We start from the raw sequence: 60,948 nt of genomic DNA, 5'->3' as shown, positions 1-60,948 counted from the left end.
ATCCCTGGTTGGAGCATAAACTCCAGAGGGAAGGGGTGGAGGCAGACCGGAGGGTTTCAAGGGTGTCCGAGGAGAGGAAGTGGAGGCAGTAAATTAAAACCACCCATTCAAGGTGTTTGGACAGGGCTGGAAGCGGAGTGATGGGAGAGGGCTGGAGGGTGTAGGTTTTTTAGGATGGGGGAGATGATGAGGGCGTGTTTGAAGGCAGAGAAGAAGCCATCAGACAGTGAGGGGTTGATGCATTAGGAGGGAAAGGAGGAAATGTAATACATCACCTAGTGGATAAAGCACAAGTTTGGGAGTCAGAACCTGGGTTTCAATACAAGCTCCAACCCTGCTAAGTGACCTCAGACAAGTTCTGTCACTTCTCTGCGCCTCAGTTATTTCATCTGTAAAATGGGGTTTAATACTGTGAGCCCCACATGAGATAGGGATTTTGTCCAACCTGATTAGCTTTTATCTACCCTAGTGCTTAATATAGTACAGGTCACATAATGATGCTTGGCGCATAAGTAAGCACATAACAAAATGATAGTATTTGTTAAGTGCTTATTCTGTGTCAGGCACTGTACTAAGTGCTGGGGTGGATACAAGAAAATTGGGTTGGACAGTCCGTCCCACATGGGGCTCACCGTCTCAATTCCCATTTTACAGATGAAGTATATGAGGCCCAGAAAAGTGAAGTGACTTGCCCAAGGTCACACAGCAAACAAGTGGAGTCAGTATTAGAACCCATGACCTTCTCCCAGGCCTGTGCTCTAATAATAATAATAATGCTGGTATTTGTTAAGCAGGTTGTATTCGTGATCAGGTTGTCCCACATGGGGCTCACAGTCTTAATCCCCATTTTACAGGTAACTGAAGCACTGAGAAGTGAAGTGACTTGCCCAAAGTCACACAGCTGACAAGTAGCAGAGCCAGGATTAGAACCCATGACCTCTGACTCCCAAGCCTGGGCTCTTTCCACTGCACCATGCTGCTCAATCCCCTATGCCATGCTGCTTCTCCTCCAAGAGGTCTTCCCCAATGAAGCCCTCTTTTCCCTAGTTCCCTCTCCCTTCCGTGTCATCTATGCACTTGGATCTTTGACCTCTGAGCACTTGATATCTGACCCACCCTCAACCCCACCGCACTTATGTACACCTTTAAATTGTATATTATAAATTATGTATTCATATCAATGTCTGTCTCCCCCTCTAGATGGTAAGTTAGTTGTGGACAGGGAACTTGTCTGCCAATTCTGTTGTACTATACTTTCCCAAGCACTTAGCACAGTGCTCTGCACACAGTAAGCATTCAATTAATACCATTGATTAGTATCATTAAGCCAGCACCTGGCACATAGTAAGCACTTAACTAGTGCCATTAAAGAGAGATATGAGGGGAAAGGTGTTGGAGGTGCTTGCTGTGGCGACAGATTGCGAGTTCAGGCAGAGTTCCTTAGGAGAGATGGGTGGGAAGGAGGAGACGTGGGGAACCCGAGGTGGGCAGTAAGGGACAGATTCTGGGGTGACCACACCCGACGGTTTCCATTTGGTCAGTAAGCCGGTTGGTGAGGTCAGCAGGGCGAAAGAGAGGAGGGAGGTGAGGCCGTTGGGTGCTCCGGGAGGGAGGTGCAGGGCTGGAAGCGTTGGAGAGGGTGATGGGCAAGTGGAGGGCGATGAGGGAGAGCAATGATGCTGAGTGGAAGAGCGGGCAGAGTGGCGGCCTGCCTGTGGCATCCTCACTGGCCAGTGTATAATTACTGCTCCATCCATGGGAAAGAGGCTACTCTTCTGCTGTGGGACTTAGCATTTTTTGCCCTGCCCCACCCCTCCCGACCCTCACTCCAGGTCCCGCCCCAAGGGCCGCCCTGAGCATAGAGAGGGAGTCGCCAAGCAGGGTAAAGTTCAGTCTTCCTTTTATAAAATGCTCTGGGTTGTTTTTTGCAAAGGCAAATTTCTGAAAATGGCTCTTGTGTAACAGGTTAGTGCCTGAGCGGGGGGGGGGGTGCCCTGGCTCGACGGAGGAGGGTCTTCAAAAGCCCAGTGGAAACGTAGCGACCACAACATACTCAACAGCACCACGATCAAAGGACTGGAGCCACTGAGGGCGGGAAGACGGGCGGGCGCATGACCGGGCTCCGGGGGCTCCCCCCGTCTCGGGGGCCTACGGGCACAGTCAATGAGGCACCAGGGGCCTGGGGGTGCTGCATCGGGGAGCCCCTCGTCTTAGAGTCTAGGGGGAACAGAGCAGAACGGTGGCCGATAGCCCTACTGGATGATCGCCGGTCACGCCCCGGATCCCGGTCCCTGCCCTGACCTCGGCTGCTGGAGCAGGCCGAGCAAGGAGCGCAGCGGTTGAGAAATGAACGGAGGGCCTGGGAAGGGAGTCGATACCAGGCCGGCGGCATGAGCCGGTCCGGTCTGGGTCCCCCCTCGGTCCCAACCCCCCACCTTATAAAGTGCAAAAGGTTCCCTTTGCCACCTGACCCCGCCTGCTCCCCCCGAGTAGGGCCCCCCCTCCCCAGCTTCTGGGCGAGGATGGGCGGCGTCGGCGCTCAGACGAAGATGGGGATGCGGTCGCGGATGCCCTGGCGGCAGATGGGGCAGACGCTGAGGGAGGCGCTGCACTCCTGGCAGGAGCCGTGGCCGCACTGGAACACTAGCCGGATGTGGCTGTCGATGCAGATGGGGCAGGTGATACGCTCCTCCATCTGCCGGTAGCGGCTCTGCAGCTCCTCCATCAGCTGCCGCTGGCCCGCCGCCTCCGGCCCACCGCCCACCTCGGAGCTGTCTGTGGGCCAACGCGGGGGGTCCGGGGGAACCGGGTCAGGACCGACAGCTGCACCCCGGGCCCGGCCCCCTCCCCTTCCTTCCCTCACCCTCAGGCTGCTTCTCCCAGCCTGCCCCTCTCCCACACCTTGTCCAAAATCCCATGGGCCGGCGAGCGGGGACGGGACCCAGCCGAGGTGACTTCTGCCCAACTCCACCCTCTCCCTCACCTCAAGGAAAGGCCCGGGGGGTGCTCCCTCTCCCCACCCACCTGGCTTGAGCTTTTTGGCGATGGTTACTTGACACTTGATGCATTTCTTCATCCTCCGGGAACACTCTGCGGACCCACAAAGGACTTTACTCCTCGGTGGCTGGGGGTCAGCCCAGGCCTTGTCCGCTTCAGCACCTGCACCTCCTCCCACCATCCACCTTCCACACCCCACAACCACCGGCCCACTTAGCTGCCCGCTCACCCGTCTTTTCATTCATCCATTAACCCACCTGCTCGTCCACCCTTACCCCCCATCTTTGCATGCTTCCACCCTTCCGACCATCCACTGCTCCGCCCGCCATTGCTCCGGCTGGGGCAGACGGGCGAGGCCGGGGAGGATGGGGGCACTTGGGTGGCGGGGATAGGGAGCGGGGCCCGGGCTCACCTTCACAAACGATGCTGTGCTGACAGGGCTGGAAGAGCACGAGCAGGGCAAGCTCGGAGCAGACCAGGCACTCGGCTGGCCCCGCCCCGCCGGCGGCAACAGGGCCGACGCTCAGATTGGTCATGGTGTTAGGGGTGGAGTGCGCCCTGCGCAGGTTGCAGCTCACCCCTGCACTGCCCAACGAAGCCTGCTGCTCCCTGAGAGGGAACAAAGGGGTTCTACTGCTCTGCCGGAAGCAGGCTGGCCCCTCTCCCGACACCCGCAGACCCTGCGGCTGTTTCCCTCACTGCATCCCCAGTGCCCACTGAGCTGGCTGGTCTGCCCCAACAACCCTCCACCCTCCCATACTACCCTGAACTCATCCCATCTTGTCTGATCTCGAAAGCTAAGCAGGGCCTGCTTAATACATGGTTGGGAGATCGCCTGGGAACACAGGGCACTGCAGGCTAGTGGCCTAGTGGATAGAGCACAGGCCTGGGAGTCAGAGATCCTGGGTTCTAATCCTGACTCTGCCATTTGCCTGCTGGGTGACCTTGGGCCAGTCACTTAACCTCTCTGTACCTCAGTTTCCTCATTTAAGGGGGATTAAATATCTGGGAAGCAGCGTGACCTACTGGGAAGAGCCCAGAAGGGTTCTAATCCCAGCTTCGCCACTTGTCTGCTTTGTGACCTTGGGCAAGCCACTTCACTGGGCTTCAGTTCCCTCATCTGCAAAATGGGGATTAAGACTATGAGCCCTATTCGGGACAACCTGATTAGCTTGTATCTACCCCGGCGCTTAGTACAGTGCCTGGCACGTAGTAAGCGCTTAACAAATACCATTTAAAAAAAAAGCGCTCTATCTGGTGGAGGGAGTTCTGGGGTGGGGGGATGAGGGTGTCACACCTGAACCTCTGGGCAAAGCTCCGAACGGCCTGGATGGTGCGTCCATCTGTGACGAGGTCCAGAGGGCACTTCCCGCGGTGGTTGGTGTAGCCCACGTCGGCCCCCTCCTGGGCCAGGAAGCAGGCGATGGCCACACCCACATTCAGCTCCACATTGCCCAAGAGGCCGGAAGCCTGCAGCTGGAGGGAGGGGGGAGCCCCAGGAGCGTGAGCACTGGGTAGAACCCCACCTGGGGGTCCCGCTGCCGCAGCCCCTCAGGCCCACGCGGTCAGGTAGCTCTCTGTGGTGGGTGGCTGCCCTGGGGACCATGCGCTTCACACTGATCCAGGTTGGATGGGTCCAGGGGGCTGTGGCCAGGGGGATTGGGACTCCAGTCCCATAGCCTTTCAGCCCCTTGGAGCTGGCCACACCACAAAGGGTAGTTTGGTGAGGGGAGGTGAGAGCCTTGGCAACCCCAGAGCTTCTGTCAGTGTGGCCACTGGCTAGATGCCTGCCAGAAGCCTGGGGGCTGATGGAGCTGACAACCCACCCCAGAGCTCCAGGTAGGGACAGAGCAGGCAGCTTGGCTACGCTGGGGCAGGAAGAGCAGCAGGAAGGCCCCAGATGCCCAATGTCCTTGGTAAAAGACCGGGAGGTAGCCATTGTCCAGGTGGTAGACCTTGCCCTCTCTTCAGCCCCCGGTGGATCGGGGCGAGGGAAGGGAGGAGGAGGAGACGATGGTGGGCCAGAGTTGAGGGTGGGAAGGAAGGCGGGGCAGTGGTCTGACTCCCTTAGCAGTGGGATGTGGCGAGGACTGCTTTTGGGGGGGCTGTACCACCTGGGGTGAGCCACAGGACTCCTGCCCGAGGGACCTAGCCTTCCCAGCCATCCCGGAGCCGGTCACAGGGGTACCGCCCCTCCAAAGTCAGCTCTCCGCTCTGCTGCTACGTCTACTGCTCCCTCTTCCCTAGAGAAGGTCCTCAGGGCACCGTGTACCCCTGCCATGCGCCCCGTGCTGGCGGGCCAGGCCTGGGGTCTCCTGACCCCACAGGGAATTGGCACAGCTGTCCTTGGTCCCCTGCTGATCATGCTGGGCCTCCCCTCCAGCATCCGATTCTGCCTCCGGGGAGCAGTCAGAGTCTATGTGGGGGTGGGGAGGCATCTCCTCCACTGAACCTGTCCAGAGCAGGAACAGAGGCCCCAGTGTCCAGGGCCTGGAAATCCAGGACCTTTTACTGTGCCAGGAATTATTCACCACACACCCCCACACCACCCCCCCTTCTCTCTCTCTCTCCCCCTCTCTTTCTCTCTCTCTCTCTCCTACAGACACACAGTCTTCCTGCCATGGACATGTGCACACACAGGCACACAAAAACACTCATACCCCCGAGGTCTGGCACTGAGAGAAAAGACCCTGTCAGTCATCTGTGATGCGGCCACCTCTGGCTAGATACGGTCCCTTAAAAGCCTGGAGAGAGCAGGTGGCTGATGTACCCAGAAAACCCCCCCAACTGCCCTCTGGTTGCCCTGGCCCCCCCCGGAGAACCACCCCTCTAACAGGTCTGGTAGTTTGGGGTTCATCTCAGGGGGCAGCACGGTCTGGTGGAAAACGCTCGGGGCTGGGAGTCGGGAGACCCAGGTCTAGCCCCAGCTCGACCCCTCGATCACCTCTGTCCCCTCAAGCACTCAATCATCTTGCCCCCTCCTACTTTACGTAACTACTCTCCACCTACAACCCAGCCCGCAAACTTCACTCCTCCCCTAATACTAACCTTCTCACGGTACCTCCATCTTGTCTATCTCGCCGCCGACCTCTCGTCCATGTTCTGCCTCTGGCCTGGAATGCTCTCTCTCCTCATATCCAACAGACAGTTACTCTCCCCTCCTTCAAAGCCTTACTGAAGGCACATCTCCTCCAAAAAGCCTTCTCTAAGCCCTCCTTTCCTCTTCTCCCACTCCCTTCCGTGTTACCCTGACTTGCTCCCTTTATTCATCCCCCCCTCCGAGCCCCACAGCACTTACACACATCTATTATTTATTTATATTAGTGTCTGTCCCCCTCTAGACTGTAAGCTACCTGTGGGCAGGGAATATGTCTATTGTTATATTGAGCTCTCCCAAGTGCTTAGCACAGAGCTCTGCACACAGCAAGAGCTCAATAAATACAATTGACTGATGATTGACTGAATGACTGGTTTGCTGGATGATGTCTTAGGCAAGTCACTCAACATCTCTGGTTCTCAATTTCCTCATCTGTAAAATGGAGATCTGATACCCATTCCCCCCCTCTTAGAATTGTGTGGAACAGAGACTGTGCCTAGTCAGTCAATCTTGCAGCTACCCCAGCGCTAAACACAGTGCTTGGCAGAGAGTAAGGGCTTAAGCCAAATGTAAGCTCACTGTGGGCAGGGAATATGTCTGTTATTTTGTACCCTCCCCAGGACTTAGTACAGTGCTCTGCACTCTCAAGAACTCAATAAATACAACTGACTGACAATTTAGTAATACTATCAATCAGTCCCCTAGCCATGATATCCTGGAGGGGACCGTAAACAAGGGGGCTCGGGTGGGAGGAGACAGTAATCACCTATAAAGGAAGGGCCCTGGGGCAGGAAGGGACCCAACTGCCCAGGCTGGGGACTACCCATCACACCTCAGCCCCACCCCCTTGCCCCACCAGACCCTCCCACCCTCCCTCAGCAGGAAGCCCCCGCCCCCAACCCCCCAGGGCCACGCTGTGGCTCCCACCTTGGAGAGGAGCGAGAGTCTGTCCTGCGGAGTGGCCGCCCCGTCGCTGGCGGCAGCCAGGGTCAGCAGCTGGTGCCGCTCCAGGGCCATGTGCATGGCCGTGTCCCCGTCTTCGTCTTCGGCGTTGACACTGCTGCCCGCGCTCACCAGGAGCGGCACCAGCCGCAGGTGCCCCTGGATCACCGCCAGGTGCAGTGGGGACTGGTTCCGGTTGGTCCGGATGTTCACATCACAGCGACCCTGCCCGGGGGAGGGAGGTCAGGGTGGGTCAGTGGACCCCCCTAACTGGCCACCCTGAGGGGTGCAGAAGAGCCCAGTGGGGTGGGGGTGGGGAGGCAGGACGATGTGGAGGTCTCCCATTACTTTCCTGAGCCCGGCACGGGGAAAGTGTATGCCCTAGCGGAAAGAGCAAGGGATTGGAAGCTGGGTTTCGGGTCTGGCTCGGCCTCTGGTTGTTGCGTGACTTTGAGCAAGTTGCTTAACCTCTCTGGGCCTCAGTTTTCCCACCTATAAATTGGGGATAAGATTCCTGCTCTCCCTGCCTCTTGGCCATGAGTGCCCTGTGGGCCAGGGACTGTGTCCGAGAAGCAGCATGGCATAGTGGGTAGACCACGGGCCTGGGAGTCAGGTCATGGGTCCTAATCAGGCTCTGCCACTTGTCTGCTCTGTGTGACCTTGGGCAAGTCACTTCACTTCTCTGTGCTTCAGTTACCTCATCTATAAAATGGGGATTGAAACTGTGAGGCCCTTTAGGGACAGGGACCGTGTCCAACCTGGTTTTCTTGTATACAATTCCAGGGTCTGCCCTGACTTCGGCTCCCTGGTCCACCCCAAACTTACCTCTTTAATGAGGATCTCGGCCACCTCCAGGTGGTTATTGAGGGCGGCCAGGTGCAGGGCAGAGAAACCGTCTGCCTTCTTGGCATCCACCAACTGCCGGGCCCGAGCCAAGATCTTCTTTACTGCCCTGGAAGGAGAAGAGGGGTGAAGAGCCAAGCTGGGGGGGGCATCTCTGCCAGTCGGGGCACCGGTCAGCCAGGTTTGGGCCCACCAGGGATCAGTTGGGCCACGAGAACACTGATTAAGAGTTATAAAGGGTAAAGCTCCGTACCAAGTGCTGGGGAGAATGTGTGAGCACTAATTCAACAGGGTCCCTGCCCCACAGGGGAGGGGGGCTCACAATCTGGGCAAGAGAGACAAAGACAGAGAGATACACAGAGGGAAAGAACCGAATTCTCTCGATCTCTTCCTGCCTCCATTCCACTGCATTCCAGCTGACCGCCATCCACTCCAACCATTGATCAATCAGTCAATCATGGTACTGACTGAGCATTTACTGGATGCAGATTATTAGGTACTTAGCAGACAACTCCAGAAGCAAAGGGCCCTGCCCTCAGGGGCTTTACAATCTAAAAGGGGAAAGAACATAAATTATTTTAAATTAGAGGGAGCACTTCTACTGTACTCTTTTCTCCCTTTAGAGTGCAGTCTCCTTGTAGGCAGGGAACGTGTCACTTCGTTATTCTATATGGTTCCCAAGTGCCTAGTGCAGTTCCATGCACCAAACGGGTGTTCAATAAACTCATTTATATTCATGTTTGTCTCCCCTCCAATAATAACCATGGCATTTATTAAGCGCTTATTATGTGCCAGGCACCATAATAAATGCTGGTGTGGATACAAGCAAATCGGGTTGGACACAGTCCCTGTACTACACGGGGCTCACGGTCTCAATCCCCATTTTACAGATGAGGTAACTGAGGCCCAGAAGTGAAGTGACTTGCCCCAGGTCACACAGCAGGCAAGTGGCAAAGCCAGGATCAGAACCGATGACCTTCTGACTCCCAGGCCTGTGCTCGTTCCACTAGGCCACGCTGCTTCTTCTAGGCCATAAGCTTAGTATGGTACGCTCTACAGACTAAGGGCTCAATGAGTACCACTGATTGAATAGGTGCTATTACTCTCTCAAACATCTAGTGCAGTGCTCTGCAAACAGCAGGCACTGTGTGAATACTGATGGATTGACAGTGATTGATTGATGAGGAACAAGGATAAAACCAATGATAGTTCAGGAGTGCAACTGTCAGGATTAAACAGCTGTACAATTGGCTACAGATGTGTATGCAAGGCCCGAGAATAGGCATAAAAACAGAGGTGCTCATGGTGGACGTTGGGCTGACAGGATTTGGGGTACTGAAAATGAATTGGGGAAGGCTTTCAGGAGGAGGCAGGATTTCAGGGGGCTTTGATGTTGAGGAGAACTGGGGTTTGGCAGGTTCAAAAGTGAAGTTTCAGGCCAGGGAACATTGCTGGGTGACCAGCGAGGACGTCAGACCTTTCCAGTTTTGTTTAGCCCCCAAACCACTGTCTTACCCTCCACTTGGGTGGCAGCTGCCTCCTGCCACCTGCTTGGGGGGCACAGGAGAGCTGGGAGCCCCCCAGCCACGGAGGAGGAGCAAGGGCAGTTTCTGGGCTAAATCAGAGCCCCCCCCACCCCTCGTTACAATCACCACCACCACTGGCTGGAGGTCCTCCTGGGCAGAACCCTAGCCCAGGTCAGAGGAAGACCGAGGTCCATGCTGGTGGGTGAGACGTGGAGGCTGCTTGGGCGCCTTCTGCTCCCTCACAAACCAATGAGGCATTTTCTTAGGATAAGAGCCTGACCCACATGGGCCCAGGCAAGGAAGCCTGACCCTCAAACTGAACTGCCTTAATACCAGGGGTTCCCAGGGTCAGCTGAGGGGAGCCCTGCCCACGCCCTGACCCCACTCACAACTTGTTGCCCTTGAGGGCGGCATGGTGCAGCAGGTTGAAGCCTTGGCGGTTGGGCACGGTGAAGTCCACGTTGGGCACCTCGGTGAGGATCTCGATGATGCCCTTGGCGTCGGCGGAGATGGCGCAGTGCAGGGGGGTGTCGGCGTTCACATCCTGACCCCAGGGAACAGCGGGGAGGGGACCTCAGGCGGGTCCCCGAGGATCCCCTGGAACCTCGGCAGGAGAGGCCGGGGTTGACACCCGGCCTGACCAGGGGCCCGCTGTGACCGTAGGACAACGGTTCCTCCAGCTACCGCACACAGGTTCCCTGCTGGTAGTGGATGGAGGTAGGGGAAGGGGCTGGAGGAGATTGCACCAGAGTTGGGGACATGCTCTTGGTAGTGGTGTGCTGGGGGACAGGGAAGGGCAAAGGGAGAAGGATGCAGGTTGCCAGAGCAGGACACGGATCAGGACTGCTAGCCTGCCTGTGCCTGGGGCAGCCCAGAGGACAAAAGCAAAAAAGGGGGCGGGCTGCTGGGACCCCAGTTTATTTGGGGGGAGGTGTTAGACACAATGGGATTCTCGGGGGAGGGCAGAGGTCCAAGGAAGACCGCTCTGCCACCTGGGTATCCCCCACCCAAATCCCAGGGGTCATGGGTTGGGCGGCTGTCGCGGGGAGGGGGGAAGGGGGAAGCGCACCGGCAGGTTGACGTCACAGCCATGCTCGCACAGGACCCGCACGACATCGGCGAAGCCCCGGCTGACGGCCACGTGCAAGGCGGTGCGCCGGGTGGCGTTGGGCAGGTCCACGCTGGCTCCCCGGCTCACCAGCACCCTGGCCACCTCCGCCTGGTTCCTGGACCGGACAAGGAAGCCAATTCAGGGGCCAGTGCCCAGCAAGACTGGGGGAAGGGGGTGGCGAGAGGGTGGGCATAAGCAATTGGCCAGACTGGGCCCAGAGAGGCTGAGAATGTGGAGAAGAAAGGAGGCAGACAAAGACACAAAGAGGGGCAGGTTGCTGGGACCCCAGTTTGGGGTTGGGGGGAGAGGCAGCAAAAAGGAGGGCCTGTCGGGTGCCTGACAACCACCTAATCAATCTATCTCTAATTGATCAAACTTTAGTTGGAAGAACAGCATGGCGAAGTGGATAGAGCATGGGCCCGGGAGTCTGAAGGTCTTGGGTTCTAATCCCGGGTCTACCACAATAATAATAATAATGGTATTTAAGTGCTTACTATGTACCAAGCACTGTTCTAAGTGCTGGGGGTAGATATACAGTAATCAGGTTGTTCCACAGGGGGCTCACAGTCTTAATCCCCATTTTACAGATGAGGTAACGGAGGTACAGAGAAGTTAAGTGACTTGCCCAAAGTCACACAGCTGACAAGTGGCGGAGCCGGGATTAGAACTCATGTCCTCTGACTCCCAAGACCTTGCTCTTTCCACTAAGCCACGCTGCTTCTTGTCTGCTGTGTGACTGTGGACAAGTCACTTCACTTCTCTGAGCCTCAGTTACTTCATCTGTAAAATGGGAATCGAGACTGTGAGCCCCATGTGGGACAGGCTGTCTACCCTAGCACTTAGTAGCGTGCCTGGCACATAGTAAAGTGCTGAACAAATCCTACAATTATTACTATTATTGCTCTACACGTCTCTCCAGTCCTTCTCAGAAAGAGAGGTAACCCACTCCTCTCTACATCAAGCAGAAACTCCTGCCCACTGACTTAAAGTTACTAAACCGGCTCGCCCCCTTTCCACTTCCCCACTCTCTTTTCCCTCACCCTCTCCATTCCACCCCTATCTTCTCTCTGGGCCTCCTTCTGGACTCTCTCACTACAATCCACGAGCCCTGCCCTTCCTTCTGCTTGCCACTCCCTCTCCATTCAGATCTGCCAAACCTCGGCTCTCCCGGGTTCATTTTTCTTCTCCCCTGGGTCACAGCACTGCAGCATCATCATCAACAGTGACATTTACTGAGCACTTACTTTGTGCAGCACATTGTACAAAGCACTTGGGAGATTAGCAACTTCGCACTCACTACTTCTCTCTGCCTTTTGGGACTTCTAGTTTTATAAACTAAACTATTTGAGTCCTTCTTCCTCCTACTTATAAATACAAATAATCAACTCTACCAACCCTACTGTATTGTACTTTCCCAAGCACTTAGTAATAATAATACCTAAAGTATTTGTTAAGCGCTTACTATGTGCCAAGCACCATTCTAAGTGCTGGAGTAGATACAATGTAATCAGGTTGCCCCACCTGGGGCTCCCACTTTTAATCCCCATTATACAGATGAGATAACGTAGGCACAGAGAAGTTAAGTGACTTGCCCAAGGTCACACAGCAGAATAGTGGCGGAACCAGGATTAAAACCCACGTCATCTGACTCCCAAGCCTGTGCTCTTTCCACTAAGCCATGCTGCTTCAGTGATGCAGTGCTTTAGGTAAGCGCTTAATAAACACCATTTAATACCAGTCAAACAATCAAAAAGAACACTCTTGAGGAGATACTGAGTAGACTGTACTGAGCGCCTGGTAAAGTACAGCAGCAACAAGACATGCTTTCCTTGCCCTCCAGGACTCGGCTTTCTTTTGGGGGATACAGACAGTGGGGGCAGAAGGAAGAAAAAGGAAATATCAGGAAGTCATATGAACACAATAATACTATTATTATTATAATTATGGTATTTGCTAAGCACTTACTATGTGCCAGGCGCTGTACTAAGCACCGGGGTGGATACTAGCAAATCGGGTTGGACATGGTCCCTTGTCCCATGTGGGGCTCATAGTCTCAATCCCCATTTTACAGATGGGATAACTGAGGCCCAGAGAAGTTAAGCGACTTGTTCAAGGTCACACAACAGACAAGTGGGGGAACTGGGAGTAGAACCCATGTCCTGACTCCCAGGCCTATGCTCCATTTACTCTGCCACTCTGCTGATCTAGCTCAACCAACCAGCAAATACACAACATACAGAGGAATGTAGATATGGAGAATTGGAATAAAATCCAGAAGTGCTCAAGTGGCCCTCAGGTGCTTCCTGGGGGGTTGAGAGTTAACCAGGGAAGGATTCCTGGAGGAGGTGGCATTCCAGGACAGCTCTGCAGGTGGGGAGAGCTACCAGTGGAGAATGGGGGAGCTGGGAAGCCCGGTTTCTACTGGTCCTTTCCTGGCCCTTGCTGGGAGGAGCCGCTCCGGGGCTTGGGGTCGCTCAGCCCAGCTGCCCAGGGTAGGTCAGCTCCCCTCCGGCCAGACCCGAGCCCTCCGCCAGTCCCCTCCGCTGACCGCCGCCACCAGACCCTGCTACCCGCAGACCCCCTTACCCGAAGGCGGCGTAGTGCAGGGCCGTGTCCCCCTCCTCATCTCGCGTGTCCACGGTGGCGTGTGCCTGCAGCAGGAGCCGCACTGACTCCACCTGCCCCAGGTGGGATGCCACCTGCAGCGCCGTCCGACCCTGGTTCTTCACGTCCACCTGCAGGGGGTGGGGGGATGGGGGAGGGCCCCACAGGGCCACCATCAGGAGGGGTCATTCTTTTCCCACTCCTTCTGAATCACTGACTTGCTCCCTTTACATCCCCCATCCCAGACCCACAGCACTAATGTACTTATGTCATTTATTTATTTATATTACTGTCTTCCCGTCTAGAATTTGAGCTTGTTGTGGGCAAGAAACAGTTCTGTTTATTGTTGGAGTGTGCTCTCCCAAGCGCTTAATACAGTGCTTTGCACACAGTAAGCACTCAATAAATACAATCGAATGAGGTCCCTTCGTGTCGTCCCCGGCCTCCAGAGGTCAGCCACAGCTCCTCCCGGAGATGTACCGGGACTCAGCGTCCCCTCTCCCCCATCTCTCTCCCCCATCGGGCCCTGCCTTGTCCGGATGTCTCTTCACCAGCTCCAGCAGGCGGGCGATGTTGCCGTGAGCAGCTTCTGTCACCAGCCGCCCTGGCTGGTCGGGATCACTCTTCTGGGCTAGCAGCTTTTCCAGGATGGTACATAGGGAGCCTGGAGGTGGGGAGGTCGAGGGTGTGCCCAGTGAGCAGGCCAGGCAGGAGAGCCCAGCATGTTCAGGGCAAGGCCAGGTTCTGCATCCAACCGACTCCCTCGCTCCCCCGGCTTCCAGCTCCCCAAGCTCCTGGGCTCCCACAGGCGCCCACAAGCCTTACTGAAGGCACGCCGCCTCCAAGAGGCCTTCCCTGTCTAAGCCCTCCTTTCCCTGTCTCCCACTGTCTTCTACAACGCCCTGACTTATTCACTTTATTCATCCCCCTCTTCCCAGTCCTACAGTACTTATGGCCTTATCTGTCATTTTATTTATTTACATTAATGTCTGTTTCCCCCTCCAGACTATAAGCTCGTTGTGGGCAAAGAATATCTCTTTTATTGTACTCTCCCAGGTGCTTCGCTCAGTGCTGTGCACACATTAAGTGATCAATAAATATGACTAACTGATGATCCCCGGCTTCCTTCTGGCCAGTCAAGGGGCAGATGGGCCCAGGGAGAAGCTAAACCCACCCACCACCTACCCCTCTGCACATCCCCGGGGAGACACCCACCCTGGGCTCCACCCATTTCACACCCCAGGCCGGGCATCTGGGCTGATGCCCTGTCCCCCCACGCAGACCCCTCACTTTTGGGTTCCTTGGCGCTCTCCATAGCGTCCAGGTTGGCGTCTTCCTCCCGGTGGCGGGTGGTAAGGCAGGAGGGGCTGAGCTTCCAGGCCTGACCACCGAGCGACATCCTCAGGTCTCCATCCCCAAACACCTTTGCCGCCTTCCCAGAGGAGCCTAGTGCCTGAGGCGGGGAGAGAAGGGAGGGTAGAGGGACTCTTGGTGGCCTGGCCTGGATCCTCATGGACACTTGGGGATGGTGGTTGGTTGTTGGTTTCATTTCTGGTATTTGCTTAGCATTTACTATTTGCCAGGTACTGTTCTTAGTGCTGGGGAAGACACAAGGTAATCAGGTTGGACACAGTCCCTGTCTCACATGGAGTTCAGTCTTTATCCCCATTTTACAGATGAGGTAACTGAGGCACAGAGAAGTGAAGTGACTTGACTAGGGTCACACAACAGACGAGTGGTTGTCCCAGGAGTAGAACCCAGATCCTACTGACTCCCAAACTTGTGCTCTATTCACTAGGCCATTCTCCTGCCTTTTCCCTGGAATAACCCCAGGAACCTATTGTTCAGAGCCCCTCAAGCTATGACACGTGTCTCCTGTGCTTCCCCAGCACTTCAGCGGGGGAGGGGGTGGTTTGGGCTAGGCCCCACGGTTGGGGGGGTGAGGGAAGAGGAGAAGGAAGTGAGCTGGCTCAATGTCTACTTACCGTGGTCAGGGCCCCCGGATGAAATGTCCAACGGGTCTCGCTATTGAACTGGACCCGCACGTCACCCCGGTCAGTGATTCTGTGCACTGTTCCTGTCTGGCCAATAAACTACAAGCAGATAAATGGGTGAAGCGGGCACACAGGCAGACAGGCCCTTGTTAGCAGGGCGTTAGGGTTAGGGCTCTGAAAGGAGGTGGGGGATAAGGACTGTCGTCTCCTGTCTAAAAGTCCCTTCAGACCACCTCCTGACCCTCTGCCCAATGCCCCTGTAAGATGGGTCAGGCATCCCCCAGCCAATGCCTGGAAACCTCCAGAAATGCCCAGACAGACCAGGAGTGGCCCACCCCACCCCCATGGACCACTGGCCAAAGAGTGGCCCATTGGGTCCCTGCTCCAGTTCATCCGGCACCGGTCCCAGTGGCACATTCTAGCCACAGTGGTTGGGGCTGCCAGCCGCTGCAGGGGAGAAGCTGACCGCAGAGTTTGTAGGTTCAAAGCTCTCCGCGACCATCAAACTAAATCCTTCCCTGCCCAGGTTAGTCCTTCCTTCCCCTCTTATTCTAGGGGAAACTGGAGTTCATGGGGCCAAAGCTGTCCCGGGGGCTTCCTACTCCCTGACAGAGGACCACTGCAGGGAGTGAGGAAGGGGACTCAGGTATTCCTGGATCCCTAACCCCAATATGACTCTGGCTGCTACTAGCAGAGGTGAGCCAGTGTTTGAAAGCTGGTTGACTTGCTGACAGCCTGGTTGACCATCTGTCTGTGTGACCATCTGACCGCCTGGCTGATGGAATGCGGCTTGGGAGAGATGGGGGTGGGACTCAATTCCCTGGTTCTGGAGGCCGGTTGGACCGCAGCCCCGGAAATCTCCCTCTGAGGGCAACTGAGGAGGCCTTGCAGCTGAGAGCGGCCACCTCGCTCACTTGGGGAAAGAGGAACCCCGCGTCAGGGTCGGGGGAGGGCCGGCCCACGGTCACCCCACCATTCCTCGCGAGGGGGAACTTCCGGCCACATCACCCAGCAGGGTGGGCACTCCGGTAGAAGGGGTCAGGAAGGGGCAGGGTTTGGGAGGTGCCTGGGGGCCCCTTGCCGACCCCATCGTGTTACATGTAGTGTCATGAAAGCAAGAGCATCATAAGAAAAGACCAAAAAGAGATCTTAGAGGAAGTAGCTATATGTATCCCAGGGGATGATGGACCCCAACCTCTACCCCTGCCTTACTCCAGGTCCTCTGGCCCACCAGCTCCAAAGTCCCCATGAACATCGATGCCACCTCTGAGCTACAGGAGTCAGTGATAGGAGCCGGAGGAGAGGGAGGCTGGGTGCTTGGGTGTTGGGGGAGGAATCCGTACCGGGCAGTGGAAGGAACAGGGAGAAACTGGACAACTGGCTGGACCTAGGCTGGAGAGAAGCGGGTACAGGCTTTACCTCTGCCATCTTGGGGTTCCAGCCCCCGTGGCCCTCCTGCATCTCCCGCAGGATCTCGACATCCAGCAGACACTGGACTTTATCCCCATGCTGGAAGGGCTGGCTGTCCACACTGGCCCGCCGCCGCAGTTCTGCCGGCTTACCTGGGGTAGAAAGATAGACAAAAGGTTAATGCCATTGGACTTTTCTGACTGTTGGTGAAGGCTGGGGGCGATCTGCTAGTCTTCTTCTGTGGGGTAGGGAGTCTCTGACTAGTTGGACCCCCCCACAAGCCCTGCAGCTCCAAAGCAAAACTTCAATTTCCAATCTGGGTGACTCTTGACATGTTCATGCCACACCGTGTGCAGAGCACGATGTGACTTCAGCCCCAGCGATATGTGGCAGAAGCGCCTATGCCCAGCATAGATTCGGAGCCATCAAGGCCGGGGTCCCAGGAGGGGATGCTGGTCCGACCTCCATCAGGAAATGCTGCTCAGTCAAGGAGAAGGGGCTCTGGGCCTTTGGCTTCACAGATCTGGAACTGCCCTACCCTAGGGCTGGTGCTAGACAGTGGTGGCCGAGGGAGGGGCTGAAATCCGGAGGTGAGGGGAGTGAAGGGGGGTCTGGGGCTACCTGCCCTTGCCCTCCAGCTCCCAGCCTCACTAGCTCTGAGCCACCCAATCCCCAGGGCCTGTGGCATGTGTTACCCTCCCTGGCTCTGAAAGTTGGCCGGGGCAAGATGTCAGGGGAGGGAGTGGAGAATCCAGAGACAACTCCTGCTTATGCTCATGTCAAGGGCAGGGCAGGAGAGGGAGCCGTGGGGATGGCACAGGGCAGCTACCTTGATGGGGTCCACTCCAGGGGGCATGCACCCAGCAGTGGCCATCTTTGAAGGGTCAGGAAGTGCTGGGGGGTGATGGCTTCCTTTCATCATTGCCTGCAGCCAGCCCTGAATCCCAGGCCTGGCTACTCATTATAATAATTATGGTACTTGTTAAGCACTTACTATGTGCAAAGCACTGTTCTAAGCATTGGGGTAGATACGAGTTAATCAGGTTGGAGACGGTTCCTGTCCCATGTGGGGCTCACAGTCTTAATCCCCATTTTACAGATGAGTTAACTGAGGCACGGAGAAGTGAAGCGACTTGCCCATGGTCACACGGGGCAGTGCCGGGATTAGAACCTAGGTCCTGACTCCCAAGCCCATGCTCCATCCACTAAGCCATGCTACCTCTCACAGGGGTCATGACCTGGCCTGGAGGCAGGAAAACTGGGATGGAAAGGTTGTGGGGGGAGACAGTCTCTGAGGGTCAGGGTGCCAGTGCAGCCTCATGCAACCAAACTGCCCCCCGCGGCACCTACCGAGCTGGGGGAGGTGGTCTTTGTAATAGAAGCCGCCAGGCGCCTCGGCCACACACTTGAGATCCACCTTGCCCTTGTGACCCACGCGGTACACGTTGGTGGTTCCGTCGGCCCAGGTGACGCTGGCCACGCTCCGGCCCGTCTCCACGTCCCAGCCCCGGATATCCACCACGCGACCTATCTTCCCCTCGCCGCCTGCGGAGACAGAAGAGCCTGTGGGGTTCCCCTCCTGGGACTCCTGGGTGGTGAGCTCGTTGTGGGCAGGGAGTGAATCTGTTTATTGTTGCATTGTACTCTCCCAAGAGCTTAATACAGTGCTTTGCACACAGTAAGCGCTCAATAAATACAAGGGAATGAACGCACCCCACCACCCCCAGCGGGTCAGAGGGGCAGTTTGCGAGCAAGGGTGACACCCTGTGGGCATAGAGGGGCGGTGCAACTCAAGGCTGCCAGTCCTGCTCCTGGGAGGGAAGGAAAAAGAGCATTCATTCAATCGTATTTATTGAGTGCTTACTATATGCAGAGCACTGTATTAAGCGCTTGGGAGAGTACACTATACCCATAAACAGACACAGTCCCTCCCCATAGCAAGCTCCCAGTCTAGAGGGGGAGACAGACATTAGGATAAATAAATGAATTACAGATAGGTACATAAGTGCTGTGGGGTTGAGGGGGATGAATAAAGCACGGTAGGAGAGGGGGAAGGAGGTTAAGCAGGAGGAATGGAGAAGGCTCTGGAGAGAGGGAGGGGGACCGGGCAGAGGAGGGAGGGCTGGAGGCGGGCCTGGAAAGCAGGCAGAACACTGCCGTGAGTCTGGCAGCCTCCCTCCCACAGTGAGCAGCAGCAGCATGGCAGTTCTGAAGAGGCCCATCCTGGCTCCAGGCTATGGCCCCCTTCCTCTACAGGGGGCCTACGGCCAAGCCCACCCAACCCCCCTTAAAAGCGTGCCTTCACAGGTGCAGAAACCCTCCACGTCGATTTACTCTCACCCTCTAGACCGTTAGCTCGCTGGGGGCGGGGCATGTGCCTGTTTGTTGTTTTAAATTGTACTCTCCCAAGTGCTTGGTACAGTGCTCTGCACACAGTCAGTGCTCAATAAATACGATTGACTTACTGGTCGGGGAGAGAGTGCTCACCCCACTGTTGCCCTTGGGACTACTGGGGCAAAAAGAAGGAGCCTTGTATGTCACTGCCCCGCCCACCCCCGACACACCCAGCAAGGCCGAGCTGCCCCCTCCCCACTTACCGTCCTGATTGCCCCACTCCCAGTCTGGGCCCCGGAGCACCTTGGCACCCTGGAAGATCCCTCTCAGGGGCAGGCGGGGAAGGTTCTGGCGGGGACTCACGGAGACTCTGCAAGGGAATCAAGTGCTCAGCCCCTTCCCCCATCATTCCGGTAGGATCTGTTGACCCACTGTGTATAAGGAGCACACCGTACTACACTCTTTTTGTGGAGTACAAGAGAATTGGTAGGGGGGATTCCTGCCCTCCAGAAGTTTATTACCTAGTGGGGTAGAGAGAGGGAGGGAGAAGGAGGGGACTGAAAGATCCAGGGAAGGGGAGGGGATATCAAGTTCTCTGTCTTGTTCCCCCGAGACGTAACTGGCATCTTTTTCTCCTGCTGAGGTATCTGTCTCTGCTCCCACAGACCTCCAGGAGCAGAGGGAGCAAACACCGTTTTTCTCTTCTCCCCTTTCAACTCCAATCCTATCCTGTAACACACCACCTCTCAGCAGGCCCCTAAGGACCTCCTCATGTGACCCCACCTGCTCTGATGACCCAGGGCTTTCGAACATGCTTACGTATCCCCTAACCTAAAAGAAAAAACCCAAACAAACCTCTCGACCCCAGAAATCCCTCCAGTTATTGCCCCATCTCCCTCCTACCATTCCTCTCTAAACTCCTTGAGAACACTGCTCACACCTGCCATCTCCACTTCCTCTCCTCCTTTTCTCTCCTTGACCCCCCTCCCATCTGGTTTCCACCCCCTTCATTCCACAAGGTAACCAGTGACCATCTTCTTGCCACACCTGAAGGTCTCTACTCAACCTTAATCTTCCTAGTCCTCTCAGCTGCCCTTGATACTGTAGGAACACTGGCCCCATCACCCTTCTTCCTGAAATTTTATCTAACCTTGGCTTCACTAACACTGTCCTCTCTTGGTTCTCCTCCTATCTGGCTACTCTTTAGTTTCTTTTGCAGGATCCTCCCCTGCCTCCCTCTCTCTGATAGTGGAAGTCTCTCAAGGCTCAGTTCAGGATCCCCTTTTATTCTCCCTCCACACCCAATCCCTTGGAGAACTCACTCACTCTCATCTCTATGAAGATGATTCCCAAATCCACCTCTCCATCCCTGACCTCTCTCCTTTTCTGCTGTCTCGCATTGCCTCCCACCTTCAGGACATCTCTACCTGGCTGTCCTGGTGAAACCTCATATTAAACCTATCCAAAACAGAACTCCTTATCTTCCCACCCAAAGCCCATCCTCCCCATGTCGTTCCCATTACTGGCAACATCACTCTCCTCCCTATCTCACAAACCTTGGTGTTGTCGACTCATCTCTCTCATCCCACCCTCATATTCAATCTGTCACCAAATCACGACATCGCTAAAATCTGCTCTATTCTCTCCATCCAAACTTTTACTATGCTAATCCAAGCTCTATATCTTATCCCCCTTTGACTACATCGGCCTCCTCACTGACTTCCAGGCTTCCTGTCTCCATTCTAGTCCATATGTCACGCTGCTGCACGGGTCATTTTTCTACAAAACTGTGCAGTCCATGTTGCCCAACTCCTCAAAAACTTCCAGTAATTGCCCATCCACCACCACAAATAAAAACTCCTTACAGTCTACCTTAAAACAATTAGCACGCACCTTCCTATCACACTGATTTACTCCAGCCCAGCTTTCATGCTTAGCTCCTTTAGCATCAGCTTACTCACTGTGCACCAATCTAATCTATTTCATTGTCCATCCCCTTTCCCACATCCTCCTGCTGGTCTGAAATCTCCACCGCACACGAGTGCACACCCATGGCAGACCGCCACTTTCCCCACCTTCAGAGACTTAATAATTATAATAATAATTATGGTATTTGTTAAGTGCTTACTATGTGCCAAGCACTGTTCTAAGCACTGGGGTAGATACAAGTGTCCCACCTGGGGCTCACAGTCTTCACTCCCATTTTAGACATAACATAATAATTATGGTATTTGTTAAGCACTTACTATGTGCCAGGCACTGTACTAAGCGCTGGGGTGGATACAAGCAAACTGTTTTGGACACAGTCCCTGTTCCATATGGGGCTCACAGTCTCCATCTCCATTTTACAGATGAGGTAACTGAGGCATAGTGAAGTGGTTTGCCCAAGGTCACACAGCAGACAAGTGGAGGAGCAGGGATTAGCACTCACGTCCTCTGACCGCCAAGCCCATGCTCTTGCCACTAAACCACGCTGCCTTCCAAGACTTACTGAGGTCACATCTCCTCCAAGAGGCTTTCCCCGATTATGGCCTCTTTTCCTCAGCTCCCTTTTCCTTTTGCATCATCTGTGCACTTGGATCTATGACCCTTGGGCATTTGATATCCACCCTACTTTCAGCCCCCAGCGTTTGTGTATGTATCTATAAGTTATAAGCTACATATTTATAGTAACACCTGTTTCCCCCTTTAGACTGCAAGCTCACTGTGGGCCAGGAACATATCTATCAATGAGTCATATTTACTAAGTGCTTAATGAGTGCTGGGCACCATATTTTGCACTTGAGAGAGTATAATACATATATAATAATACATAACAGACACATTCCCTGCTCACGGCGAGCTTTCAGTCTAGAGGGGGAGACAGATATCAATATAAATAAATTACGGCTATGTACGTAAGTACATAAGGGCGTGGGGTTGGGAGGAGGTGAATAAAGGCAGCAAGTCAGGGAGATGCAGAAGGGAATGGGAAAAGAAGAAATGAGGTTTTAATTGGGGAAGGCCTCTTGAAGAAGATGAGCCTTCAGTAAGACTTCGAAGGTGGCGAGAATGATTGTCGGTTATGAGGAGGGAGGACTATGAAGAGGGAGGGCGCTCCAGACCAGAGGCAGAACGTGGGCAAGAGGTCAGTGGCACGAGGAGATCGAGGTACAGTTAGAAGGCTGGCATTAGAGGATCAAAGTGGGTGGGCTGGGTTGCAGTAGGAGAATAGTGAGGTTTGGTAGGAGGGTCAAGGTGATTGCTTTAAAGCCGATGGTAAGGAGTTTCTGTTTGATGCAGAGGTGAATGGGCAACCACTGGAGGTTTCTGAGGAGTGGGGAGACGTGGCCTGAACATTTCTGCAGCAGAGTGAAGCATGGGCCAGAGTGAGGGGAGAGAGGATAGGATAAATGCTCGGATTAATGTGGCAGCGGTTTTAATGGATTATCTGCCAACTCTGTTCTGTTTTCTCCCAAGTGTTCAGTGTCCTGTACACAGTAAGTGCTCAATAAATACCACTGTTGATGATGATGAGATGAGGGAAGGAGAGCTGGTATCTTAGCCATTCATTCATTCATTCATTCAATAGTATTTATTGAGCGCTTACTATGTGCGGAGCACTGTACTAAGCGCTTGGAATGAACAAGTCGGCAACAGATAGAGACGGTCCCTGCCGTTTGACGGGCTTACAGTCTAATCGGGGGAGACGGACAGACAAGAACAATGGCAATAAATAGAGTCGAGGGGAAGAACATCTCGTAAAAACAATGGCAACTAAATAGAATCGAGGCGATGTACATTTCATTAACAAAATAAATAGGGTAATGAAAATATATACAGTTGAGCGGACGAGTACAGTGCTGAGGGGATGGGAAGGGAGAGGGGGAGGAGCAGAGGGAAATGGGGGGAAAAGAGGGTTAAGCTGCGGAGAGGTGAAGGGGGGGTGGTAGAGGGAGTAGAGGGAGAAGGGGAGCTCAGTCTGGGAAGGCCTCTTGGAGGAGGTGAGTTTTAAGTAGGGTTTTGAAGAGGGGAAGAGAATCAGTTTGGCGAAGGTGAGGAGGGAGGGCGTGCCAGGACCGCGGGAGGATGTGGCCCAGGGGTCGACGGTGGGATAGGTGAGACCGAGGGACGGTGAGGAGGTGGGCGGCAGAGGAGCGGAGCGTGTGGGGAAATAGAGGCTCAGAAAGGCCAGTAATCTGCCTGAGTCCAGACAGCAGGCCAGGGCAGAGCCCAGGATGTTGGGTAACTGGAAAAAGCCGACCAGCCCCTCTGGGGGAGGCAGGCTTAACTGAAGGCTGAGGCTGAATGGCAACAACGTTTAATGGCTTAGTGGATAAAGCATGGGCCTGGGAGTCAGAAGGAGCTGGGTTCTAAACACAGTTTCTCCACTTGTCTGCTGTGCCTCAGTTACCTCATCTGTAAAATGGGGATTAAGACTGTGAGCCTCTTGTGGGACAGGGATTGTGTCCAACCTGCTTTGCATGTATCCACCCCAGCGCTTAATACAGTAACAACAACAATAATAAGGGCATTTGTTTAGTGCTATGAGCCATGTTACAGATGAGGGAGTTGAGGCCCAGAGAAGGGAAATGACTTGTCCAAGATCATAGAGCAGAGAAGCAGAGGAGCCAGGATAAGAATTCATGACCTTCTGCCTCTCAGGGCCATTCCCTGTCCACTACACCATGCTGCTTCTCCAATAAGTAAGCGCTTACCAAATGTCATGATTGTTATCATTATTACTGTTGTGTTCCCGCTCAACAGCTCCACACCGGGTAAATCTTAGCTCCAGCCATTAGGGGATCCATTAGTGAGCCACCTATTTCTCCTGCAGCCCAGGCCCAGGGGATGGGAAGGGGGCCTTTTGAGGTGCCAGGATGAGAGCGTCTGGCTCTCCAGCTGTGTGCGTGCCTCTGGCCACTTTCTGGAGTCCCACACTTCCTAATGTCCACTCTGGAGCCCTGGGGTCTGTCCCCACCCCCATTTCTTTTCTGCTTTGTTCCTCTGGCCCTCTGACCTTCTATCATCCATCTCCAGTTCCCTCCAGCCCCAATCAGTCATTCAGAGGTATTTATTGAGCACTTACTATATGCAGAACACTGTTCTAAGTACTTGGGAGAGTACAATAGCCTCCCATCCCCCACCCCAGAATATCTTCAAGGTCTGCCGACCCCAAGGATTCTGGGGAACAATGATAATGGTAATTGTGCTATTTTTAAAGCACTAATTCTGTGCCGGGCACTGTGTAAAGTGCTGCGGTAGATACGAGATCATCAGACTGAACACAGTTCCTGTCCCACGTGGGGGCTCACAGCCTAAGGGGGAGGGAGAACCTCACTATTTTACAGGCGAAGGAAACTGAGGCCCTAAGAAGTAAAGTGATTTGCCCGAGGTAACATGGCAGACAAGTGGCATAGCTGGGATTGGAACCTAGCTTTCCTGACTCCCAGGCCGGTGCTCTTTTCATCAGGCCTTGCCGCACTGAATATTGGTCTAACCATCATGCTATTTTCTGTTATTTCCTCATTCTCCCTCCTGCTTCAGTTATTTGGAAATAATTACTGTCTGCCTCCCCCATTAGACTGAAAGCCCAATCAATCAATCAGTGGTATCTCTTGAGCGTCTTCTGAGTGCTGAACACTGTAGAGAGCCCTGGAGAGAACTCATCAGAAGCAAGACATTCCAGGCCCTTGAGGCATTCACAGCCTCTCTGGGGAGACAGAGAAATGATTCACAAAGAGGTTGCAGAAAACAATAGAGGCCTTCCCCGATTAAGCCCTCATTTCCTTTTCTACCTCTCCCGCCAGCAAGTCACTTGGTCTTGCTCCTTTGGCACACCCCTTCCTCAGCCCCACTAGCACTTATGTATATATTGGTAATTGTTTATATTACTGTCTGTCTCCCCCTCTAGGCTGTAAACTCATTTTGGTCAGGGAATGCAACTACCAATTCTGTTATATTGTACCAGGCCATGCTGCTTTTCGGGGCCTCGAGGCCAGAGAATCCATCACAGTGGTGCTGTACACACTCAAGCTCTTAGTACAATGCTCTTAGACTGTCTAGGTTTGCTGTGGGCCAGAAATATGTCTGCTATACTACTATACTAGACTCTCCAAGTGCCTAATACAGTGCTTTGCGCACTCAATAAATATGCTCAATAAATATGGCTGCTTTGCACTAAGTTCTTTCCATTGACTGACTCATGGGGAGCCAGGCGATCCCTGTTCTTCTTAGCCCAGCATCAACACGGAGCTATGGCTTTCCCAGCTGGAAAAGGGCTAACTCTCCTGAGCCCCCAGACCCAGAGGAGGCTTGATCTTGGGTGGTCTGGTCCAAGGTAAACCCAGGTCGACCTCCCCAAAGCCAGAACCACCTTAACACCCTGGATGCGGACCTACTAGCCCCACTGGACTGAGCCTCACAAAGGTCCAAGCAGGAGAGCCAGACCGCCCCTCCCCTCCCCAACCTTGGGGAGGGCTTACTGCTCTGGCAACAGAAGCCTGAGTCTCGTGGGTCAGAGCTCAAAGGACAGAAAACAAAACCGTCTTTCAGTTCCCGTGTGGCAGCTGGGCCCGCTCCGGAGATGGGCGAGCTGTCACAGGCCTAGTTGGCAAGGGGTACCTAGGGAGGGGCAAGCTGCCATGAGCCATTAGCCAGGCCCTCTCTGGGCTGCCAGGGCCTGGCGACAGAGGCCCAGAGAGCAGGACCCACTCTAGGGATGAGCGAGTGGGACTGACAACAGGCAGCGGGGAACGGGGCACGGCCATGAACCACCTCAGCAGGGGGTGCCGGGGGTCGAAGAGGTGTTTGAGAGCAGCCAAAATGCAGGCCCAGACAGGCAGAGTTTAGAGAGGCAGAACTGGGGACCCCAGCCCCTCTCCTCCATATCAGACCCACCCAGACCAGGCCAGGGCTGAGTAGGGCTGGGCCCTACTCACAGCCTGGGTGGGGCACACGGGACTCCCCTCTGGTCCAAGGAGGTGAAGCCTGGAGCTCCCTCGAGCCTCCTAGACTCTAGACTGCAGAGACCAGGAGCTCAAAGATCAAAGGTTGAAGACAAGGTAATAATATATGCATAGAAGGTGGGGGGGTGGGGAGGGAGGAAGAGAGAGTTCTTTAGGGAAGGGAGAGGTTGTGCGGTGATTGAGGTCAATCCTGGCAACAGCCTGCCTAACCCTCACTCTGACCCCACTTACAGGTTACACTCATATAGGTCAAGGTGCCCCCTTCTGAGTAAGTTGATGGGACACTCTAGGAAAACAAGAATCAATCAATGGTATTTAACAAGAACTGACCATGTACAGAACACTGTACTATGTACCTGGGAAAGTTCAATACAACAGAGGTGGTTACACACATTCCCTGCCCACAAGGACCTTGGGGAGAAGGTCCAGTATAACAGTTGGTAGTTGAATTCCCTGACCACGAGTTGACCATCTAGAGGGGGAGACAGATATCAATATACACAAAACAATTACCGATACACACACACACACACACACACACACACGCAGAAGAAGGTAAGCCCCCCAGCGGCCGACCCCGTCGTCCCCCGCTGCCTAGTCTGTGGTTTTTTTCTAGAGGGGGAGACAGATATCAATATACACAAAACAATTACCGATACACACACACACACACACACACACACACACAGAAGAAGGTAAGCCCCCCAGCCGCCGACCCCGTCGTCCCCCGCTGCCTAGTCTGTGGTTTTTTCCAGTGACCCACTCCACTGGGGCAGGACCTTCTAATCCCATCTCCACCTCCCCATTTCCCAGCTCTTCAAATATAAGTCCTCTCTCAAAGGCTATGATCTGGTTGAGTTGCCCTCCTTTTCCGCCTCTCCTTCACTCTAGTGCCCAGATCAATTTTCTAAATATCGTCCTCAAGCCCCTCAAACAATATCTACTGACCACCAGCTTTCACTTCTCTCCCTTTTTACCTAACCAATCTCTTCTACCATTATACCTCAGTTCCACCCTTGATTCCTCTGAAATTCACCTCCTTACTGTGCCTTTTCTCCTCCCCAGGAGAGGATCATCTCCATATTATCAACTATCATCTCAACAGCATTTTTGCATCACTACTTCTCATTGCACTTTTATTCATTCATTCATTCATTCAATTCAATAGTATTTATTGAGCGCTTACTATGTGCAGAGCACTGTACTAAGCGCTTGGGATGAACAAGTCGGCAACAGATAGAGACAGTCCCTGCCGTTTGACGGGCTTACAGTCTAATCGGGGGAGACGGACAGACAAGAACAATGGCACTAAACAGCGTCAAGGGGAAGAACATCTCGTAAAAACAATGGCAACTAAATAGAATCAAGGCGATGTACAATTCATTAACAAAATAAATAGGGTAACGAAAATATATACAGTTGAGCGGACGAGTACAGTGCTGTGGGGATGGGAAGGGAGAGGTGGAGGAGCAGAGGGAAAAGGGGAAAATGAGGCTTTAACTGCGGAGAGGTAAAGGGGGGATGGCAGAGGGAGTAGAGGGGGAAGAGGAGCTCAGTCTGGGAAGGCCTCTTGGAGGAGGTAATTTTTAAGTAAGGTTTTGAAGAGGGAAAGAGAATCAGTTTGGCGGAGGTGAGGAGGGAGGGCGTTCCAGGACCGCGGGAGGACGTGACCCAGGGGTCGACGGCGGGATAGGCGAGACCGAGGGACGGCGAGGAGGTGGGCGGCAGAGGAGCGGAGCGTGCGGGGTGGGCAGTAGAAAGAGAGAAGGGAGGAGAGGTAGGAAGGGGCAAGGTGATGGAGAGCCTTGAAGCCTAGAGTGAGGAGTTTTTGTTTGGAGCGGAGGTCGATAGGCAACAACTGGAGTTGTTTAAGAAGGGGAGTGACATGCCCAGATCGTTTCTGCAGGAAGATGAGCCGGGCAGCGGAGTGAAGAATAGACCGGAGCGGGGCGAGAGAGGAGGAAGGGAGGTCAGAGAGAAGGCTGACACAGTAGTCTAGCCGGGATATAACGAGAGCCCGTAATAGTAAGGTAGCCGTTTGGGTGGAGAGGAAAGGGCGGATCTTGGCGATATTGTAGAGGTGAAACCGGCAGGTCTTGGTAACGGATAGGATGTGTGGGGTGAACAAGAGGGACGAGTCAAGGATGACACCGAGATTGCGGGCCTGCGGGACGGGAAGGATGGTCGTGCCATCCACGGTGATGGAGAAGTCTGGGAGCGGACCGGGCTTGGGAGGGAAGATGAGGAGCTCAGTCTTGCTCATGTTGAGTTTTAGGTGGCGGGCCGACATCCAGGTGGAGACGTCCCGGAGGCAGGAGGAGATGCGAGCCCGAAGGGAGGGGGAGAGGACAGGGGCGGAGATGTAGATCTGCGTGTCATCTGCGTAGAGATGGTAGTCAAAGCCGTGAGAGCGGATGAGTTCACCGAGGGAGTGAGTGTAAATGGAGAACAGAAGAGGGCCAAGAACTGACCCTTGAGGAACTCCAACAGTTAAAGGATGGGAGGGGGAGGAGGCTCCAGCGTAGGAGACCGAGAATGATCGGCCAGAGAGGTAAGGGGAGAACCAGGAGAGGACAGAGTCCATGAAGCCAAGGTGAGATAAGGTATGGAGGAGGAGGGGATGGTCGACAGTGTCAAAGGCAGCAGAGAGGTCAAGGAGGATCAGAATGGAGTAGGAGCCATTGGATTTGGCAAGAAGGAGGTCACGGGTGACCTTAGAGAGAGCAGTCTCGGTAGAGTGGAGGGGACGGAAGCCAGATTGGAGGGGGTCTAGGAGAGAATGGGAGTTAAGGAATTCTAGGCATATCACTTTACACTCTCCAGATGGTAAGCGCCTTTTGGACAGAGCTCATGCCTTCTTCTATTGTACTCTTCCAAACACGTATCAATTTATCAATCAAACGATCGTATTGATTAAATGTCTGCATGCAGCGTACTGTACAAGGTGTCTGAGAGAGTACAGTATTAATCCCGGCTCCGCCACTTAGCTGTGTGACTTTGGGCAAGTCACTTAACTCCTCTGTGTCTCAGTTACTTCATCCATAAAATGGGGATGAAGACTGTGAGCCCCACGTGGGGCAACCTGATTACCGTGTATCTATCCTAGTGCTTAGAACAGTGCTTGGCACATAATAAGCACTTAAATACTACCATTATTATTATTAATACAATTAGTAGATAGATTCCTGCTCCCATGGAGTTTAACACCTAGAAGGGGAAGATAGGGGAGATAGGGGAGACAGACACATAGGAGGAATAATAATAATGATAATAGTAATTATAATTAAGGTATTTGTTAAGCATTTACAATATGCCAAGCACTGTACTAAGGGCTGGGGTAGGATCAAGTTATTCGGCCCTTGGGTCACATAGTGCTCACAGTCTAAGTAGAGGGAGATGTATTGAATCCTCATTTTAAAGATGAGGAAACAGAGGCACAGAGAAGTTAAGTGACTTGCCCGAGGTCACACAGCCGACAGGGAGAAGTAATAAAACACAGACCTGGGAGCCAGAGGACCAGAGTTCTAATCCCAGCTCTGCCACTTGCCTTTATGTGACTTCAGGCGAGTCACTTAATTTATCTGTGCCTCAGTTTCCTCAACTGTGAAACAGGGATTCAATACCTACTCCTACTTGGACTATGAGCCCCATGTGGAATGGGGACTTTTTCTAATCCAATTATCTTGTATCTAAGAGCTTCACAAGGGCTTAATACCACTTAAAAAAATAAATCATACTGAAATATGTACAGAAATGCTCCAGGGAGATGTGAGCATCCAAGCGCAGAGGTGACAACTTGTGAAGTTCTAAAGGTGGCTCTTTTGGAGGTGGGGGAGGTGGGAGATTAATCAAAGAAAGCTTCCTGGAGGAGGTGTGATTTCAGAAGAGTTTTGGAGATGGGGAGGGCTGTGATCTGGGGAATGAGATGGGGGAGGAGGTTCCAGGGAGGAAGAAGGAAGCAGGGGTAAGTGGGGGGGGGGGGGGGCTCAATATGGTGCTCATTAGCACTTGGTACAGTGCTCTGCACACAGTGAGTGCTCAATAAGTACGATTTAATGAAATACGATTGAATGAGCCGATAGGGGCTCAATCGGTACTAATGACTGGTTGATTGACTGCCGGGCAGTACTCACGGACGTGACAGCGCAGTCTCATAGCGTTCAAAGGCGTGGGAGAGGTCGTGCTTGTTGTTCATGTAGCACTGTGTGCAGAGGTCATAGTCGAAGCACACGGCGCATTTCCAACGCATGCCTCGCAGCCCGTGCTTCTTGCAGCAGTCGCAGATGATGTTGGGATGGCGGATGCCTGTGGGGACACCGAAGCTGGGAGATTGGATGGGGCGGACCCCCCCTCACGGCCCCAGCCTGGGGGGCTGGGGAAAGACTTGGGGGGGGGGGGGGTCCTCCTGTTCCCTCTCATCCCGCCATCTCCAGAGGGTGGGTCTCTGGGATCACGAACGGCCATACTGTTGGGTGTGGGACCCTCACCCCGGGCGGTGGCAGGGGTTGTGGCTGGCAGACCAAGTAGCCAGGTGGAATCAACAGAGGGCACGGGGCGGAGAGGATCTGCAGGAAATGAGTTCTGAACTCTCACAGCGAGGGGTCCCCGACCGGCCGCTGCCCGACCCAAGCAGACCTCCGACACCCCAGGTTGGCGGTTCTCAAAAGTGCGGCATCCCAGCCCAGAGGGGCAGGACTCCCGGGACCCAAATTCATGGCCTTCCCACCCCCCTGCCTGGCCCTCAGACCCATCGGAATCAGTGCTCTGCACTGACACTGTCCCCGGAGAGCCAGGCTACGCCTCCAGCAGGTTTCCCCCCCACCCTGGTCCAACTGCCCCACCTCAGTTTACCTATCTGGGCATTGTCGTAAAGGAGCAGGTCGAAGGCCCCCTGGAAGCCGGTCCGGTAATTGGTCCGGGTCCCCTGATCCCACTGGACGACGACAGTCCGGTCGGGCGTCGTGGGGCTGCCCTGGCGGCCGATCTCTACCACCGTGCCCACGTTACCTTCCCCGCTGTCCTGGTGGCCCCACTTCCAGTCCAGGCCACGGACCACCCTCACCCCCACCTGCATGCTGGCATAGGGGTCTGCGTCCATGGCGCTGCCCCAGGGTGGCCGGTGGCTCCAGGCCCTGAGGGAGAGAGGGACTGGTGAGGTGCACGGCGGTTGGCTGTCCTGGGCACCTGGGGAGAAGAGCACGCAATCAGGGCATCAGTTACGCCAAGGGAGGCCCCTGGGTCACAGCTCCGGCATGCACACATGCTCACTCAAGAGACAGAGCCCAGGAGCCAGCTGATGGCTCTTGAACCATCCATCCCCTTTTCCACGTCCTCCCTCTAACCTGGAACTCGTGCCCACTCCATATAATAATATTATGGTATTTGTTGAGCGTTTACTATGTTAAGCACTGGAGTTGATGCGAGTTAATCAAGTTGGACTCAGTCCCTGTCCCAAATATATGAAGACCACCACTCTCTCTATCTTCAAAGCATTAAAAGGTCACATCTCCTCCAAGAGGCCTTGGCCAATTAAGCCCTCTTTTCTTTGGCTTGCTCTCCCCTCTGCATCTTCTATGCAACTAGATCTGTAACCATTGGACACTTATATTCACCTTATCACCAACCCACAGCACTGGGGTATATATCTTTAAATTATGTTATAAATTAGCACTTGGGTATATATCTTTAAATTATGTTATAAATTACTTATTTATTCATATTAATGTCTGTTTCCCCCTCTAGGTTCATTAAGGGCAGGGAGTGTGTCTGCTGATTCTGTTGTATTGCACTCTCCAAAGCGCTTAGTACAGTGCTCTGCACATAGTAAGAGCTCAATAAATACCACTGATTGATTTATTGATCAATCCATCTGTCCAAATCAGGCTCCCGCCAAGCTGAAGGTCTCCAGAGCCTGGGACCTGGACACCACAGCTGCTGGCCCTTCCAACTCCTGGAGCTATGAGCAATGCCTCTACTTGGCATCAAATGAGAAGGGAAGGACCCCCTCCAATTATGTCCTGGGACAGCAATGGAGCTGGGCTAGCCACAACATGACACTGGGTGGGTCACGGGAGGAGGGAGGACTGGAATAGGACACTCTAGGGTGAGTTAAAATTGGGACAGTGAATGCCAGAACGGCGGAGGAAATATTTTAAGGACTGCCGCAGAGAGTCCAGACTGGAGCACAGCAACGAGAAGCTCTTCTCGAGCTAAAGTGGGGCCTAGTGGAAAGAGGACGTGGGTTCTAGTCCCGGCTTCACCAATAGCCTGCTATGTGACCTTGGGCAAGTTACTTCACTTCTCTGTTTACTCATTCATTCATTCCACAGTACTTATTGAGCGCTTATTGTATGCGAAGCACTGTACTCTTTGAGTACAATATAACAACAAACACACATTCCTGCCCACAACGAGCTCACAGTCTAGAGGGGACTCCGTGCCTCAGTTTCCTGTACTTAGTACCGTGCTCTGCACACGTAAGCGCTCAATAAATAAAACTGAAGGAATGAATGAATGAAAGGCTGGGCCACGAGCGGGCAAGAGCAGAGGGGCTCACTGGCTATCATGTGGTCCCTGACAAGGATGCCTACTGGATCTATATTGACCGAGGCCCAGTCCCTGGCCAAATTGTATTGATAATACTGCACGACATGGCATGTTTCTGTCCTTGTGCAGTTTCCATAGCTTCTTAATCCCTATTGTCTCATTTGATCTTCCACTGGCAGAGGCAGAGTGAGTGAGGAGGGCCGCAAACGAATCTCTTGAACAGAGATCTGTACTAAACTCTATGGTAGGTGCAAGATAGACTGGACCCCATCCCTGTCCCATCCTGGGCTCACAGTCTGAGGAGGGAGAACAGGTATTTTACCCTCATTTTACAGATGAGAAACCGAGGCTCAGGGAGATTGAGTGACTTTCCCAAGTTCAGGCAGCCGGCCAGTGCTCTCCAGAGCAGTAAGTACAGTGCTCTCTCTGTACACAGTAATCTCTCAACCAATACCATTGACTGACTGATGGGTGGCAGAGTTGGGATTAGGACCTGGATCTCCTTATTCCCAAATCTGAGCTCCCTCCACCAGGCCATACCAAGCTGAAGTTCAGGTCTGTCTGGCTAAGTCCTGAATAGATAACAACAATAATAATAATAATGACAATAATATGTGTGGTATATTTCCTGCAGAAACGCTCTGGGCATGTCACTCCCCTTCTTAAAAACCTCCAGTGGTTGCCTATCAACCTCCACACGAAACAAAAACTTCTCACTCTAGGCTTCAAGGCTCTCCATCACCTTGCCCCCTCCTACCTCTCCTCCCTTCTCTTTCTACTGCCCACCCCGCACGCTCCGCTCCTCCGCCGCCCACCTCCCCACCGTCCCCCGTTCTCGCCTATCCGCCCCCCCTTCTCGCCTATCCTGCCATCGACCCCAGGGCCACGTCCTCCTGCGGTCCTGGAATGTCCTCCCTCCTCACCTCCGCCAAACTAATTCTCTTCCCCTCTTCAAAGCCCTGAGAGCTCACCTCCTCCAAGAGGCCTTCCCAGACTGAGCTTCCCCTTTTCCCTCTGCTGCCTCTCTGCCCCCCCCCCTTCACCTTCCCTCAGCTAAGCCCCCTTTACACCATTTCCCTCTGCTCCTCCCCCTCTCCCTTCCCCTCAGCACTGTGATCAACCGCTCATTTGTATATATTTTTATTACCCTATTTATGTTGTTAATGAGATGCACATCCCCTTGATTCTATTTATTGCTATTGTTTTGTGTCCGTCTGTCTCCCCCGATTAGACTGTAAGCCCATCAATGGGCAGGGATTGTCTTTATCTGTTGCCGAATTGTACATTCCAAGGGCTTAGAATAGTGCTCTGCACATAGTAAGCGCTCAATAAATACTATTGAATGAATGAATGGTATTTGTTAAGTGCTTATTGTGTGCCAGGCACTGTACTAAGCGCTGGGGTGGACACAAGAAAATCGGGTTAGACACAGTCTCTGTCCCACGTGAGGCTCACAGCCGCAATCGCCATTTTACAGATGAGGCCCAGAAGTGAAATGTCTTGCCCAAGATCATACAGCGGACAAGTGGCAGAGCTGGGATCAGAACCTATGACCTTCGGACTCCCAGGCCTGTGCTCTGTCCAACTCCAGAGACCTGATCACGTTTTATAACATCTGCTTACCAACAGCAGGAGGGGTGTGCAGGCCCCCAACCGCTTCCAGAAAAATAGCCTGCTCACTGACACTGAAGTAATATCGATCAGTCATGTAATTGAATTAATTGAACACTTACTGTGAGCACAGCACTTTACTGAGCACTTGGGAGAATATAAAAATAACACAGTGGTAGACACATTCCCTGCCCACAATGAGCTTAGAGTTTACAAGGGGAGAAAAACATTAATATAAATAAGTTATGGCTATGTACACAAGGCCTATCGACCTCCGCTCCAAACAAAAACTCCTCACTCTAGGCTTCAAGGCTCTCCATCACCTTGCCCCTTCCTACCTCTCCTCCCTTCTCTCTTTCTACCACCCACCCCGCACGCTCCGCTCCTCTGCCGCCCACCTCCTCGCCGTCCCTCGGTCTCGCCTATCCCGCCGTCGACCCCTGGGTCACGTCCTCCCGCGGTCCTGGAACGCCCTCCCTCCTCACCTCCGCCAAACCGATTCTCTTTCCCTCTTCAAAACCTTACTTAAAAATCACCTCCTCCAAGAGGCCTTCCCAGACTGAGCTCCTCTTCCCCCTCTACTCCCTCTGCCATCCCCCCTTTACCTCTCCGCAGTTAAAGCCTCATTTTCCCCTTTTCCCTCTGCTCCTCCACCTCTCCCTTCCCATCCCCACAGCACTGTACTCGTCCGCTCAACTGTATATATTTTCGTTACCCTATTTATTTTGTTAATGAATTGTACATCGTCTTGATTCTATTTAGTTGCCATTGTTTTTACGAGATGTTCTTCCCCTTGACGCTGTTTAGTGCCATTGTTCTCGTCTGTCCGTCTCCCCCGATTAGACTGTAAGCCCGTCAAACGGCAGGGACTGTCTCTATCTGTTGCCGACTTGTTCATCCCAAGCGCTTAGTACAGTGCTCTGCACATAGTAAGCGCTCAATAAATAAATAAATACTATTGACTGTGGGGCTGAAGGTGGGGCAAATAGAGGGTCCAAATCCAAGTGCAAGGAGGAGAGGAAATGAGGAATTAGGTGGGGGAAGGCCTCTTGGACAGGATGTGCTTTGAAGATAGTGAGAGTGATGGTCTGTCATATGAAGGGGAAGGGTGTTCCAGGCCAGGGGCAGGATGTGGGTGAGGAAACGGAGGTGAGACAGAAGAGATCAAGATACAGAGAGCAGGTTGGCATTAGAGGAACGAAGAAAGCAGGCTGGGTTGTAATTAGAAATCAGAGGGCTAAGGTGGAGTGGACAAGGTGATTAGGTGTTTTACTGATTTTACTGATCCTTGGTAAAATGATTTACCAAGTATGGAAGCTGGAGGAAGAATGACAGGTAGTAGCATGAGGATATTACGATGAACTAGCTGAAAAAATAAGTGAATACACTTTTGTCCATAATTACAGGGGGCTGTTGAGTTGATATGCCTGAGGGTGATGTGAATTAATCCAAGAAGGCATCCTGAAGGAGGTGGGATTGCAGGAAGCATGGAAGATGGGGCGAGATTTCAGATAGTGGATAGAGCATGGGCCTGAGAGTCTGAAGTAGTTAGGAGGTGATCCTGAGAGGAGTGAGGAGAGTGAGTTGGGGAGTCGTGGGTGTTGAATGGAGAGAGCTGGGGGAGAGTCAAGGGCCATTTCTGCGCAAGGCAAAGGTCTTTCCTTCTAGGTCACTGTCCATTTCCAGGCAAATGACTCCTTACACAACACAAAGCGAAAACAAGCACCCACCCTCGCTGTGGCTGCTCCAGCCTTAACATTTCAGCCCACGTGTAACCCAAGCTAATTCAGCTCATAACTCGCCCAGAAGTCCCTGAATTGGGCTCCTTTTTCTGAAACTGAAACTGAACCAAGCCCTCTTCCCCCCGCCCTCGTGAGCACAGGAGGATTCTGACCTACTAGTATTAACGGTTAGGGACATTCAGACACTTATTCAGGGTCTGTCCATCAGGTCTGACACACAGCTTTCCCTTCTAAGGCTGGCTTCTCCTCCAACTCTCTTCCCCCTTCCCCTTCTCTACTCTCAAACTCCCTTTATGACTAAAATTTGAATTTCTTTCTAAACAATAAAATCTTTCCAGGACAAAACCTCATTCTCCCATCTGGAGAGGCAGCATGGCTTAATGGGCAGAGCAAGGAACTCTGCCAGCTGCCTGGGATGTGACCTTTGGCAAGTTACTTTTTTTAAAATGTTATTTGTTAAACGCTTACTGCGTACAAGGCACTGTTCCAAGCGCTGGGGTGGATACAAGCTAATAATAATTGTGGTATTTGTTAAACACTTCTTACATGTCAAGCACTGTTCTAAGCACTGGGGTAGATACAAGATAATTACATTAGACATAATCCCTGTCCCACAGGAGGCTCACAGTCTTGATCCCCATTTCACAGACGAGGTAATAGGCACAGAGAAGTTAAGTGACTTTGCCCAAGGTTACAAAGCAGACATGTGGTAAAGCTGTGATTGAACCCATGTCCTCTAACTCCCAGACCCCTAGTCTTTCCATTAGGCCATGCAAGCTAATCAGGTTGGACCAGAGTCCATTTCCCACATGGGGCTCCCAGTCTTAATCCCCATTTTACAGATGGGGTAACTGAGGCACAGCAGACAAGTAGCAGAGCCAGAAGTAGAACCCAGGTCCTTCTGACTCCCAGGCCTGAGCTCTACCATCCTATAGGCCACGATGCTTCTCTACTTAACTTCTCTGTGCCCTAGTTTGCTCGTCTGTAAAATGATAGCATGTGAGTCTTATGTGGGACAGGAACTGGGTTCAAGCTGTATTTGCCTCAGAACTTAACACATAGTTAGTGTTTCATAAATACGAATAATAATTAAGGTGAACATATCTGTCTCTCTCAGAGTACAAGCCCTTTGAGGGACAGAGGCCACCAATCAATGCCAATAAATATCAGTATTTATTGAGCGCAGAGCACTCTACTAAGCACTTGGGAAACACGCTCCCCACCCACAAGGAATTTACAGCCTACGCCTTCGTTTAGACTCCCTGGGTTAGGCTGTGTGCGAGGGGTTGGTGGCCAATTAGGGGTTACCCAGTGGTCGCATGGGCAGAGCTTCTGCAATGATGTAGGAAAACCAGCACTGGCGCAGCGTGCTGTATTCAAACAATAATAATAATAATAATAATAATGTTGGTATTTGTTAAGCGCTTACTAGGTGCCGAGCACTGTTCTAAGCGCTGGGGGAGAGACAGGGGAATCAGGTTGCCCCACGTGGGGCTCACAGTCTTCATCCCCATTTTACAGATGAGGGAACTGAGGCCCAGAGAAGTGAAGTGACTCGCCCACCGTCACACAGCCGACAAGTGGCAGAGCTGGGATCCGAACTCATGAGCCCTGACTCCAAAGCCCGTGCTCTTTCCACTGAGCCACGCTGCAATACAATGTCGGAGGCAGGGGGACGTTCTCTAATCCAGCCCCCGCTGCCTAGACAGAACATATTCTCACCAACTCAGAGGGAAATCCAGGTCCTGTGGCCTTTTTGGGGTGCTGGCCCTCCTCGACCCCAGGGAAGAGGGGGTCATCTACTCATGCATTCAGCTGCAAGCTGAAAGCACCATCTCCAGAAACATCTCCATCTCCCGTTTTATTTGCATGCTAATGGTCTGAATGGAGAGGAATGAGGGGATCACCAGCAAACCCTGAGGGGAGTAACAAAGTAAAGGCAAGGCTAATCGCCTTTGACTTCAGGGAGCTGACAAATCTCCTAGGAAAAGGATCTCATAGGTTTCCCCTCTAGCCCTTGGGCTATAAAAATACCTTTTCAGGAGTCTGGGACCCAGGTCCACAGAAGCTTGCTTTAGTGCGCCCTTAAATCTCCTTATTTTCCTCTTCAGCCAAATTACTACCGTTAATACAATCACTCATCCTTTCCTGCCTGGATTATACTGCATCAGCCTCCTTGCTGACCTCCCTGCCTCTGGTGTCTCCCCACTCCAGTCCACACTTCATTCTGCTGCCCAGATCATTTTTCTATAAAAGCGTTCAGTCCATGTTTCCCCACTCCTCAAAAAAACAACCGTTACCAGTCGATTAGAGAAACAGTGTGGCTTAGTGAAAAGAGCACGGCCTTGGGAGTCAGAGGTCGTGGGTTCTAATCTCAGCTCTGCCACTTGTCATCTGGGTGACTTTGGGCAAGTCATTTAACTTCTCTGTGCCTCAGTTACCTCATCTGTAAAATGAGAATTAAAACTGTGAACCCCATGTGGGACAATCTGATAACCTTGTATCTATCCCAGTGCTTAGAACAGTGCTTGGAATACAGTAAGCGCTTAACAAATACCATCATTATGCCCATGTCTGCCCACCTCTCGCCCATGTCCTGCCTCTGGCCTGGAATGCCCTTCCTCTTCATATAATAATGATGATGGTATTTGTTAAGCAGTAACTATGTGCCAGACTCTGTACTAAGCACTCTCCCCCACTTCAAAGTCTTATTGATGGCACATTTCCTCCAAGAGGCCTTCCCTAATAAAGTCCTCCTTTCCTTTTCTTCCTCCCTTCTGCATGGCACTGACTTGCTCCCTTTAACTATCCTCCCTCCAGCCCCAGGGCACTTATGTATATATCTGTAATTTATTTATTTATATTAATATCTCTTCCCCCCTCTAGACTTAAGCTTGTTGTGGGCAGGGAATGTGTCAGTTATACTGTTATATAGCACTCTCCCAAGCCCTTAACAGAGTCACCTGCACATAGTAAGTGTTCAATAAATACAACTGATCGAAACTACCTCCAATGTTGCCTATCCACCTCCACATCAAACAGAAACGCCTTACCACAGGTTTTAAAGCACTCAATCACTGCCTTCTCCTACCTACTTCCCTGATTTGCTATTTCAACCCAACCCGCACACTCCACTCCTCACTGTAGCTCCATCTCATCGCACCCGACCCCTTTGTCCATGGCCTGGGTCAGGCCTGGAATGCCCTCCCTCTTTTTATGTGATAGACAATCATTCTCTCCACCTTCAAAGCCTCATTGAAGCCACATCTCCTCCAAGAGGACTTCTCCAACCAATATCTCCTCTTCTCCCACTCCCTTCTACAGCATCCTTACACTCGAACTGGCACCTTTTATTCACCCCTCCCTCAGCCCCACAGCACTCAAGGAATTTACAACCAATCTTCCCTCACTGGCTCCATCTGGTAGCCTACAGCTACCAAAACCTGCATGGCATAGAGGATGGAGCACCGGTCTGGGAGTCAGAAGGTCATCAGTTCTAATCCTGGCTCTGCCACTTGTCTGTGTGACCTTGGGCAAGTTCCTTTACTTCTCTGGGCCTCAGTTACCTCATCTGTAAAATGTGGAGGGACACTGTGATCCCCATGTGGAACAGGGACTGTGTCCAACCCAATCTGCTTGTATCCATCCCAGTTCTTAGTACAGGGCCCGGCACAAAGTAAGTGCTTAACAAATACCATAATACAGTTCAGAAGGGGTACCCTGATCTCTCCTTAGAGGCCAGAGAGGGTTCTTTATCCTGCTCAGACACACCCCACATTTCTCCTTGTGGGGACCTGGCTCCGCCTCTTAAATTCTTCTTTTTACCAGTTTTCTGGGGTCATCTCCCCTTGAAACCAGAGCAGGGTAACAACAACAAGTTTTAGACACTTTACATGTGAGAAGCACTGCGTTACATCCAAGAGAATCAGATTGATCACAGCCCCTGACCAACTCCAGCCAACCAAGTCTGAGGGGGAGGGAGAGCAGGTGTCTCATCCCTAATCAGTCAAAAGTACTTAGTGAGTGCCCAGTGGATACAGGGCACTGCACAAGCGCTTGGGAGAGTATTAGAAAAGATTCCTGCCCACAAGGGGATTACGGTCTAAGCAGGGGAGATTGTAAACGCTAAAATACAGTAGATAGAAGGAAGTAATCCAATATACATACTGGTGAGAGGTAGTGTTGCATTTAGTTGACCCAGAAGTGCTAAACTGGCAGTTGGAGAATATAAAATGGGGAGATAAGAAATCAAGATAGAGGGCCTCCTGGAAATGAAATTTCAAAAGGGCTTTGAAGATGAAGAGAAGGGTGGACTGTTGGGTGTGCCGGTGAAGGGGTGAAGAGTTCCAGGCAGGAAGGAAGGCATGAACAAGAGTTCTGAGGGGGCAGAGAAGAGACCAAGGTACAGTGAGACGCTTAGTTTGAGAGGAATGAAGAATGTGAGCTGAGGTGCAGTGAGAGAAGGTGTAGTGGATAAGGAGGAGGGAGGGAGCTGAACAGAGTGCCTTAAAGCCAATAGCTAGTCAGTTGTATTTATTGAGCACTTACCGTGTTCTAAGTGCTTGGGAGAGTACAGTACAATATTATAACAGACACATTCCCTGTCCACAACGAGTTTACAGTCTAGTCAAGAGTTTCTGATTGATGGAAGGAGGTACAGGCAACCACTGGAGGGTTCTGAGTAGTGGGAAGCCATAGGCAGAGCAGTCTTTTAGAAAAGTGATCCAGGCAGCAGAGTGAAGTATGGAATGGAAAAGAAACCAGGGCTCAGTGAAGTTAAGTGACTTGCCCACAGTTGTCCAGCAGGCTAGTGGCAAAACTGGGATTACAATCCGAGACTCCTGACTCCATGTTCTCTCTGGCAGGCCACACTGCAGACGTCCCGATTCCCAACATCCCGATTCCCAAAGGAGCATTAGTCATGGCAAACAAGATCTCAATCGTCTCCGGTTACACCAGGCTGCTTCATACCCAGGCATCCTGGCCAGCGCCTGCCAAGCCCAGAGCTGACCAGGGGACGCTTCTTGCGGGCTTTTCTCCAGCCAGTGGGGAGGGCTGAGCAGACTACTTTCTGGGGCAAGGCTTCAGGCTTGGAGCTCAGTTTAAACAATACAGAAGGAAGTCTGTGTTGCTCCCTAATAGGGCCTTCAGGAAAGTTCAAGGACCATATGTCTCCTCACAGCCAGCTCAGAAACTGCAGCTCCTCAGCTGAGGAGAGTGGAGTCCTTCCTATTCTGAACAGCACCTCCACACTCAGGAGAAACTCACAAACTCTCACCCTCTAGACCATAAGCTCGCTGTGGGCAGGGAATGTCACTGTTTATTGTTGTATTGTACTTTCCCAAGTGCTTAATACGGTGCTCTGCACAAAGTAAGCACTCAATAAACATGACTGAATGAATGAAAACTCGCAAAATCCCCTGTACCCACACTCTACCTCCACCCGGCACCTCCTCTCGGACTTAGAAGGGAAGCAGCCTGACCGAGTGGAGAGAGCATAGGGCTGGGAGTCAGTTCTAACTCCAGTTCCACCACTTGCCTGCTGCAGGACTCTAGGCAGGCCACTTAACCTCACTGGGACTTAGTTGCCCCATCTGGAAAATGTCTTCTCCCTCCCTGTTAATCTACGAGCCCATGCAGGACAAGGCCTGTGTCTACCTTGTGTTCTCCCCAGCACTTAATACAGCAAACACAATTTGCACAGACCAACTACAACACAATTCCTTTGAGAGTTCAGTCCAGGGAAAATCCTGAACATGGGGCTCTTTATCTCTGGCCTTCAGGCCTTCATCCATAAATATCCGGGTGGCACCTGCCCCTCCTGTCCTGAAAGAGGAGGCGGAGTCCTGGGCTTCCTGCTTCCCCTGCTGGGTAGCGGGATCCATTTCCAGAAGCTGAATGGAGTGTCTGGCTTTTTTTTTTTAATGGTATTTAAGCGCTTACTATGTGCCAGGCACTGTTCTAAGCACTGGGTGGATAGAAGATATTCAGGTTGGACACAGTCCCTGTCTCATATGGGGCTCACCAACCTTAATCCCCATTTTACAGATGAGGTAACTGAGGAACTAAGAAGTTAAGTAACTTGCCCAAGGTCACAGTAGACAAGTGGCAGAGCTGGGATTAGAATCCAGGTACTTCTGATTCCCAGGCCTGGACTTTATCTCCTAGGCCATGCTGCTGGCTCCAACTATCTCCTTTCAAAGAGGTCCCTCTGGCTCCCTGATCTACCGTAGCCCTTTATATGACCGCACACAAGGTGGTGACAGAAAATCCATCCGATACTCCAGCCACTCTACCTCCCTCCTGCCCCAACACAGACCTCCTTTACCTATATGGTCTGCCCCAACATCTCTTCGTGGCTGCTCTTCCCTCCGTGCTCAAGGATCCCCACCCTAAGGGCTGGGGAAAAGGTCTCACATCCTTAGCTTCAGCCCTAAGTTGTCTTGAACATAGAGAGGACTGGTCTCCAAGACAACCTGTAGGCCCACCAGTAAATCAGGACTAGGGTGAGGGAGGAATAGTTCATCCTTTGCATTCCCTGGGGGTGGCTGGGGAGACCCCACGGGGTCCTTTTTTCCTTAGTCCCCTGAGAGATGCATAGGCTACTTCCTGGGACTCTCCCAAGTGCTTAGCACAGTGCTCTGCACACTGTAAGCGCTCAATAAATACAACTGATTGGACTGGCTTCAGAATTTCAGGCAGGAAACAACCAGACGCTTATTGAGTCGAACCACTCCCTCATGGGCCCACCAAATCAAGAAAAAGGTTAACAATGATGGTATTTGTTAAGCATTTACTATGTGCCAGGCACTGTACTGAGCACTGGGGTGGATACAAGCAAATCGAGCTGGACACAGCTCCTGTCCCATGTGGGCTTCACAGACTCAATCCCCCCCCCCTTTTACAGATGAGGTAACTGAGCCCCAGAGAAGTGAAGTGACATGCCCAAGGTCACAAAGCAGACAAGTGGAGGAATAAGGATTAGAAGCCACCACCTTCTGACTCTCGGGTCCACGCTCTATCCAGGACCCCATGCTGTTGAGTTGGATGGCAGGTGCTAGAGATATCAGTTTCACACCTGTGCAGGCTAGTCTCTATTACCTGCCTCCATCTGGGGCCACTAGCCCAAGGCAAACACAATACAACACACGCTGGTGAGTTAAACATCTGGCATGGGAGAGGTGGAGGGTGGGCAGGTGAGGGGGACGGGTCTGGTCTCTTTCCATCAATCAAGCAATCAATGGTATTGACTGGGAACTTACTACGTGCAGAGCACTGTACTAAGCACTTGGGAAAGTACAAAAGAGTTGGTGGACACCATCCCTGCCCTCAAGGAGCTTACAGTCCATTGGAAGAGCTTAAAATCAATCAATATTGACTGAGCACTTACTGCGTGCACAGCACTGTACTAAGTACATGGGAGAGTAATATACCACAGAGGTGGCAGTCTCATTCCCTGCCCTTGATGAGCTTCCAGTCTAGATTCCAGTCACTTATAGTAATGTCTGCCTCCCCCTCTAGATAGTGGGCTCGTTGTGGGCCGGGAATATGTCTGTTGTGGTATTGTGCACTCCTAAGTGCTTAGTTCGGTGTTTTGCACAAGGTAAAGCGTCAATAAATACAATTGAATGAATGAATGGAGGGGAAGGAAGCTTACAGTGTAGCTTCATAACAAGCAGGCTGCAGGAGCAGTCGACATCCTCTCTCAAAACACCAAGCATAACTAGACGGGGGAGAGTCGAGGTGGCAAGGCAACCCTCCCCTGCGGCATGATGTAGTGGATAGAGCACAGGCCTGGGAATCAGAAGGTCAAGGGTTCTAATCCCGTATTTACCACCTGCCTGCCGTGTGACCTTGAGCAAGCCACTTCACTTCTCTGGGCCTCAGTCACCTCACCTGTTAAATGGGGGTTAAGGCTATAAGCCTGAGACGGGACAGGGACTGTGTCCAATCCGATTTGCTTGTATTCCCCCCTGCGCTTAGTAGAGTGCCTGGCACATAGTAAGCGCTTAACAAATACAGCGATTATTATTATTGTTAGGTGGTCATTCGTTACCTGTTGGGAGCAAAGCGGATGCGACTCCTCGGGGCTGACCCCCCAGCCCAGGTGGCACCTTCTGAGAGAGGCCGAGGATTCCGGCAGGGAGGCCCGGGGCGGGCGGGCGCCGGGACAGGCCGGACCTTTCTTCAGGAAACAAACCCCCACTCCACCCACCTCCTCAGGAAAGCTCCGGCCACCACGTCAAACAAAAGCCTGGAAAAGCGGCCCTCTGTCCTCCACGGCAGCTCTCGGACCTCAGCCAACCTTGGGATTCCGGATGAAAGACGGAAGGCGGGAAGGGGCGGTGGTCCCCAGGCAGCTCGGTCACCCCAGTGGGAGCATCCAACCGCTGGAAGAGCCCCATGGAATCCAGTGCCCACCCTGCCCACTCTGGGCAAGCCTGGCAGAAGCCGGGTGGAGGGGAAACTGCCTTGCACAGGCGCAGAGAGGGGAGGGGATCACCTGGCAGGTGTGGCCGTGGCTCCCGAAGCTCACCTGGCCCCAGTGGTCAGGGTGGGCAGCAGGCCAGTAGCCCGGGACTCAATCCCAGCAGGAAAATCCACACAAGACCCCCTCCGACTGACCACCCCGAATGACCTCCGTCCGGGGAGAGAGGCAGTCCCAGAGAGCAGGACAAACACCCCCTCCTCCTCACGGCCCGCTTCCTTCATGGAGGAGGGCCGGCCTGCCGGCCATCCAGCCCTCTGCCCGACTCCCGTGGGGGATGCTGAGCTCGGCTCCCTCCTGTGCCCATCTCCCGCCACGGGCATCCCAGCAGCCCGGGCACAGAAGAGAGGCCAGGCCAGCCCAGCCGTGCCTGCCTGCGACGACAATGAGCCTGTTCCTCATCGCCCTCAGTGAGGAGGCAGTACAAAGCGCCCCCACCCCTTCTCCCCATCTGTCACTTAGCACAGGCAGAGAGAAGGAGTGACATTTAAAGGGACAGGCCCCCTGCTCGGCTCCCTCCCAAACCTGCCATGAGCAGGCGCTATAGACCAGGAGCATCCAGTGAAGGGGCATCCCAGGGGCTGACCCTGCAGAGCCAAGCAGAGAAGCGGCATGGCGTGGTGGAAAAAGTCAGGTCATGATTCTAATCCCAGCTTCACTGCTTGTCTGCTGTGTGACCTTGGACAGGTCAATTTGCTTCTCTGGGCTTCAGTTACCTCATCTGTAAAATGGGATTGAAACTGTGAGCCCCAAATGGGACAGGGACTGTGTCCAACTCCTTTTTCTTATATCCACCCCGTGCTTAGTACAGAGTTATACCACAATTATTATTATTATTACATTAACTAGATCATCAGTGGAATCCAGGGAGCTGAAAAACGAGAAGGGTGGGGGACTCACTCCATTCAGTAAATCTTATTTGTTGTGCACTTACTGTGTGCAAAGGACTGTACTAAGAGCTGAGAGAGCACAATATAAACAGAGCTGGTAGACATGCTCCATGCCCACCAGGAACTGGCAGGCTTCTTCCTCCCTGGAAGAGCATTCTGATGCAAGTAGATTTTCCTTCCCTAGTTGTTTTTGAACAGGAGAGACCCTATAAACCCTTCTGCATTGGTTTAGACAGTAAGCTTGTTGTGGCCAGAGAATGTCATATAGTTATAATGTGGTTTTGGAGTCAGAGGTCATGGGTTCAAACCCCGGCTCTGCCACTTGTCAGCTGTGTGACTGTGGGCAAGTCGCTTAACTTCTCGGTGCCTCAGTTCCCTCATCTGTAAAATGGGGATGAATACTGTGAGTCCCACGTGGGACAACCTGATACCCCTGTGTCTACCCCAGCGCTTAGAACAGTGCTCGGCACATAGTAAGCGCTTAACAAATACCAACATTATTATTACTATCCCAAGAGTTTGGTACAGTGTTTGGCTAACAGTAAGCGCTCAATAAATACAATTGACTGACTGGGAACAAGAAGGAAGATGGCATAGTGGATAGAGCATGGGCCTGGAAGTCAGAAGGTCATGGGTTCTAATCCCAGCTCCACCATCTGTCTAAGTGATCTTGGGCAAGACACTTCGCTTCTCTGTGCCTCAGTTACCTCATCTATAAAATGGAGATTGAGACTGTGAGCCCCACGTGGGACAGGGACTGTGTCCAACTAAATTTGCTTGAATCCATCCCAGCATCTAGTACAGTGCCTGGCACATAGTAAGCATTTAACAAATACCATCATCATCATCAAGGCAGGAGATACAGTAATTTTATCAGCCCAAAGAGGGAGGGGTCTCTCCTGTCGCCTTGCCCACCACCACCAGATTATACAGTGGGCAGGCAACAACTACTATGCATCAACTGCACTCTCCCAAGCATTCATTCATTGTCGCATTTATTGGGCACTTACTGCATACAGAACCCTGTACTGAGCACTTGGAGGAGTCCAATAAAACAATAAACAGACCCATTTCCTGCCCACATTGGGCTTACAGTCTAGAGGGAGAGACCCACATTAATATAAATTATAGACATTTACGTACAGTGCCTGAAACATAGTAAGCACTTAAATACCATAATTATTATTATTATTATTACATGTACGCTATGGGGATGGGAGAGGGATACTGCTACAGCCCAAGAAAGAGGGAGAACAGGAATCTTATCCCCATTTTACAAATGAGGATACAGGCCTAGAGAACTTAAATAACTTGCCCAAGTTAAAGCCACAGACTTGTGGCGGGGATGGGCATAAAAGCCCAACTCTCGACTCTCAAGTCTATGCTTTTTCCACTAAACCACGCTGCCTCTTCCTTAGGGAACCATTCCCGGAAACAGGAGCTGCTTAAAAATGGGGCCCAAAAATCTGGAGAAGAGCCTTTTCTAACTTTGCTGGCAAGGCCCGGCTGATTCTGGGGTTACCTTCTGGAGTCGAGGAGTATCTCAGTCCTGACTCCCAGCCCCTGCCCACCTCTCACATAAACTCACATCCTGCCTGGGCCTGCCAAGTCCCTAGCATGGACCTCTGCTTTTCTCGGTGCCAACGATACCCCCAGCGAATGGGAGGAAGTCAGCAGGGGGCACTTGCTGGCAGAGCTATAATCATCATCAGCTGAGCTGGCCAAGATGCTTACAAAGTTATCGCCGCAGTTGTTTACTGAGCTCCTACGGAGTACGCTGCCCTGTGCTGAACATTTGGGAGAGTACAGCAAAAGCGAGACACATGGTCGCTGCCCTCGAGCTTTATACTCTAATGGAGGAGCAAGACTTAGGTATCTACATATAATGGAAGTATGATGAAAAACAAGCAGCAGATGGAGAGTTTCGGATGAGAAAAGAAAATTAACTGGCAAAGACCTCCAGGAGAAAATGTGATATCAGAAAGGCTTTGAAGAGGAGGAGAGCCCGGTCTGACAAACTTGAAGACAGAGTTCCAGGAGGGAGGAAGGGTGTGAGTCGGGAGTCAGAGGAGGCGGGAGAGAGGAGAAGGAGGCCCAGTGAGAGGGTGAGGTTTCGAGGAACAGTTAAGAGGGAGAGAGCTGATGATCCAGCTTAGTGTCATCTGCAAAATTTTACTGCAGGAGGGGCATTTTTGTGGAGTAAGGCTAGGCATTTTATATTGTCCTGCGTTGTCTCCCTGTTCTCCCTCCCCGTCAGATTGTGAGCCCCATATAAGAGAAGGAATGTGTCCAAACTGGTAAACTTGTATCTTCCCCAACACTTAGAACAATGCTTAACATGTAGTAAGTGTTTGATAAATACCACAATTATTAATTATTATTCTGTGTGGATCCCATCACTGTGCCATTCTCCATCCACACCCAATCCCTTGGAGAACTCATTTGCTCCCAAGGTTTCAACTACCACCTCAATGTGAATGATTCCCAATCTACAACTCCAGCACTACTCTCTCTCCTTCTCTGTGGTCTCATTTCCTCCTGCCTTCAGGACATCTCTACTTGGATGTCCTGACCACATCTCAAACTCAACATGTCCAAAACTGACCAGGGCTTTGCACACAGAAAGTTCTCAATAATTACGACTAAATGAACGATTGAATGAACTCCTCATCTTCTCATCCAAACGCTGTTGATAGATTTAGATTGATAACTCTTCCTCTAGCCAACCAATCTATACAGCTTTCCAGTCTGATATGAAATCCCATCTGCCCAGCTCTAACAAAAACTCCCATCCTCTCTCCAGAGGCCTCCTTCCGGTCAACCCAGCTGACTGGGACATTCCTCTCACTCAGAGCCGGTTGCCACTCTGAGGCTCTCCGTCCGGCCACTCTGTGCTTCTGCCTCACCGCTGCACTCCCTGCCCTTCATTCTCTGACAGTACCGTGCCATGATGCCAAGCGTCAAAGGCGGGTCGCACCGCCACCCTGGGCTGGCTCTGTGGTAGGGCGACGTTGAGTGGGACTGGCAGAGGCAGACTGACTATGGGCAGGACTGGCAGACGAAGAGACAGGGCAACTTCGCACTGCTGCCTCACCTAAGGTAGCCACTGATGACCCTTGCTGATACCAGACAAGGAGGACACCTTTGCCATAGTGGGGATGACACCCTGCAGGGTAACAGGATGATGTCACATATGCCATCTTGCAGAGCTGGGTCCATTTTATGCCATCTGAGACTGGGTCCCAGGGGGCCATCTGGGATCTCCCTCACTTGTTCCAGAGGCTTTGTGCCCTCCTCTTATATCCTTGTGAACTCTGACCCAGCAGTTGAGCCATAGGACTCGGTTTGGTGCTGGAAATTTTAGAGACCTGATCATAACGGCATCAGTTCCGTATCAGTGTCTAACAGAAAAAACTCCAGCTGAAAACCAGCCCGTCCAGTATAAAGCGAGATGACTGGTCACCTTATCTTCCCAGGCCAATGCTTTCTCCTTGAGCAAAGGACCAGCATGGCCTAGTGGATAAAGATCGGGCTTGGGAGTCAGAAGGACCTGGGTTCTAATCCCGGCTCTGCCATTTTACCGCTGTGTGACCTTAGGCAAGTCACTTCATTTCTCTGTGATTGTTACCTTATCTGTCCAGTGGAGATTAACACTGTGAGCTCCAAGTGCACCATGGACTGTCTCCAACCTGATTACCTGAATCTACTTAGTGCTTAGTTCAGTGCATGGCACCTAGAAAGTGCTCAACAAATACCATAAAAAAGGAGCAAACCTGAGAGCCTCCAAGCATAACAGTGGGCCCCTTTAAAGCGTCACTTCCTCTTGGGCAGGAAACATGTCTGTGCTTCCCTGGACTTTCCCAAGTACCCAATACAATGCACTACATTCAGCAGAAGCTCAGGAAATTCATTCAACTGTATTTATTGAGCACTTACTATGTGCAGAGCACTGTACTAAACACTTGGGAAAGTACAATACAATTATAAACAGTGACATTCCCTGCCCACAGTGAGCTTACAGCCTAGAGACTAGAGTCTAGACTCCACAGTCTAGAGTGCATAGAAATGTGTAGAAAATACCATTACTTCTTGTTTTGGGAATTTTGGTGATTTCCTCCAATGACACGGTGTTAAGAGGTGTAGAATTAATGACTACAAGCTCCTTGAGGGGAGGGATTGGGTTTTCCAACTCTATTGTGCTCTTCCAAGTTCTTAGTTCAGTGCTCTGCACCTAGTAGACACTCACAATCCTATTGAATGACTGATTCCCAGTGCCCGCCTCTGCCCTGGCCTCATTCCTTGCACAGCTCTACCTCGTTTAGCTCGCCGCCGACCTCTCGCCCACATTGGCCTAGAACGCCCTCCCTCTTCGCGTCTGAAAGATGAACGCTCACCTCACCTTCAAAGCCTTCTTCCCCGACTAGCCCTCATTTCCTCTTCTCCCACTCTCTTCTGTCTTGCCCTTGCACTTAGATTTGCAGGCTTTATCCATCCCTCCCTCAGCCCCACAGCACTTATGTACATATTCATAATTCATTTATTCATATTATTGTCTGTCTCCCCCTATAGACTGAAAGCTCCTTGTGGGCAAGGAACATGTCTACCAGCCCTGTTATACTGTATTCTCCCAAGCGCTTAGTACAGTGCTCTGCACACAGTAAGTGCTCAATAAATATGATTGATAAGAGATATATGGAGGCCAAAACAGAAGACCTGGCTCAAGAGAAAACTGAGACCTTTGGCAACAGTTCCTAATCCCACTGTAACCCACCGTCCACAGACACGATTTTATTCACAAGCAAATGCTTCCTCCTCCAAGAAGTCTTCCTCAATGAATTTCCCACTACTCTAAACCATAACAGCTCAACAGCCAACTCTAGTACTTAATAACATATTTCTACCTATCCTCGGGACTAGTGTATGTATCTAGTCGATGGTTCATTAAATTATTTACCTCGACCATTCCTGTCAATATTTTCAGGCTTGTCTCCTCCAATAGGGTATAAGCAAGCTCCTTGTGCACAAGGAATATGTCACTTTTTTATTCGGTACTTTCCAAGTGCCTAGCATAGTGCAATACACCGAGTGGGAGTTCAATAAACACTACGACTCCTACTGCTTCTCCTGAAGGAGGTGGGATTTCAGGAGGGCTGAAAGGCAGGGAGAGCTGTGTTCTGGAAGATTTGAAGGGGGAGGGGGTTCTAATCAATCATATTTATTGAATACTTAATGAATGCGCAGCACTATGCTAAGCACTTGGGAGAGTACAACACTTAGAGAATTGGTAGACAAGTTCCCTACCCACAGCGAGCTTACAGTCTAGAGGGGGAGTCTTAATATACACAAATAAGTTATAGATTAGGCATGGATGGTTTAGGTATGAGGAGAGGTGTGATATGGTTGGGGGTGGGAAAAGTAGAGAAGCAGTGTGGACTAGTGGAAAGAGCACAGACCTGTGAGCCAGAGGATCTGGGTTCACCACTAGCCTACTCTGTGACCATGGACAAGTTACTGAAACGTTTCTAGGCCTCAGTTTCTTCACTTGTAAAATATAGATCCCCACTTAGTACAGGGTCTGGCAAATAATAATAATACTACTAAGAATTATAAGTGACTTGCCCAAGCTCACACAGCAGACAAGGGGTGGAGCTGGGATTAGAACGCATGACCTTCTAACTCCCAGGCTCATGCTCTATCCACTGCTCCAGAGTAAGTGCTTAACAAATATCAAAATAAACCAAAAAAGGAGATTTTTCTCCTGCCCGCTTAGACTGTGGGACAGGAATTGGGTCTGATGTGATTATCCTGTATCTACCCCAGCTATTCGTATGGCGCTTGGCACAGAGTAAGCGCTCCACAAATACCACAATCATTACGATTATCATGTCAGAGGCAAGATGAGAATGAGGCTCAACGAATAGGTGTGCTTGAGAGGAACAAAAAATGCAAGCCAAAGGTGAGTGAAACTGGAACTTGAGGGGGAATTCACCAATAAGCCCCAGAACCCTGCTCCTAAACGTACAGTGTGTTTCAGGAGAATCAGTTCCTCCGACGCCACAGCTGGAACGGGGATGACAGAGCCGACTGCGGCCAAGGAGGGTGACCAGGGCACAGGTCCAGTTTCGGTCCTCCCAGGGCCTCTCTGGGAAACCGTCTCACTGGTCATTTTCCATCCTCGGGGCCACTGGGTTTTCCCTGGTGTAAACAGTTTCCTGAGTTGGCTGAGCGAAAAGAAACCCTTCCAGTACTTGTGCATCTATTTATACCCCTCCCCGCCTCTTGGGTAGAGTCAAATTTACATTCAGTTATTTACTTCCTGTCCACTACGTTGTCAATATTTTTAAGCCCGTCTCCCCCATTAGGCTGCGGGCTCCCTGTGGGCAGCAGAAAACATTCTGGGCTCCTGTTGTACTTTCCTAAGGTCTGAGGGTAGTGCCCCGTACCCTCGCGAGCAGTGAATTTCTGGAACGTCCGTCCGCTGGGTGGGTCGCAGGGGGAGAACGAGTGACGGCAGGAGACCCAAGCCCCTCCCTTATGGAAGGTTGAAGCCGTGAAGCCGAAAGCAAGGAGGGCAGAGGAAGCGTTTTAAGGATGCGGTACTAAGACAAGGCCTCCCGGCTAGTTGTGGGCAGGGGATGTGTCTATTTATTGTTATAGCGTACTCTCTGAAGAGCTTAGTACGGTGCTCCGTACACAGTAAGCACTCTATAAATACAACTGACTGGAAGCTGAAAACTGGGAAACAATTGCTGAGGGAAGACTAGCCCGGAGCACTGATGTCAGAAAAGGTGAGGCTCTGAGAGCAAAGTTTCGTAGGGAACGAGAGGCAAGGAGGCAAAAGAGGACAGAGTGCGAGGCGTGGGGTCTGCCTTTTTGGGTGCAAAATGTGGCCCGGACTGTGGGTGTCAAGTCACGCTGACTTCTGCATCCACCCACACATTCGTAGGTTCACTCATTCATTTAGTCGCATTTACTGAGCGTTTACTGTGTGAAGAGCACTGTACTAAGGGCTTGGGAAGTACAATTCAACAACAAGTAGAGACAAGCCCTGCCCACAACGGGCTCAGTTTAGAAGGAGAACTCGCTCGTTACGGGCAGGGAAAGAGTCTGCTAATTCTGTTGTATTGCACCTTCCCAAGTGTTTAGTACAGTGCACCGCATGTAGCAGGCACTCAATAAATACCATTGATGGATTGATTCACTATCAGTGGTGTCTTCTTTGAGTATAAAGGGCATGTTGTGCCGAAATACTGTTTCTAATACTACTAATGCCATTAGGAAAAAGCACCACCCTCTCTCACCAGCAAATTACCAACTAATCTTGGTGAGAACTCAATACTCTTAATTAACTTAATCCAGAATAATAATAACAATAATTGTTGTATTTGTTAAGCATTTGGCACTGTTCAAAGCACTGCAAGTTCCAAGTTCTAAGCAAATTGGGTTGGACACAGTCCCTGCCCCACGTGGGACTCGCTGTCTTAATCCCCGCTTTACAGATGTGGGAACTGAGGAACAAAGAAGTGAAGTGACTTGCCCAAAGTCACACAGCAGACAAGTGGCAGAGCCAGGATTAGAACCCAGGTCCTTCTGACTCCCAGGTCTGTGCTATATCCACTAGGTCATGCTGCTTCAATACACTCAGGATCTGAAATTTGGACCCTATTTCTAAAGTCACCGAAAGAGCCAAACGTTCAACACAGACACTTCTTTCCTACCTTCCAAAGAAGAAATAGCCCAAATCTCAAGTTCCAGCCTGGAAAACACTGCTAGGCCACACATCAATTGATCACCCCCAGTGGTATTGAGCAGAGCACTGTACTAAGCGCTTTGGAGAGTACCATTCAGTGGAGTCGGTAGGCATGTTCCCTGTCCACAATGAGCAGCAGCATGGTCTAGTGGATACAGCAAGGGTTTGAGATTCAGAAAGATCTGAGTTCTAATCCCAGTTCCAGCACTTGCCAATGTGACCTTGAGCAAGTCACTTCACTTCTCTGGGCCTCAGTTACCTAATCTGTAAATTGGGGATTAATACCGGGAGCCCCATGTGGGACATGGACTGTGTCCAACCTAATTGGCTTATATCAACCCCAGCAATTAGTACAGTGCCTAATACATAATAAGCACTTAATAAATACCATAAAAACCATCGCTACTCTGTTGTACTTTCCCAAGAGCTTATTACAGTGCTCCACATACAGTAAGTGCTCAATAAATACTTCAGCTGAAAAACGAATCACCTATCTTTATAAGGAATTGCAACAAAACCAGGCAATGAGAAGCAACCCTGTCTCCATGTCTTCTGAAAGCAGCTCAAGGCAGGCCTGACCACATGGGAATCTCAGCCTGATTCTTGTCGTCAATCAGTCAATCAATGGCATTTATTGAGCACTGGGGAACGGCAGCGCTCACCTTAACACACACAACTGCCTCTCCCCTGCTTGCTCTCTGCTGAGAGGACACTTTGTCACAAACTAGGCCAGAAAACATGACTTCCGATCAAAAACGGAGAGCCACTGAGGTCAGGGCCAACACCCGATCAGTCGTTAAGTAACAGCAAGAAAATCCGGTGGTGGCCGGCAAAAGGTGGTAAGTTCAACATATATAGGAACTTGGCATATTGCAAGCAAATGTCCGAGTGGAGATAGTTGAGTGTCCCTGAGTATCATCCTTGAGGACAAGTCTGTTGTATTGGTACTCTCCCAAGTGCTTAGTACAATGCTCTGCACAAAGTGCTCAGTAAGTACAAAATAGAAAAGCAGTGGGATCTAATGATAGAGCATGGGTCTGGAAGTCAGAAGGACCTGGGTTCTATACCGCAGTCTGCCATGTGTCTGCTGTATGACTTCAGGCAAGTCACTTCACTTCTCTGAGCCTCAGTTACCTCATTGTAAAATGAGGATTAAGGCAGTGAGTCCTCTGTGGGACAGGGGCTGTGTCCTACCTGATTACTTTGTATCTACCCCAGTGCTTAGAACAGTGACTGGCACACAGTAGGTGCTTAGCAAATACCATTTTTTCTTTTAAAAAAGGACTGACAGACTGATCCTGTGCAAACAGGGCTCTATTCAAAGCCCCTGACACTTCAAAAGTTTTAAGAAAACACCAGGACAGCACCCCGAGCCACTGTAAGGCACAGGAAGCAATGTGGCTTCTCTCCTTCCTCAACCTTCTCATTGTGCCTCCATCTCACCTGCCTGGCCACCGACTCCTGGCTCATGTCCCTCCTCTGGCCTGGAACATCCTTCCTCCTCAAATCCGACAATCACTCTCCCCGCCTTCAAAGCCTTACTGAAGGCACACCTCCTCCAAGAGGACTTCCCAGACTAAGCCCCACTTTTTCTCATTTCCCACCCCCTTCTGCATCACCCTGACTTGCTCCCTTTGCTCTTCCTCCAGGCCCCCGCCCAACCCCACAGCACTTATGTATATATCGGTAGCTTTATTTATTTATATTGACATCGGTTTCCCCCAGTCTAGACTGTGAGCTCATTGTGGGGAGGGAATGCCACTGTTTATTGTTGTTTTGTACTTTCCCAAGAGCTTAGTTCAGTGCTTTGCTCATAGTAAGTGCTTAATAAATACAACTGAATGAATGAATGAACATAGCTTGTGGAAAACAGCACAGGCTGGGAGTCAGAAAATTCGGGTTTAAATCCCCAGGTCTAAAACTGGCCTACAGTATGTCATCTTGGGCAAGTTACAGGCCTGAGACTCAGTTTCCTCATCTGTAAAATGAGGATTAAATACCTGTTCTCCCTCCCCTGTAGACTATGAGACCGGGATTGTGTCTGATCTGATTATTCTGAATCTACCCCAGTGCTCAGAACATCACAAGCCCTTAATGCAGGGCCTAGAGGACAAGCATGGGCCTGGAAGTCAGGTGGTCCATGGGTTCTAATTCTGGCTCCACCACTCGTCTGCTGTGTGACCTGGGGCAAGTCACTTCACTACTCTGGGCCTCAGTTACCTCATCTGTAAAATGGGAATTGAGACTGTGAGCCCCACCTGGGTCAGGGACTGTGTCCAACCTGATTTGCTTGTATCCAACCCAGCACTTAGTACAGTGACTGGCATACAATAAGCACTTAACAAGCACTCCAATTATTATTATAATAATTACAATAACAATAAATTGCAATAATGATAAATAACACTGCAACCTGAGCTTAACAGAGGATTGCAAAGAGCTTCTTCTGGCCAGGGGAAAAGAGCAGGTGACATTTTGGGCCTTTTTCCATAAAATAATTATGGCATTTATTAGGTGCTTACTCCTGGCTGTTTTTCACACACAGGCTTGGACTCCTACAGAGATCAAGGTGAGCCCCTGGGCTGGAATCTCCCATGTCCTTTCACACCTGCCACAGCTGAAGGCGGCCATTCCCAGCCATTCTGGGTCAATTCCCAGCCATTCTGGGTCAGTCGTTCAGGCACCAATGGCATTTATTGAGGGTTTCCTGTGTGCAGAGCACTGTACTAAGCGCTTGGGAAACCTGAACTGGAGCAACAGGAATCAGTGTCCTCTAGACTGTAGACTTGTTGTGGGCAGGGAATGTGTCTGTTTATTGTTATATTGCACTCTCCCAAGCGCTTAGTACAGTGCTCTGCACATAGTAAGCGCTAAATAAATATGATTGAGACTGACCGTCTGACAGAGGGGCTAGGTTCCCTCCAGTAACCCCAGCATCAAGCAACTGAGCAGGGCTTTACAGTGGCTCAGGGGAGTTTCTTCTAGGGACTGGGACTCCTTTGTTTCATTTTCTGCTGTCAATTATCTGAGTGGGACCCGATCTGATGTAGGAGAAAGTGCCATTGTACTGTACTCTCCCAAGTGCTTAGTACAATGCTCTGCACATGGTAAATGCTCAATAAATACAATTGAATGAATGAATGAATGACTGGGAGTCAGGATCTAATCCACTGGCCCAGCCTGACCTTGGGCAAGAGTCTGAGGCTCTGTTTCCACACCTGTAAAATGGGGATAAGATACTTGTTCTTCCTCATTATTAATAATCATCATCATCTTCATCATCATCTTGGTATTTGTTAAGTACTTACTGTGTGCCAGGCGCAGTTCTAAGCCTGGGATAGATACAAAATAACTAGGTTGGACACAGTACCTATCGCGGAAGGGGGCTCACAGTCTAAACAGGAGGCAAAAGAGGCACTGAATCCCCATTTTAACAGATGAAGAAACTGAGGAATGGGGGATTTAAATGACTTGCCCGAGGTCATTCAGCAAGCAAGTGGCAGGGTCAAAAAAAAAAGCAGGTCCTCTGACCTCAAGGCCTGGGCTCTTTTCACTAGGCCCCACTGTGAGCCCTGGCTGGGGCAGTGACCGGATCCAGATCCTTAGTTACCTCATCTGTAAAATGGGGATTAAGACTGTGAGCCCCATGTGAGACAACCTGATCACCTTGAATCTACCCCAGCTCTTGGAACAGTGTTTGGCACATAGTAAGCGCTTAACAAATACCATCATTATTATTATCCAATCTGACAGGTAGCACTTCAGAAAGCATTTAATATCACCGCTACTTTTATTATTAACTTCCTCTCTCTGTGCCCTCAGTTCTTCATTCTCTAGTCATAACCGCCCAAGGCAAGCAAGAGTTTGGATCTTCCCCCATTGGGCTTCCCTCTGCGGGCCCAGTTGCTTCAGCTTTAGCAGAGGCCTGAGGCTTAATATGAGATGATACAGCAAAGGCTCCTGTGAACAGATGAGCAGAGACCTGCATGACATGGATAGAGCACGGGCCTCGAAGTCAGAAGAACCTGAGTTCTAATCCCAGCTCTGCCACTTGTCTGCTGTGTGACCTTGGGGAAGCCACTTTACTTCTCTGGGCCTCAGTTACCTCATCTGTAATATGGGGATGAAGACTGGGAGCCCTACATAGGAGAGGGGCTGCATCCAACCTGATTAGCTTGTAGCCACCCCAGTGCTATCTGGCAACTGGGCTCCCTGTCAATAATAATAATAATAATAATAGTGGTATTTGTTAAGTGCTTACTATGTGCAAAGCACTGTTCTAAGCGCTGGGGTAGATACAAGGAGATCAGGTTGTCCTGTGTGGGTCTCACAGTTTTTTAATCCCCATTTTACAGATGAGGTAACTGAGACACAGAGAAGTGAAGTGACTTGCCCAAAGTTACACAGCTGGCAAGGGATTAGAACTCATGACCTCTGACCCCCAAGCCCGGGCTCTTTCCACTGATCCACGCCGCTTCTCTAATCGATTGAGTGTTTACTGTAGGCAGCTCACTGTATCAAGCACTTGGGAGAATACAACAACAAAATAACAGACGTATTCCTGGTCCACAATGAGCTTCCAGTCTAGAGGTGAGGAGGCAGACATCGATATAAATAAATTATGGACATGTGCATAAATGTTGTGGGGCTGGGAGGAGGAAAGGGAGCGAGTCAGGACAACTCAGAAGGGAGTGGGAGAAGAGGAAAGGAAGGCTTGGTCAGGGAAGGCCTCTTGGAGGAGCTGGGTCTTCAATAAGGTTCTGAAAGTGTTGTGCCGCAGATGCCCCGTTGCCCCCCGTTCTGGCGTGAGGGACATTTCCATTCCCGGGCTGGTCGGGGAGCTGGACACTGGGCTCAGGCCTGAGAATTCCTATTAAGCAAGCCCTGAGGTCGCAGGGCTACCTCCCACCCTGAGAAGCAGCGTGGCTCCGTGAAAAGAGCATGGGCTTTGGAGTCAAGGCTCATGAGTTCGAATCCCAGCTCTGCCACTTGTCAGCTGTGTGACTGTGGGCAAGTCACTTAACTTCTCTGTGCCTCAGTTCCCTCATCTGTAAAATGGGGATTAAGACTGTGAGCCCCACGTGGGACGACCTGATTCCCCTATGTCTACCCCAGCGCTTAGAACAGTGCTCGGCACATAGTAAGCGTTTAACAAATACCAACATTATTCACCCCCCATTCCCTGCCGTCCAGGTCTCAAGCTCAGCCTCCATTGGCTTGAGGACCCTGAGGTCATCTCCTGAGGTCATCCCCACCTGGCCTTGGTCCTGGGCCGTGCAGCAGCAGCAGCCGCCGGCCTGACCTTTCCCAAATATCCAGCCTAGACCATTCCTCCCATTGCTGGGAGGCGAGCGAGGACCTCCGGGCTGACCCCTGAGCTGACCACCGAGCTGACCCCCGGCTCTGGGGCCGGTCAACCTGGTTTCTCCAGGCTGAGCCCCGAGCCCTGGGGTTTGGACGAGTGGAAGGACCCTGGTCCTGTCCCTTCGAGGCCCATCCCCCGTCGGAGGGACGCTCAGCTTTCACTCATTCATTCAATTGTATTTATTGAGCGCTTACTATGTGCAGGGCACTGGACTAAGCGCTTGGAATGGACAATTCGGCAACAGATAGACAATCCCTGCCTAATGACGGGCTTTCAGTCTAATCGGGGGAGACAGACAAAAACCAGACAACATAATCGCAATAAATAGAATCAAGGGGATGTACACCTCATTAACAAAATATAGGGCAATAAAAATATATACAAATGAGCACAGTGCTGAAAGCAGCAGGGCCTAGCCGTCAGAGCCCGAGTCTGGGAGTCCGAAGGACCTGGGTTCAAATCCCCACTCCGCCACTTGCCTGCGGTGTGACCTTGGGCAGATCACTTGGCTTCTCTGTGCCTCCCTTCCCTCACCTGGGAAAGGGGGACGGAGCCTGTGAGCCCCACGTGGGCCAACCCGATGCCCTTGTCTCTCCCCCCGCACTTGGAGCAGGGTTGGGCACACAGTAAGCGCTTAGCAAACACCAATATTATCATCAAACCCTTAGCACGGTGTTCTGCACATAGTAAGCGCTCGATAAATACTAGTGAATGAATGAATTGGGAGGAAAGTCTGTGTCCCCCGCTTGCAAACTTTCCTCCCAATTGGGGGAGGGGGTCGACCTCGGTGGCTCGGGGGAAGAAGCACTGACCTGCGGGCTGCTGCTGCTGCTGCTGCTGCTGCTGTTGTTGTTGCTGCTGCTGCTGCTGCTGCTCCTCCTCCTCCTCCTGCGTGCGGAGCCCGAGGCCGGCCGGCCTGCCCTGGAGGTCAGGAGGTCAAAGGGTCAGGGGTCGGCCGGCCTCGCAGCTCCCCCAGCTCGTCTCCAGCCGCTCCGCTGGCCGAGGCCCGTCGGCTCCGCGGGGGCTGCCGGGAATCGTAGTTCGAGCGCCGACTGCGCGGCGCCCCCCGGGGGCGGGCCGGGAACTACAACTCCCGGCAGGCCCCGCGGCGCGGGGAACTGGGGCCCTCTAGGGGCCGAGGGAGGGAGCGGAGCCCCTGCCACCTCCTGCTGTCCGCGCATTCATTCCGCCGTACTTATTGAGCGCTTAATAATAATAATGCTGGTATTTGTCAGGCGCTTACTATGTGCAGGGCACTGTTCTAAGCGCTGGGGGAGACACAGGGGATTAGACTGTAAGCCCGTCAAACGGCAGGGACTGTCTCCATCTGTGGCCGACTTGTTCATCCCAAGCGCTTAGTACAGTGCTCTGCACATAGTAAGCGCTCAATAAATACTATTGAATTGAATGAATGAAAGGGGAATCAGGCTGTCCCACGTGAGGCTCACAGTTAATCCCCATTTTACAGATGAGGGAACTGAGGCACAGAGAATAATAATAATAATGTTGGGATTTGTTAAGCGCTTACTATGTGCCGAGCACTGTTCTAAGCGCTGGGGTAGATACAAGGGAATTAGGTTGTCCCACGTGGGGCTCACAGTCTTCATCCTCATTTTACAGATGAGGGAACTGAGGCACCGAGAAGTGAAGTGACTTGCCCACAGTCACACAGCTGACAAGTGGCAGAGCCGGGAGTCAAACTCATGACCTCTGACTCCGAAGCCCAGGCTCTTTCCACTGAGCCACGCTGCTTCCCCACACTGCAGCACTTGGAATGGACAATTCGACAACAGGTAGAGACAATCCCTTCCCTGTGATTTATTGAGCGCTTACTATGTGCAGAGCACTGTACTGAGCACTTGGAATGTACAATTCGGCAACAGATTGAGACAATCCCTGCCCAGTGATTTATTGAGTGCTTACTATGTGCACAGCACTGTACTGAGCACTTGGAATGGACAATTAGGCAACAGATTGAGACAATCCCTGCCCAGTGATTTATCGAGCACTTACTATGCGCACAGCACTGTACTGAGTGCTTGGAATGGACAATTAGGCAACAGAGACAATCCCTGCCCAGTGATTTATTGAGCACTTACTATGCGCACAGCACTGTACAGAGCACTTGGAATGGACAATTAGGCAACAGAGACAATCCCTGCCCAGTGATTTATTGAGCGTTTACTATGTGCAGAGCACTGTACTGAGCGCTTGGAATGTACAATTCGGCAACAGGGACAATCCCTGCGCAATAACAGGTTCACAGTCTAAACAGGAGAAGACCCCCCCCCCCCCGGGATGTCCCTCGTCCAAAAACCCTGGATCAACCATGCACCTATTGCTTTACCTTGTCACTTCACTTCAGTGTGACTCATTCAGTCGTTCATTCAATCGTATTTATTAATAATAATGATATTTGTTAAGTGCTTACTATGTGCAAAGCACTGTTCTAAGTGCTGGGGAGGATAGTAATAATAATAATAATCATAAGCACTGTTCTAAGCACGGGGGAGGATAATAATAATAATGATGGCATTTGTTAAGTGCTTACTATGTGCCAAGCACTCTTCTAAGCACCGGGGGAAATACAAAGTCATCAGGTTGTCCCACGTGAGGCTCACAGTCTTAACCACATCCTTCAACTCCCCAGGCCCGTGCTTTTTCTACTAGATCATGCTGCCTCTCATCAGTTGTCTTCCCAGGAGCAAGGGACTCAGTTCTTTGCCCTCCCCAGGCCCGTGCTCTTTCTAG

At 51.8% G+C, this 60,948-nt stretch overlaps 1 protein-coding gene across 2 annotated transcripts; it reads right to left on the bottom strand.

Moving 5' to 3' along the window:
- Nucleotides 1-1,883: 1,883 nt before the first annotated feature.
- MIB2 (MIB E3 ubiquitin protein ligase 2) lies at nucleotides 1,884-44,571 on the bottom strand. 2 transcript variants are annotated; one of them, XM_029065676.2, is made up of 19 exons: nucleotides 43,761-44,571; nucleotides 30,657-30,989; nucleotides 29,939-30,110; nucleotides 19,122-19,228; nucleotides 17,875-18,069; nucleotides 16,534-16,676; nucleotides 15,106-15,213; nucleotides 14,411-14,573; nucleotides 13,651-13,784; nucleotides 13,103-13,251; nucleotides 10,475-10,631; nucleotides 9,795-9,949; nucleotides 7,862-7,988; nucleotides 7,195-7,261; nucleotides 7,022-7,098; nucleotides 4,295-4,473; nucleotides 3,410-3,606; nucleotides 3,025-3,090; nucleotides 1,884-2,775 (listed from the first exon to the last, which is right to left on the bottom strand). In XM_029065676.2, the coding sequence occupies exons 2-19, from the start codon at nucleotides 30,901-30,903 to the stop codon at nucleotides 2,540-2,542; spliced, it is 2,679 nt and encodes an 892-aa protein (XP_028921509.1). In that variant the 5' UTR covers nucleotides 30,904-30,989; nucleotides 43,761-44,571; the 3' UTR covers nucleotides 1,884-2,539. The 2 variants fall into 2 exon arrangements, with proteins under 2 accessions (XP_028921509.1, XP_028921508.1); XM_029065675.2 differs by having other exon boundaries at nucleotides 7,022-7,261.
- Nucleotides 44,572-60,948: the final 16,377 nt, after the last annotated feature.

Source organism: Ornithorhynchus anatinus, chromosome 5 (assembly GCF_004115215.2).
Source record: "Ornithorhynchus anatinus isolate Pmale09 chromosome 5, mOrnAna1.pri.v4, whole genome shotgun sequence".
NCBI lineage: Eukaryota > Metazoa > Chordata > Mammalia > Monotremata > Ornithorhynchidae > Ornithorhynchus > Ornithorhynchus anatinus.
Note: the sequence above shows the minus strand (reverse complement) of the source record. Positions and strands in the feature narration are given on the sequence as shown.

Bases quoted from the DNA above. Each gene is read 5' to 3' on its own strand.
- MIB2 (XM_029065675.2), bottom strand. From the start codon at position 30,903: ATGGACGCAGACCCCTATGCCAGCATGCAGGTGGGGGTGAGGGTGGTC. The intron at 13,252-13,650 runs GCAGGGCCCGAT...CACCCCCTGCAG, and splicing joins TGAAGAGACATCCGGACAAG to GTGGACGTGAAGAACCAGGG. The intron at 3,607-4,294 runs GTGTGACACCCT...GTTCCCTCTCAG, and splicing joins AGCTTTGCCCAGAGGTTCAG to GGAGCAGCAGGCTTCGTTGG.